Raw genomic sequence first — 72,089 nt, 5'->3', positions numbered from 1 at the left:
TTGTGGTGGCTGGTCACGGCCTGACTGCACAAAACACCCTCTTGTCCTTTTCAACTGTCTAACTCTATGAATCTACCAGAGCTTGGAAAATTTACTTTTTTGAACTACAACTCCCATCAGCCCAATTCAGTGGCCATACTGGCTGGGGCTGATGGGAGTTGTAGTTCAAAAAAAGTAACTTTCCCAAGCTCTGCAATCTACAAATACTTGAGAACTATGTTCAGGCGCCAGAGTCCTTTGATATTTTTGAAATGTGTGCGCAATTTCTGCCTAAGCAGGCATCCCCATTTACCTGTTTGGGTTTTGTGTGTATGTGACTCTTGCATACATGAGCCTCAGTGCCTGCAAAGGATCAGTAAATTATAACAAGCAAGTATCCACATTTCACGGGGATTCATTTGGGTTTTTTTTTTCTTTTACCATCTTGTTTCTCTGTGCTTTAAATGTGTTTTAAAGTCATGTAATTTAAATGTGTTTTAAATGTATGGTGTGTACACAGTCTCTATTTTATTTTTGCATACAGCTTAGGGATTTTTTTAATATTAAGCAGTCAAGAAATGCTTTTAAGTAAATAAATATCATATGCATGATGCTGCTTATTCAGGTGAGAAATATTCAAAGGCTACCAGAGTGAAATACCTTAAGATGAGCCCTGCTGGATCAGACCAAAGGGCCAACAAGTCCAGCAACCTGTTTCTCACAGTGCTCAGCCGGATAGCTTTGAGAAGTCCACAAGCACGATTTGAGGACAAAGTTATTGCTCACTGCCGTGGCCCACCAACTAGTGGAGGTAGCATATAGCTATCATGACTAGTAGCCACTGAGAGCCTTATCCTCCATGAACTTGTCTAATTCCCAATTTGGTGGCCATCATCATGTCTGCTGGTGGTGAGTCCCACAGTTTTACTGTGTGCTGTGTGAAGACGTATTTCCTTTTGTGTGTCTCCAAATTTCATCCAGTGAAGATTTTGGGTTCTATTATTATGAGAGAAGGAGAAAAATGTCTGTTTCCACTTCCTTCACACATTGCGTAATGGTATAAAAGTTCTTCCTTACTCACCTTCTTTTCTAAGCTAAAGAGCCCCAAACATTGCAACTTTTCCTCATAATGGAGTGGCTTCAGCTCCCTGATAATTTTGATTGCCATTGTCTGTACCTTCTCCAGCACTTCCAGTGGAATGTTTAGGTTCTCAGCCCAACTCAGTTACGGGCTTGTGTGGTGGACATTCCTGTGGCCCAGAATTCTTCATTTATTTCAGTGCGCCTACACTCTTGTGTGAGCTAAATGCCCCATTCATTTCAATGGAAGTGGCAGCTCCAGGATTACGAAGGGGCACATGGAGGTGCCTCCTCTATTGTAGTAAATGGGGTGATGCCTTTACATCTGCAAGACTGCTTTGTGCTGCTTGGCACAACATGCAGGCAGAGAGACACTAGCCGGGGATGATCTCTCTCCCCTCCCCATTTCGAACAGGGAAAAAATTAATCAGCTCACAGATTCAATGTGAGAATGAATGAGATAAAGCACACTTCATAATGAAAAACTGGATATACAAGGTTCATTAAAAAAAACAGTAATTGCTTTAAAAATAGGCAAACAAAAATTGCCACACTTTCAGTTATATCACACATAATTATTTAAGCCCTATTCAGCACAAAAACTAGTAAACCAGCTGGTTTATGATCACTGGAATAAAAACACACACATATACATAAAAACATGCGCACAGCTATACAATACAGAAACACAGCATGGTCACGCTGAAATCTATTTAATCCAATGCCCACTTCTCAGCCCCAGCCAGCAGGATTCAATGTGATCCCCTGAACTTCACTGATCTTAAATAAACCATAAACACTCAGCAGCTTCATTTGTAAACAGTGTTATATAAACAATAACAGGTTGGATGGATGGATGGATGGATGGATGGATGGATGGATGGATGGATGGATGGATGGATGGATGGATGGATGGATGGATGGATGGATGGATGGATGGATGGATGGATGGATGGATGGATGGATGGATGGATGGATGGATGGATGGATGGATGGATGGATGGATGGATGGATGGATGGATGGATGGATGGATGGATGGATGGATGGATGGATGGATGGATGGATGGATGGATGGATGGATGGATGGATGGATGGATGGATGGATGGATGGATGGATGGATGGATGGATGGATGGATGGATGGATGGATGGATGGAAGCTCTGGGTTGCTTTGTAATGCACATTTACATGCTAGTTCTCTCCTACTCATAAGATTTCATTTCCTATCAGTTTCTGCTTCTTTCAGTAACAGAATTTTGCTTAAATGAGATAAGATCAACTTTCTTTACAACCTAAGAGATGAAATTGCTAAGGATGTTCTAATTAGTTGCAGGGGAGGGGAATCAGACAGATTGAAATTAGTATCTTTGAATTTCCTCCCTGCATGCATGAAAATATGTACTTACTCTAGTTTCCAGGAATTTGTTTCTCTTGCAAATACAATACTCTCCCTATCCTTTCAGAGCCCCATACAAGTTTCAATATGACATGGAGCTTCTGCTTCAATGGGCTTCCACGGTGGGGGAGAGGGGAAGCATTTCCTTCATCTGTTTATAACCAATAAAAACTAGCATAAAAGATACTATTCAGGGGAATTCCTATGCAAATAAGCCCTTTTAAAAAGCAAAGGCAGACACCTCTACAGGGATCGAAACCCCACACAGCCATGAAGCTCACTGGGTGACCTTGGGCCAGTCACTGCCTCTCAGCCTCATGAAAACCCTATTCACAGGGTCGCCATAAGTCGGAATCGACTTGAAGGCAGTACATTTTTTAAAGAGCCAAAAATCGACCTAACTTTGCACGTTGTGAGAAAAACAAACCATTTGGTATAGTTGATCATTAGACACACACCGAATAATTTTAGACACTGTGCCACTCCACCACTCTCTGACGGGGGGCATTACCCCCCTTGATGTGTTAGAATCCTGAAAATTTAGGCATTCAGTTTTTTCCCTATAACTTTGCTCCTATAAGAGATACAAGAATGATTCTGGTCTCAAAATTTAACAGTTTGAATGCCAGTCGGGAGAGAAATAGTGGTGTGCAACCCCCCACCCCATCCCAGGAGGCCAGTAGCCCCCTTGATATTGCACAATACTAATAACTTTTCTCCTATTTGAGATGGAAATGGAAATGGACTGCCTTCAAGTCGATCCTGACTTATGGCGACGCTATGAATAGGGTTTTCATGGTAAGTGGTATTCAGAGGGGGTTTACCATTGCCTTCCTATGAAGCCGAGAGACAGTGACTGGCCCAAGATCACCCAGTGAGCTTCATGACTGTGTGGGGATTCGAACCCTGGTCTCCCAGGTCATACTCCAGCACCTTAACCACTACACCACACTGGCTCTCCAATCAAGAGCAGGCACCTATATTTTTTCTGATTATAATGTTTATGTCATATATCACTTATATATGACATAGGTAGTGCACAAGTTGTTCTATTAGTATGATATACTACAACTGTTTGCCAGTTTTTGTCTCTCTGTGTTTGTTTATTAAGAATTTATGCCCTGCCTTAAAGGGCCAATGGCCTCACAAGGTGATGTAATGGAAACCATCAGTTCGAACACGTTTCCCATACTCAGCAAGCAGAAGAAATCTACAAAAAGTAAAGCAGATGTAAAATTTGTAGGACTGAAAAATGATTGTTCTCTCTTCAGTTGATTGTACGTAGCATGCCAGACAATATGCTTAGGTACTTCTGAAATCACTAAAATACAATAAAGGTTTACATGTACCCAAGAGCACAACTGTCATATCTGCAAAGATGTTCTGTCTTATTGAAAAAGAGAAAATCCATCTCCATCATAGGCATTACCAATGTGGGTAAAAAAATATATGGGCCTTGTGCAAGACCATTCTTTGAATCTCCATTTTTTAAATTATTTATAATGACATAGACTTTCCTCTGAGTTCACTGTGAGTTATAGAACCAGTATACAATCAGAAGCCAGGTAGTCTAAGCCCCTAGCCAATGATAGGAAAATCCATCCACATCTACCAGTTCCCCAGAGATTGAGTATAAACAGTCCAAAGCACAGGGCCAAGCTACACAATATATGTCTGTGTTTTAATAACACCTGGCCTTCATCAACATGTATATAGACAGTTTGGCCATTATGGATGCAGAGAAGGACAACTATTTGTTTTACAGTTGGGGGAGCATGTTTAATAGACCCCTGTCTTGTGATAAAGGAATTTTCACTCTGTTCAGAATTGTAAGGAAACCTAAGGGAGCAAAATATGCATAAATGCTACATGGAGACACTTTCTAATAAACATCCTAAACAGTGCTAATGACCCTGTCCTATATTATAATCATCAGATATGCTAATCCACCCCTCTCCATTACTATCAACAATCCCCAATTATCCCAGAGCATAAATAAATAATGTCCTGCTCATTCATTCTTACAACACAAGATTTCTTTTTGGTATTCTAAATGAAGAGGGAAATATTACAAAGAGTCTTGGCTATATGTAATTAATTAATCTGGCAAAGATGTTCCATTTTATAATCATGCAAATATGAATTACTCTGGTAGTTCTCAGAAAATCACTGCAATTTTGTTACATCAGCCCATGCTATGACCCAGTAACTGTTGCTAGATGTAACTTGGGATTGAAGCTCTTGCTGTGACAGAGAATTTAGCTGAGAACTCTACCACCTGATCCCCATACATAGTTCTTTACTCAGCACTCATCCAAAGATCTCCCACAAACATCTGCCTAAGAGCTATTGGTTGGGTAGGTTTGTGGGCATGCATTCTGTCACTGAGCTGCAGCCCATCCTCAAGGCTTCATGACCTTGTTCATACTATTAATGCATCTGGATGCCAATGTACCAACACTTGAAACCCATCCATTCTCTCAACAGCAGAATCAATCAACCTGTATGCACAGGAGAACTGCACTAGGATGCACCAAGGATGGTGAGGACGGATTAAGATATTTCATTAAATGTACAACTTCATTTTGCATAAATAACAGCAAAATGTTTAGATTGCCAGATTGTGAGACAAGGGTGACTGTAAAAGCCAGTTGGCATAATTCTATCCCATTCTCCCAAACATTCCATCTAGACTAAGGAACAGAATCCAGCATCACCACCCTTATAGTGTCCTTGAACGCATTGTTTTGAATTTTCCCCATACAACTGAATGACTACTATTCACTTTGGGGGAAAGAGGGAGAAGTCAAACTTCCGCACTTCATGACACTTTTGTGGGGAAGCCAAAAGTGGGCATGACTATTGCAATGTGTTTTATGTGGGACGTTCCTTGAAGATGATGTGGAAACTTCAACATGTCCAAAATGTAATAGCCAGCTTACCAGCTGGATTCCATTTAGAACTCACATAAACCTTGTTTTGAAAGAGCTGCACTGGTTACAAGTTCATTTCTAGGCCCAATTCAAGCTGCTCACAAGAGTGTTTAATGCCCTAAACACCTTAGGCCCCAAATATCTGAAAGACCATCTCCATCCCTACTGACCTTCTCAGGTGTTAAGATCTGCAGAGGGTCATTTCGTATATTCATTCACCAAGTAAAAATCTCTTGGTAATTCCACCACCCTCAGAATGCAGAAAATGGTGGCCTGGGAGAGGGATTTCCCTGTGGCAGACCCTAAATTGTAGGACACCATCCCCACAGAGGTGTGTCTAGAACCTCCGTTGTACAACTGTTGTCATATGCTGAAGACACACTTCTTTACCCTGGCTTTTGACAGTTAAGGTATTTGGTTTTGTGGGAGCCACCTCTTTTGTTGAATTTATACTGTTCAGTTCCATTTGAAACAATTTTACTTGTTTTATAATTGTGATAGTTTTATCTGGTTTCATAACTTTATATTACATTGTTGTAATAATGTGCACTGGGACCTTATGCTGAAGAAAACTTATTCAATCAATCAATCAATCTGTCAGCTCTACACTGCATCAGCAGTGTCAGGGGGGGCTGGAAATTCCTGGGTCTCTGGCAGGGAAGGAAAGTCCTTAGCCAGCAGTCGGGCTGTAAATCTGCCAGGCCTATCCGAAGCGTACTTGCCAAGTCAGAAGTCCAGAAGTGAGGTCAGTGGAGGTCTGGGATCAATTGCCAAGGAGGTCAGTCAAAGAGATGCTGCAGGGAAACTAGGTCTACACAAAGCCACACCTGACATTGCAGTCAGCAACAAGCTGCAGCCAAGGTGTGCCTTATAAAGAGCAGGATGGACAGCAGGTGTGAGCCCTCAGCGTTTGGGCCTTAAGGAGACAGGCCTGCCTCTCTTCTGCCTGACCTTCTGCTGTCTACGTTCTGCAGGTGAGGGGGGAGTATCCTGTTCACTGTCTGTGTCTGGCTGCAGGGCCTGTGCTGTCCCTGGGGTGCTCTTCAGCTGAGGGGCAGAAGGAGCTGGATTCTCAGGAGGCTCCTCTGTGTCTCCTGCTGCTCCTGGGTCTGCTGCTGTTACTCCCGAGTCATCCTCATCTGAGGAGTCCTCTGACGGGGCCATGACACAATCTTGCATTCCACTCCTGTCAGTGGGCAGCCTGCTTTCAATGGTAGGGATCCTGTAGTGGGGCAATGTGTGTCTGCATGTGGAGACATGCTGTACCCTCACACATACACACTGCTTCCTATAGTATCCGAGCATCTCCATCTTCACACACCCAGTCTGTCATAATGCTAGACATCTTGCTAGATTAAATGTATTAAGTACGGCACATGAAGCAGGATAATCAAGTCATTCATTTAATTGAGGTTTGGATGGTGGGAACTGTGGGATATGCTAAAGCATGACAGATTTCATCTCAGTCTCTCGAAACACATGGGGGAGGGGCATTAGTTTTACTAGTGCCTTCAAAAACTCTTTAGACAGTGAAGGGAAACCTGGGGTCCTCCAGATGTACTCCAGTTCCCATCTGCCCCATCCAGCATGGCCAATGCTCACACATGATGGAAGTTTTAGTTCAGCAACCATCTGGGGGGCCGCAGGTTCTCCAGCCCTGATTTAGACAATAACAACATGCAGCCCGCTCTGAGAGATATAGGAGCAACTTTTGCCAAGTGACATTCAATTTTGTTTTTCTTATATAACAGTACCCTGGTAAAGTTCCCCACGAATGTGTTTTGAAACATGATTTAATTTCTAACACGTTTTTAGTAAATTCTATGGGGTTGTGAATTTCCATAAACAACAATACTGTCATATTCCATGCATGCAAACACTTTTGAACAATTGGATTGTGTTAATATTCCATTTTATTCCCATCATTTGATGTTTCCAATTTAGTAAACAAGATGTGCATTGCCTAGTGAAAAAATAGTCACTGGTATTGCTTTTTTAGTATTTACCCTTTTTTGTGCTTTTCACTAAAAGCATTGAAATATATCTTGTGACAGGTTTAAGGCATGCCTTCCCTTTTTTTCTACATATACTAATGATAATTTATAATACAGACTTAACACTATGGAATCTGTACACATTTAATTATGCTGAGCATGATCCACAACTAGTGAAATCCATAGGTATATTGCCACTGACCAGTGAATTTAAGTAGGTTCTTTATACACAGCCTATTATTGTTCATTGTGCATTACAGTATATTATGTTTACTAATGCTATTACCCCCAATGTTATTATGGCTAGGGTTGCTTCTGTTAATACTACCACCACTGCTACTACTATTATTAATATTGTAATTCCCATCTAAATGAGCGGTTAAAGGTGGTCCAAGTGGTGTCTAAACTGAAAATATGATTTGCCAAAAAGCATTTTTCCTATGTATAAAACAATCTTTAGGAGCTTGTTATACTACCAATGGATATCTTTAGCTGCCATGTTTGCCTTCTAAGAATAACATTTATGCTCTGCAGTTACTTATTATTAGATAGTAGGAGTATGCACCTGAAACAGTAACAAGTATTTTTAAAAGGAGGGAAGTATCAGTAATCAATTTAAAATAATTCATTTTAATGAAAACATAATGATAAAGGAATGTTTTAAAGCAGGCCATATTCTTCGTCTACTTCATGTGTTGATGCAACCTCACTTTGTCCAATATTTATAAAAGATAGATGAGATTAAACGGAAGATTGACACTATAATCCTAAATATACTTACTTGAAAGTAACACACAGTGACTAGAGTGAATGAGCTGATCCACACATGCATCACTTGTTGACTCATGTCAAGCCATGGCTTCCATGTGCAAATAGCTCATCAGACATAAAACAGCTGCTGGATCTTTCATACCCCTTCAAAACACAATGTTTTATAGTGCAGTCAGCTCTCACACTGAGCAGCCAGCATCAGTACAATGATCACATGAAGAAAAGCTAAGTGGCATGCATGCATGTGTGAACTAGCCTAATGTTACATCCCATCAAGCATAAAATTATTGATGTAGGACTCAGTCCACCAAGTACTGCTCCCGCATAAGCCTCATTGAAGTAAAAATGAGCTGCTTGCAGACATTGTTCTGTGGACTACAACCACATTACAGCACTTCATTAACAGCTTTAGTTTGATATAAGTAGCTGCCTACAGTAAATAACTATGGCATTGAGTGGCATGCCCCAAATTTTCCAAGTATTTTTCACCATTGAAATAATATCTCTGCACAGAATGCCAGTCAAATTTTACAAGTGTAAAGCACAATACAGTGGTTGATGGGGTATTGTTTCAGATGCTAACAAAGACTGTACATCAAAATAAATGCAAACTTACTCCAGAAACTTATCTATCTTAACAGGCAAGCCTATGTCCATGTGAAACAAACAATGAAGACCATTCTAAAACGGACAGCCTCATTTCCATCAATAACAATGAAATGTATTCAGTCTTATCTTTTCCCCTCCATTAGTTATGGATTAACCTGGTTCAGCACCTAGCGTGTACTGAGCTTTTGAGGCCAGTCTAGCTCATTGGTCATCGCTGTCATCTGTACTTTCCAATTTAGCTCAAGGTGCCTTGACCTTTTTTTTAGGAAAGGCAGGGTATAAATAAATAAATAAATAAATAAATAAATAAATGTGTAGTTAGTTACACATGATTAGTTGCACTAGAATGTGGACATCCACATTTGTCCACATTTTCATACTATTGAAAGCAGACAACATATGCATATCTGCTTTACCCCCCTAGTCAAGAGAAGGAAATTCCTCCTTTATCTGCAATGGGGTAGGCTTGATTTTAGGATTATAGACTAATATGGATATTAAATGTGGATTAAAACCAATTTTACTAGCATTTCAAAAATGTTGTGTTTTGGCAAGCCTGATGTCTCATGGATAGTTCATATGAAAGCAAGGAGAAGTGTGGCCCACTCGTTCTCTTTCCCCCACTTGTTATGAATTGGCTTTCAAACAAAGATGATATGCAGAGTTACTGCAATACACTGTGTACCTCAACGGCTGATCATATAGACACCATAGTGAAAATGGTCTATGACTTAAGTAAGTTACAACTCATCCAATCAGATTGCTTATGCAATGGCTTCTGTGACCTACAAGGGGGTGGGGAATCCCATTTACTTGAGTGGATTTTAGATACCTAAATTAACTTAGAAATACGGCAATGTCTGTATCTAAATTTTCCAGGCTACTTACAGCTGGTTTCAGTGACATTTGGGTTACTAAAACTAATTCTTATGAGTTTGAAAGCATATAATCATAATTTGTAACTGTGTGTGTATGTGCATGCATGCACACCTGTGCATGCACACACACACATATACACACACACAGGTGTAGATAACACTCTTTGAAAGGGCTCCTGCTGGGAGGAATGGCGGGATACTAAATAAATAAATAAATAAATAAAGGCCAGACAGTTGAAATTATATACTTGAAAAGAATCCTTCTCTGTCCCTGAAGGGCTCACATTATGAAGATGAAATTAAAGGTGGGGAGATAGGTTATATATAATATCCATACACACATGCATATACACACAAATAGTAAAACCTGCATTCTCTGGATCATACTACATCTCCTACTTATCCAGATTCGTTGTCCTACTATAGCACCATGTCATTGTGTAAAAAAACAAAACCCTACCCAAACCATATAAATGGTTATCCAAATGTTTGGGATATTATCCAGGCCATAAATATAAAAGAGGCTGTAATATAATAATCCATATGTTCTATATAGATATCCATATAAATTTCATCTTTATATAACAATGCAATACTATTAATATAGAGATATATGTAAGTATGTATAAAAGAAAGTTAACGTTCTATTTTACAAAAAGGCAATTATTTTATTATCAATATAGTTAGCTGCTTTTTACACAATTGCAATAACTAAAGAAAAAAGAGAAGGAGAAGAAAAAGCCTGTTTAAAATAAAAGGATAATATAAAACCCCATGGTTTCAAGTTGGGACCTCTTGCCAAGTCTTTGATTAAATACAGAGTTAGATTATTTACCTTCAAGTATGGCACTTATATAAATAAGAGCAAAGAGGTGGTGACACAGTTAATAGCGATAAATTCTACTCCTTTGGTATATATGTCCAAAAAAACCCTGTCAGCAAATACATAACTTGGCTGAACATGTCCAAAAAAACCCTGTCAGCAAATACATAACTTGGCTGAACTTTAGATCATTCCATCATTTTTATGCATATAGCAGGGAACTGTGTTTTATTTATTTATGAATTTGGTAGATCACAACTAGCATAATAATGATTAAGGTATCTGGTGTGAGCAGACAGGCAAACCCAAAAATGGCAAAACTATATTCAGCGCTACCGTTTTTGTGTAATTGTTTTTTGTACAAAAACAATTATAGAAAAATGCTAATCATACACAGTAATCGACTATGTGATGCTGACAGTGTAAAGCCAGACATCCATCAGATGAAATTCATGGATGTACTAGCAGATTTGACAGTCCTATGGCCGGACAGTGATAATCTCTCCCTCGGCTTTTGTAGACATGCTTGCATTTGAATATTGCTATGACACCCTCCCCAAACCCTCCCTCAAGAAATGGCTTCCTCACCATTTTTAAATATAACATTCTAGACACATTTCCATCAGTTAGACAAATATACTTGTCCTAATGATGGTAAAAGGATGCTCCAGTCAACAAATAGCAATGGATCTTTGGGGGTGGGAGGGTTGTAAGGCCAGACTGAAGTTTTGTATAGCTGTTTTTTCATCAGTCTTTTATTTAGCACTCAATTTTGTATCTGGTTTAGAAAGTGCAGATCCAGTACCTTAACGGCTTTCTTGGTAGTGTGAGGAAACAATTGCTTCAGCAATGTTCTTTCCCTAACTCTAATGTCCACTAGGTCAGCAATACCCAGCAAAGTATTCTGGTTCTGTCACAGTCTCAGACATAAGCGGAGTCACTAGACTGAGTCCTGCCAAAGTTAGGCATACTCATACGTGGCAGGTCCTTGTTCCTGATTTCATATATTGATTTCCGTTTTGCTTGCACTCCCCTCACAGCCATTTTGATCTTTCTCCAGCCCAAATGATTCAGTTCAGCCAAGTTGAGCACCACACAAATACCACTCACAGCAAACATGAAGACCAAGAAGACTGTCTTCTCAGTGGGCCTCGAGACATAGCATTCCACTTCCTTAATGCAAGGATACCTATCACATTCATACATGGATGGGACATTGAATCCATACAGGAAATACTGCCCCACCAAAAATCCAATCTCCAGAGCATTTCTGAAAACCACCTGGATGATATAAAATCTAGAGATGCCTTCTTGCCGCCTCATCTTTGACTTTGTTGTTCTGATAGCTGGGTTGGGGATTTCCTTTACTTCCAAGCAGTCAGGTTCTGCCTCCTTGGTGGAGTTCTCAGTGTTCTGCAGCACCCCATTGACAATGGTATTCTTGATCTTCTTACTATCCTCCCGTTTCATAGAGTCCTGATCTCTGTCCAGAGTGAGGAAGACAGTGGAGTACCTCCTTTCCCTCTGTTTCGCAGATTGGTGAACAGAGTATGTTATAAAGCAGAGACTAGGGGTGCACACCATGATGATCTGAAATACCCAGTATCTAATGTGAGAAATAGGAAATGCTTGGTCGTAACATGCCTGGTTGCAGCCTGGCTGCAAGGTGTTGCATACAAACATAGTCTGTTCATCATCGTAAACAGTTTCTCCTACAATGGCCACAATAAGAATCCTGAAGATCACCACCACAGTCAGCAGAATCCTATAAAACAAAGGTTAGATGAGTGCACATTTACAGGGTAGGAAAGGAACACTGAAAAATCCACAGAATTCATTATCAGCAGATACTGTGGTGACCACTGCTATAATAAATAAATAAATGGAGAAGAGGTCTGTTGGTGGCCACTAGCCAAGATAACCAGAAGACAACTTCCATGTTCAGAGACAATGTGATTATTAGATGGTGAAAACATAAAATCCAAGATGCATGTCATAAACTTGCTCAGCTTGTAAACTTCCCTATTGCTCCTGTCTGGCCATAGTCAGAGATGGATTCCTGCATTAGATGTCCTCCCAGAAAAGGTTCACCTATCTGCCTTTTTAAATTCTTCCCACAAACAAGTGTACACATTTTTATTTACAAAGGAATCTCCAGGATATTACTTGCTGATCTCCTGATTATTATTATTGTTTCCTTTAGCCATTTTTACGGATGCTTTCTCTATGATTGTGCACGAACTTTTAGGACCAAATTATGATGCTGTGGTTGTTGATGTATAAATATTTGTTGTTTTCACACTATTTATTGAACACTGATTTGGGTACTTTTTAGCAATGTGTTTCATGAATTTATAAAATAAATAAACAGATGGTGATTGGTCTCATCCAGCACAGCAGCTCTTATATTCTTTGAATTCAAGGACCTAGGCACACACAGGCCATTTTCAACAGAGTTATGTGGAGCTGTCCAGTGCTGATTCTGTATCTCAGGCAGCCTCAGTGAACTTCCGGGGTTCTGTATAGTCGCTTGACAAAAAAAAAAAAAAAGATTGCCTAAGCAATCTGCATCTCCATATGGATGTTTACACCAAGTAGAAGGAAATGCTTGCATAGTTTATGCGGGCACAAATCTTAGTTTGACTTACGTGTGGCAAGATCTATAACCACAACCACACGTTTAAGCAGCCAGTTTTATGTGTTTTTTTCCTGAACCTCAAGTGAAGAACAACAGAAGTGGGTCAAATAAAAGTGGCACCTCTCCCAGTTTGCTATGATATACAGCATATTGATCAAACATCATACACCATAATTGGGAGGATGAGGCAAACTAAAGGCAAGAGAGCTTGGGTGTCCTTACTTTACCCTTGCTTTTTGCAAGTTCTTGGAAACGCCCCCCCCCACATATCTCATCCACATCTGTCTCCTTTAAATGTGCATTCAGTAATTCCGTTTTCTTTTTAAATTAATAAGCTGACTGGGGTGGGAAGTGGGGGATGGATTATACAGAAGGTTAAGAGAGTCCTGTGCGCTAGCAGTGAACTCTGAAATAAAGCAGAGAAGCGGGGAGGGGGGGAAGGAGAGAGAGAGAGAGAGAGAGAGAGAGAGAGAGAGACTGAGCGCAGTCCTCTGCGGTAGCAAGTTTGGAAAAGAAAAAATTGGGAACGTTGAGAGGGGGTGGGGGGTGGGGGCTGCTGGGAAATCCCGTCTCGGATGCTTCAAGGTGTCCGGTTAGGCGGCAGCCCTTTCCACGCTCTTCCTTGGGAGCGAGATCCGTTGGGATCCCATCCAGGGAACTTTCCTCCGAGTAAATGCCCTTTAGGATGGCGGGCAGGAAGGGACTGGTCACCAACCACCCAGTGCCATTGGCTGTCCCTCGACAAGCTCAGCCGCAGCAGGGTCAAAGAGGGCGAAGCAGAGTGGTTCGGGAAGGGAAAGGTGAGGCGAAGACTGGCGGGGCGGGCTGCGGATCGCGCGGCTTTGCTTACCTGCCTATCATAGTGGAATGCTGCTGGACGGCGGCTTCGAGGAGTCTCTCTAGGATGGTCCATTCCCCCATCGCGGTTCATCTGGAGGCGAAGGCTTGGGCAGCGGCGGCGCAGGAGCAGAGCGGCGGCGGCGGCAGCGCTTTCTTTGCAGCCGCGAAGCGCGTTCCCGGGCCGGGCCGCCCGCCCTGCGGGGAGAGGCAGCTGCGGCGGGGCTCGCCGGGCTGCCTGGCACGCAGGGCGTCTCCCGGGAGCCAGCCTGGGCGGCGATCGCCTGGCGCTGCGCAGCCCAGGCGGAGGTCGCCTTCAGTGTCTCGCCGCCCGCCTCCCAGGCGCCTTTAAGTAGGCTCTGCTTGCGTCACGGCCAGGTTGGAGGGGCGCTTGCCGCAGCCGGCAAGGGATCGCCGCCGGGGCAGCGGTGCCTCCAGAGGGGAGAGGGCATCCAGCCGCGCCGCCGGACTCGCTCATCTCCCCACCGCCAGCCCCTCCCCACGAGAGCTGTCCCTTCGCTCGCGGAGGGGGGAAAGGCAAGGATGTCCGCGGCGACGACGCATCCAAAGAGGGAATGAAGGGCTGGGCGGGGGAATCCGGAGCGCAGCCTACCAGTCAGCCTCCTAGCCGGATCCACGGGCCTCCCTTTCTTCTCCCGTGCCATTTCCTTGGGACTTGGCCTACGCCGCGTCTTTGGAGGTTTTCCCTGCTCATCGCCAGCCAAGATAGACGGGAAGAGGAGGCGAAGGGAAGGCGCAGCAGCGTCCTCGGCGCTGGAAGTGAGTGCGGGGTGGTGTGCGAGGCTCGGGTCAGGCGCTGCAGGCATCAGGAGCTGCGCTCCAGACCGTGCTCTTTCTCCCACGCCCCGCTTGCCCAACGGAATGGACGCCCGGCGGGGACGGTCGCCGCCAGCAGGTCGCACGCCCGGACGCCGGATGGGTACCTGCCTTGCCGAGAATTGCTCCTCTGTTTCCCACTTGCTGGGCACGTGAGGAGTCTCCGTGCAGAGGCTCCTCCAGTAGGAGCCCAAAGGCCGCCCCTTCCTTCCCCGTCTTTGTCCCACCTTGGCTCTTCGCTGCTGCTGCTGCTGCTTAGAGCAAAGCTGCACCTATGGTAAGGGGAGACCCTACGAGGACACGCCCGGGATGGGCTCACCAGGTGAACATGCTCGCCGGCGGCATCTTGGCCCTTTGGAGCCCCAAGCAGCTAGGAAGGCCTACCGAGGCAGACCATGCGGGTGAAGTACAGTCCTCTAGTTTGGGCCCTGCTTGAGGGTGGGGGTCGTGGGGCGCTGTGCTGTCGACAGCAACACCTCCTCTGTACCTTGCAAGTGAGGCCACACCCACACCATACATTTCAAGCATCATTGGACAGAGGGGGTGCCAAGGGGCTGAAGTGCCCCCCCACCAAGGAGTTACTGCCCAGTGGTATAACGTTAAAGCCATGGCTCCCCGCCCAGGAATCCTGGGAACTATATTTTGTTAAGGGTGGTGAGGGTTGCTGGCAGACCCTGTACAGAGCTACAATTCCCAGCATCCTTAGCAAACCACAGATCCCAGGATTCCTTGGGGCAAGCTATGCCTGTTAAATCGGTATAAGGTTGCTTGAAATGTATGGTCTGGATGTGCCCTGAGTGATGGTGTTGGTTACACAGAATGGCCACCTCTCCCTCCAGTTGCTCACCTGCTGCCTCTCGCTGGGCCTAGTTGCCCCTGGGCCCTGTTCCCACTACCTGCACTGGTGAGCTAGGAGAGCAGCCCCTGCCTCCTCTTGCTCACTCACCCTATATTGCGGGGGTGGACCACCTGCCTGCCTTCTTACCTCAACCAGTGGGGGGAGGGGCTGGCTGTCAGCTTCCTCCGCCACAGTCTCAGTGTTGCCCCTGATAGAATTCAACAGGGAGGAGGGTCAGGACTAGGGATGGGTGAGAATTTCAATTCAGTTTTCATTTCAAGCAGAATCTATCAAATTTGCAATTTCCAAAACAATATGAGAACCAAAACACAGCCATCCTTCGAAATTTGCATTTATTCGAATTTTGGGATGCAGTTTGCCAACTAAACAACATGTACAAAAATGCATATATCAGGGGAAAGTGTGCATAAAAATGAACACATGGGTGAAGATAACATGCAAAAAGGCGTGAAATGATGAGAAATGGCTTGCAAAAATGTGTACCTTTGTCAAAAGTGGCTACAAAAATGTGTTTATTTGGAGAAATTTGCACTAAAATGGTGGAGAAATTTCATGAGGGAATCTGCAGCTGCTCCTTGCCCTTCATTCCCATTGCTGCTCCTTGCAAGAGGAGGAGCTGCTGCCATCTCAGCTTCCCTGCCATCTCTCTGTCTCTGCCTGGCACTGGCACAGGGCTGAGGACTGGGCTCGCTGGGACAGAGCACAGGTGAGCTAACAAGGTGATGGAGCAGCTGCTCACTGCACAAGCAGCCACCTCTGTTCATTTGCATGCCTGTGCTCTCTCTCTCTTTCTCTCTTCAGGAGTCCACTACTGAAAGAGAGAAGAGTGGGCCTGTGGACAGAGCTAGCAGCTTGTGCTCTCCCTCTCTTGCTCTTCTCAGCACCACAGGATGCAGTCCCCACCCCCACCCCACTGCTTAGAAAAAAGAGGGGGAAAGAAAATGAATCTGCCACCTCTGCCCACTCTCTGTCTCTCCCCATGGTCTGGTGGGGAGCATGGGGCCCACTGCGGAGGTGAGGGGGAGAATGCGAAGATGGGAGACTCCACAAAAGGCACATGCCCAGACAGGCCTCCATAACCATGAAAGAGGGCCAGGTCGGCAAGGGCCTCTTCAAACCACCTACCAGCAACTGTCCTGTGGGGAGGATTTCAGGAGAGAAAGGGAGGCAGGCAAAGACCACTACAAGGCCTGCCCTATCCCCTCAAACCCCCACTGCAGCACACACACAGGGCAATACGCAATCAACTGCCCTGTCGGAAGGTCTTGTTGTTAATATGTTAATCTTGTTGTGTTTTTAAAATATTAATTGAATGTAAATTGTATGCCACCTTGGTAGGATTTATATCCTGAAAAGTGGGATATAAATAATTGTAATACATAAAATAAAAGTGAGCTGGAACCAGACCAGATAATTTCAGAACAAGAGGCTAACATGCTTCTCCTGACAAAATGCTTCTTCACACATTACATTTTAAGATGTATTTTACACATCCCTTTTTGGTGTACAATTTTACCTAAAAATATAAAATATGAATTCAGTAAATGTGTGCTTCATTCAGTTACACTTCTCATAGAGCTGTGATTGATCAAAGTTCCCCGCCATGTGGTCATTCTTTGGCAAACCTGTGATTGTCTCTACAGGGTGTGAAACATTATAGGCCAAAGAGTTAATACTAAAATAGAGACATGTTTCACAGCTCAAGCTAGAACTAGTTTTCCACTTTTAATATATGCATACTTCTGACTAGTCAAAGAGTTGCATTCAGGCATGTGGCTACAGCAGCATTCAGTACAAGGCACATGAGGCAAACATGTCCTTGGCTGTATGGCACACAGTCTAATTTGTAACATCAGATATTAGATTGCATTAGATCAGATATGAGTTTGTGCCACTGCAATTTTTTTTAAAAATAACAATCATATGCAGAAGTGGGACAAACCAAACTTATGATTGGAAAAATGAAAAAAGGAAAGAAACTAACATTGACAGGTTTTTTCATCCCTACTACTGAGAGAGAGAGACAATGCTTGCTTGCACCTTGGGAGGAGGTACACAGAAGCAGCTTTGCTCTTGCAAGTGGGGTGATATCCCTTCTGTTCTGGTGAATGTCCTAACGTCCACTAGCTGCTTGCAGCATAGACACAGATGTAAAAGGGAGTAAGTAGATATAAGCAGAAGACTTTTAAAAAAAAATAATTGAAGAAGAAAAACAACAAAACTAACTGCGTTTGCCCTCAGACTTATCATCCATAACTGAATGCTGTGATCCTCAAAATGGTCCTCAAAGTTGTAGACAGTCAAGGAATATGCCAGGCACAAATACCTGTATTGGGATGATATTATTTCAGCCTGCCTAGGATTAATGTTAAAATAGCTTAATTTTAAATATTTGAGTATGCTGAACCTCAGATCAAAGTTTACTTCACTTATGTGAGACAACTGTATCAGTAGAGGGGGCTCTTTTGGTAGTTCTGCCACCCTTGGACACTTGGGGGGGGAGTGGCCCAGGAGAGGGCAATCTCTGGGGTGGCTCCTAAGTTGTGGAACTCCCTTGCCACCCAGGTGAGTCTGGCAACTTCGCTGTACAGTTTTAGGCGAACTCTGAAGGCGCACCTTTTTACCTTGACTTTTGACACCTGAGACATATATTTTTAGGACCCACCCTATTTTGGGATTTTAGGCTGTTTTTTAATTGTTTTTAATGTCATATTTTAACATTGTTGTAACCTGCCCTGGGACTGTTGGTTGAAGGGCAGGTAATAAATGATGTTGATGATAAAAATATTTCTACTACATAAAAATCGGTTAAAACGGACAGTTGCTTATACTATCCACTTAGTGCAAGATGTATTCATATTAAATAGTAGTACAAACGCAACTAATTTAGGTGGAGTATACTGCATATGATTACTTGTAAGTTTGCTATTGTTTTCTTTCCTTTTTAAAGTATACATGTTGTGTAGAAAATGATTGCCAACATTTTTGTGGAAAATAGACTCATTTCATAAAGTACTGGAGTGGTGTGATTCTTCCTTGTTAGAATGAACATATATAATGCCTCTGTGTATGTGATACAGTACATGTACTCGGAGCCTTGTACCCAGCGTTGCTTTAGAATTCTAAGAAGCCCCCCCAAAAAAATCAGTGCAGTTTTTTAAGTAATGGTTAAAATTAGTGCAGTTTTGAAAGGTTCAGTCCACAATCTTGATTCAAAATGGTGCCCAATTGTATCCAAATGTATTTATTTATTTATTTATTTACTTACTTATTATTTGATTTATATCCCGCCCTTCCTCCCAGCAGGAGCCCTATGTTTACATAGATGAAAACATACTTTCCTCTTTCAACAAGCCTTTTAAGTTGAAACCTATCCCAGTCTGCATCTGTGTTAGAATTGCTTGTTAATATGTTTTTTTAATAACGTTTTTAACCCTTTTTAAAAGATTTTTTAAATCTTTTTAAAAATGTTTTTAACGTTGTTTTGTTTTAATGTATTTTAAGGTCTGTTTTTATGATGTATTAGAGTGTTTTTAGCGCTTCTGTTTGCTGCCCTGGGCTCCTGCTGGGAGGAAAGGCGGGATATAAATCAAATAATAAATAAATAAATAAAATACTTCTTGATCATCATGCAAAATATGGTTATAATATTTTAAGACATATCCAAATGTATAGCAAACAAACAGCTTTCCAATCTGTGTAGAAGATATTAGGCACAGGCCATTATAACATGGAAGAAAATAACAATACTTATTCCTGCCCATTATGAAATGAGTGCTCTTTTCCACAAAAAATGTTTGCAGTTATTTTCTACCTAATACGTATATGTGACCTTCTCAAATTGTTGTTATGTGCTTTCAAGTCGATTACGACTTATGGCGACCCTATGAATCAGTGACCTCCAAGAGCATCTGTCATGAACCACCCTGTTCAGATCTTGTAAGTACAAATGAATAAGTCACAACCATAAAGATGTGAGGAGGAAAATAAAGTTGAACAGCCTACTGCTAATGAACAATATCAACACTTCACTGTTTCATGAAGAACTGAAAACCAGAGGGGGCTTCTTATACTGCTCCATGCAAAGCAGTCATGTAAGCAGATCACCTTGAAATCTATTTGTCTATTACTGCACCATGGAGTGAATTGGTCTTTAATGTGTACTCTTGTAGTGAATAAACTTTACTGAGCATAACCCAAGGCCTTTAAAAAAAACCCACCTCACATCCTTATAGTTTTAACCATTAACAGAATATAATGTACATTTTACAGTATCCACCATAATTAAAATCCCATCCCATATCTGCACTATGGCAATGCACCAAAACCCCAGTTTATTAACATCATTAACTGGAAAATGATTCTCATTAAAAGTTTGCTGCTGCTGCTTGGCTAGAGTGCACACAAGTAGATGAAAGGGGGAAATGTATCTGTTGCTGATTAGGCGTTGAAGGGAGGGCATGGGGCTTGAGTGCAGTGGCCACAGTAGCAGTGGCATCAACAGATGGACAGCCATATAGGTGGCAGTGGAAATGCTGAGTGAAGCAGAGAGCAGTGGCTGAGCCTTCTGGTACCAGGGAGAACCTCTGCCTTGCCAACAGCACCTGCAGGACATACAACTGGAGTCATGGCTTGGAGCCAAGTGGCCAAGTATGTGTTAGCCATACAAGTGCATAGTATTGTTGCTGATGCAGAATTTGATTATCTGATCATGGAGTTTCTAGTCTTCATGGCTAATAACAATAATAATAATATAGCAATATTAGCATTAAGTTCCATCAGTTTGTTGAATAGGCTGTGAGCGGCCCTATAGTTAGATGAGCAACAATCTCAGTGAAATCAGTGGCTTTTCACTAGCTCATAATTCTGGGCAGGATTTCCTGGTGATTTGTTTTTTCCTAGTATTTTAAGAGCAGCTTTCACCTCACATTCAAAAATTTCCGGTTCTTCATCTTATGGTTCCTCCATGAATGAATCTGTCATCCTTGCATCTCTTTTATAGAGTTCTTCAACGTATTGCTTCCATCTTCCTTTTATTTTATCTCAGTCAGTGAGTGTGTTCCCCTGTTGATTATTCAACATCCCTACTCTTGGTTTAAATTTCCAATTAATTTCTCTAATCTTTTGGAATAGGGCTTTTGTTCTGCCCTTTTTGTTGTCCTATTTCTATACAATAATCATTGTAATAGTTCTCTTTGTCTCTCTATACTAGTTGCTGTATAGTTGCATTTAGAGTTCTAACTGTATTTCTATCACCTTTTGTTTGTGCTTTCCTTTGCTAACCATTTTAAGAATTTTGTCAGTCATCCATTGAGGTCTTTCTCTCTTTTTAACTAGAGATATTGTCTTTTTGCATCCTTCCCTGATAATGTCTCTGATTTCACTCCATAGTTCTTCTGGCTCTCTGTCAACTAAGTTTAAAGCCTCAAATCTGTTCCTTATTTGATCTTTATATCCTTCTGGGATGTTATTTAAATAGTATTTTGGCACTATGTTGTCTTAAGCTTTACTCTGATTTTCAATATTACCAATTTATGATCTGTACTGCAGTTTGCTCCTGGTCTTGTGTTTGCAGAAGTATGGAACTTCTCCATCTTCTGCTACTAATTATATAATCAATTTGATTCCTATATTGATTGTTTGGTGATGTTCAAGTGTATAGTAAGTTGCTCAAAAAATGGCTTCACAGAATTCAATAAGACTTTCTCCTGCTTCATTTCTATCTCTTAAGCCCCATTTCCCCATAATTCCTAGTTCTTCTCTGTTCCCTGCTTTTGCATTCCAATCCCCCATGATTATCAGCACATCTTGTTTTGGTGTGATCAATTTTTTTACTGTACTTCTGTGTAAAATCTCTCCAATTCCTCTTCTTCTCTGTTCGCTGTTGGAGCTAGACTTGTGTGACGGTTATGTTATTAGGTTTCCCATTAAACCTCATTGATGTCACTTGTTCAGAACTTGTGTTATAGCTCCTAATTGCTTTTGCTACATCACTTCTCACTATTAAAGCAACCCCATTTCTTCTTAATTTCTCATTTCCTGCATAAAATATTTTGCAGTTGTCTGATTGGAAATGTCCCATTCCTTTCCATTTTAATTCACTCACACCAAGTATTGTAATGTTGATATGTTCCATTTCTTGCTTGACAATTTCTAACTTTCCCTGGTTCATGCTCCTCACATTCCATGTTCCTATTGTGTATGTCATACAACTCTGGACTCTCCTTCTGCATCTGTGCACATCAGCCTCTGGGCTTCTTTCGGCTTTGACCCAGCTGGATCATTAGTCACAGTGCTACTCATACTTGTCCTTTGTTCTTCCCCAGTAGCTCGGTGAGTGCCTTCTGACCTGGGGGTCTCATCTTCCAGCACTATCTCGTGTTGCATTTTGGATACTCTGTTCATAGGGTTTTTGTGGTAAGAGGTATTCAGAGGTGGTTTACCATTGCCTTCCTCTGAGTTTGGATGCATCTTAGTCTGGGGTCTCATCTTTGACCATTCCACCTTGGGTGCCCCTGCTAGAAGTCTAGCCTCTTGGTCTAGACTCCTGACAGCATTGCTCTCAGCTTCTTCGGCACTCTCAAACCCGCTCTACGTTAACCCAAACTATGTTAAGGTGTGCATCCTTGGGGGGGGGGTAAGCATAGCAGGCTGAAAACATGCATTCTGTGAGAGTTTGGTTTGTGCTTGCTCTGAAATCCACAATAAAATACAGTCAGTGCCATGCCTTGCAAGCCACCAAGGTTAAAATAAGGGTTTTGGAAAGGTTTAAGATATGTAGAAAATGAATGCATTTATAAGCTCTTGTGAGGCTTTAACAGCCTAAGACCTCAAAGTTCTTCAGCCTGCTGTGCTGTCCAGAATATGTGCTTTGCTGAATGTGACACTTTTGCCAGTAAATCAGCCTATATTTCGTTCACAATCCTAGGATTAAGGTTAGTTTGATCTTCTCTGGCTTACAACGAGCTTTTTCTTAATGAAGCAGCAATATCATTGGCAGGGTCAAAGCAGTCCATTTAAACATTTTATCAATTGTACCCATGCTGTTTAAAAGCCAGATCCTTCATTAAGGAGCAGGAACTGCCCCGGCTTTCCATTTTTTGTGTTTGTGGTTCATGAACCATGGCCAAAGATTAATAACTATTTCTTTATAATGTGGATGCCAAGGAGAGGTTGCAAGAGTGATTTCCCCATGAGCCTCAAATAGCGTGTCATTGGGTCCAGACAAGACATAATCCTTGTGTGCAATTTGAAAGTTCATTAGCCTACCCTATCAACTATTAGCCAGTGTAATAAAAAGTACCAGATGATGATGATGATGATGATGATTTCCATTTATAAACTGCTTACTATCTAAAAGATCTCAAAGCGGTTTACAATAAAATACACAAGGTACAATAAAAAACATATCAAATTAATTTACAAAGCAAAATACATAAACAATATCCATATACAGTACATAAACATGAATGAAACCTTAATCTTTAAACAACTAGTTTAAACAGTCTCAGACCTTCAAGGAAAATACGGCTGTGTTACCAATACAAAGCAAGGACTAAAGGGAGTCACAAAAAGCTTTTTACATATGTGAAATTTTCTGCTAGAGAAGAGTTACTGAATATATATTTAAAGGTTTTGGGTTAATCATATTTAAAATGTACTGTATGTCAATAATGATTTCAAAGTTTGCCATTTTCAAATGAAATACCAAAACATCAGAATTACAACTCAAGGCATTAAAATTATCACTATTTTAAAAGTGTTTTCAGGATCATCCACAGCTTTCGAATGAACAGAGATATCAGCACAGATGCATAGTTTTACCATATTGGCCTGCACTCTCTTGCCATTCCTGGAACCCCTTTCATAGATATATTTTCCAGTTTGATTAGATCCCACAAAGCCGATGGCTTTGATATCAGGATGGTCACAAATAAAATTCACAGCTGCATGTTGTCCATGGATGATGTTCAGTGTTCCATCAGGGGCTCCAGCATCCTACAGCAGTTTGGCAAGGAACATGAGGGCTCCTGGCACACCCAACAATCAGTAGTGTAGCTAACACATTGGAATCCATTAGCCACCAGCCATCAAAAACCATTGAGCAAGCATCTTCTAGACTAGCTGTTAGTCAACTGAGGATCTTTCAGTCTCTCACATTCACATCAAAGGGAGGGGCAACAAGGAAGTGCAAGACATAAAGTGTTTTAATGAAGGAGTACAACTTTCTTTCAAAGGCTAATGCCACCAGCTTTGTAGACAGTGTTTGATTTAATCCACAACAGCTAAATAATTAGCTGCTGAACTAAAAACACCCATCTAAGATCTCAAAACCATCTGCTCTGCTGTGTTTTCATTTGGTGTCTGCGTGTGTATTAACAAAATGCTTGCATCAGATTGTATCTTTTATTCATAAAATCATATGAGGACATCTGCTATTATCTATGTATTCTCTATTCTTGAAGGGACTGTGTTTCACACCACAGTGTTCCATTGCAGAGTGGTACTTAACTTCCAAAGGACTTGAGCAAATTGTTCTGCAGTCCTGAACTCAACTCTTGGACCCCAATGAGTTTTGAAGAACCAGACTTGATAGCTCAAATGGAACTGGTTACAACACCTGCTTTGCAGCTGGACAGGCACCTGTCGGGCATGCTTTAACTTGGATTCCTGCGTTGAGCAGGGGGTTGGACTCGATGGCCTTATAGACCCCTTCCAGTTCTATGATTTAACCTGAAAGAGTGTCTTACCCCTTATATACCCAGTCGATCACTGCACTCTGTAGATGAGGGCCTCCTGAGATACTATCTCATCAGGAGATCCGTTCTGCACAACATCAGAAGAGGACCTTTAGTGTTGTGGCACCAACACTTTGGAATTCCCTCCCCTTAAATTTTAGACAGGCATCCTCTCTGGGGGATAACTTTGATTCATTTCACATTTAAACGTGTACTAAGAAATTTGCAGTGAAATGCTGATGAATTTTCATGAAGATATTTCTTCCTATATCTGTAAGAGTCATGCTATACACTTCTGCATGAGTCAAGGTGGAGCTGCTATGGTGATGGCATCACTGTTCGCTCAAGGTACCCGGTGGTGGCGGCAGCGTACAAGTTGCCTGCTGGTGGCAGCACCACCCACAGGAAGCAGGTGAGCAAGTGAGTGAGGCAGAGGCATGTGAGGCACCTGGTGGTGGCTGGGCCTAACTGAGCTTGGCCCTCAGTGGGCCAGTTGGTTGGTGGGGGGAAGGTGGGGGACCCATGGCGGGAGGGAGAGGGCTGGTGACCCATGGGGGAAGGAAGGGAGGGTGGGCTGGTAACCTGTGGGAGAGGAGGGAAGGAGGGCTGATGACCCGTGGTGGGAAGAGGAGCACTGGTGACCCATGGGGGAAAGGGAGCACTGGTGACCTCTGGGGGAAGGGAGAGGGAGCACTGGTGACCCCTGGGGGAGGGAGGTGGGAGTGTTGGTGACTTGTGAGGGGAAGGGAGGAGAGTGTTGGTGACCTATGGGGAGAGGAGCACTGCCGACTTGTGGAGGTGTGCTGGCAACAGCAGGCAAGATTGACAAGTGAAGCGAGCAAGGGTGGAGCCCCTAGTTTTTTTTTTTTAAAAAAAATACAAACTGCTGTGGAGATGTGCAGAACTGTACTGAAAATTGGAAAAATGAGGAACAGAGAGAAATCAAAGTTGACAAATTTGTCCATCCCTTATTATTAGCTCAGGTATAAGGTCTTGCAGGACAAGTCTGGACATAGATGAGAGGACTTAATCCAGTGGGGAGGGGAAGGTGTCACCATTATAGCAAATCAGTTTGAAGCATATCAATGTTTTTTCTTATAGCATAATATATTATTTAATATATTATTTGGAAGCCTCCTTGAAGTATTCAGCCATGATAAAGAAATAAGCGTTTTATAGGTCAAAGGCAGAAATTATGTGAAGTATATTAAATCCAATAAATAAATAAATAAAATGCTCCTGTTGACTGATAATTTGCTTTTAAAAGAAAAAGAAGCAATTTCTCCCACTGTGGAAAAGCTACATAGTTTCTATTTCATTTAACATGTCAGTTTTATTATAAAAATGCATTGCTTCTCAAAAGGTGAGATCCCATATGATTCAGTGGCTAGAATATTATGTGTTTTATGGAAAACACACATTTGTGTTCCCATTCATCCATGAAACAAATTGGGTAGCTTTGGACAAGTCACCATATCTCCATCTGTAACTGCTACACCAAAATGCTATCAAACATAGTGTATATATAACCCTATGGGTCATGAAATACCATGAAAAAGGATACAAAGTATGTTGTAATAGTGATTGGGCATCCAAAATGCCTATTGTTCTGGCATATTGAACACCTAATTGTTTGTTATTCTTCTTTGATGGACCTCTCATCTATATTCAGCCAAGAAAGCCTCTCACTTAACATCAAAAAACGGGAAGTGCTTCATCAGCAAGTGCGAACCAATCCCACTATAGCACCATCAATCCAGCTTAATGGTCCGATGCTGGAGAATGTCGATCACTTTTCTTATCTTGGCAGCCATCTCTCTGTAAAAGCTGACATCGATGCTGAAATTCAGCATCGTCTGAGCTCTGCGAGTGCTGCATTCTTCCCAATGAAGCATAGAGTGTTCAAGGATAGGGATATTCGCAGGGAGACCAAAATGCTTATTTACAAAGCCATTGTACTACCGACCTTACTGTACGCCTGTGAAACATGGACCATCAATAAACGCCACTCCCAAGTTCTTGAAAGATTCCACCAACGCTGCCTTCGGAAAATTACTTGGGAAGACAGACAGACTAATATTAGCATATTGGAAGAAGCAAACACCACCAGTGTTGAAACAATGATCCTCCAACATCAACTTTGCTGGACCGGCCATGTTGTTCGAATGCCTGATCACCATCTTCCAAAGCAGCTCCTTTACTCCCAACTTAAGGATGGAAAACTGAATATCGGTGGACAGCAAAAGAAGTTTAAAGATGTTCTCAAAGCTAATCTAAAAAAATGTAACATGAGCATCGAGAACTGGGAAGCTTTGGCCCATGAGCGTCCCAATTGGAGGTCAGCCATTATCAAAGGTGCTATGGACTTTGAAGAAGCACGAGTACAGGGCAAAAGGGACAAACGAGCTAAGCGGAAGGCACATCAGACAAATCCTCATCGTTAGCATCTTCCATCTGGAAACCTATGTTCTCACTGTGGGAGGCTGTGTGGATCCAGAATTGGCCTCCACAGTCACTTATGGATCCACTGTTAAAGACCTTACCCTGGAAGACAATCTTACTTGGCCACGAGTGATCGCCAGTGATAGTCTCCTTCAGTACTGCTTTTAGAAGGTTGGAGGCAACATGATTTGGCTACATTGGAGAGATGTGAGTGGGCTTATGGATTTCCTTTAAAGGCCCTTTATCTTATTACTAGCACTAAATGATTTGAACACTGGTGGATTGGGGCAAATATCTCCTAAGACTTTAGTACAGATGCCCACATGTCTTGACTTTATGAATAATTTTATAAAATACTTTGACCCTGGACTTAACAAACCTGCACATATCTTTCTCAATGCAACTCCTGTGAGAAGGGAATGAAAAAGTCCAAAGAGAAATCTATTTTCAGACCATGCCAATGATGTAAGTTTCATTAAAGGGCTGGTTCCTTAATGAAACAGCATAACACATGCAACGAGCTGTTTAGCATCTTCGATGTATTTTACTTTCAGGCCAGCTCTGATATGTACAACATCGCATTAGTGCTCAAAGTTACCCTGCTTTATAGTGGAATGACCCATATAATCTCACATATGGGTTGCTCAGGGCTGAATTTATTTATACATTTCCAATGCAAATGTGCCTTCAATTTGTTTAGCTGACTGATGAATTCTTTGCTTTGGATATAGGAACTTTCCATTTTAGATGGTTTTGAATTCTTTCATACTTCTCTGTTAGAAGCCAGCAGTTCCTTATCTATGACAAAAACAGCTGAACAATTAAACACGAGAAAGTGGGGATCAATCTGCATGATACAATTAAAGCAATATCATACCACTTTAAACAGTCATGCTTTCCCCAAAGAATCCTGGGAACTGTCGTTTGTTAAGGGTGCTGAGAGTTGTTAGGAGACCCCTATTCCCCTGAAAATGGAAATGGACTGCCTTCAAGTCGATCCCAACTTATGGCAACTCTATGAATAGGGTTTTCATGGTAAGCGGTATTCAGAGGGGGTTTACCATTGCCTTCCTGTGAGGCTGAGAGGCAGTGACTGGCCCAAAGTCACCCAGTGAGCTTCATGGCTGTGTGGGGATTCGAACCCTGGTCTCCCAGGTCATAGTCGAGCACCTTAACCATTACACTGGCTATAGAGCTACAATTTCAAAATGGTTTAACAATCAACTTCCTAGGGAACTCTGGGAATTGTAGATCTGTGGGAGGAATAGGGGTCTCCTAACAAGTCTCAGCGCCCTTAACAAACTGCAGTTCCCAGGATTCTTTGGAGGGAAGTCATGACTGACTTGAAGGCACTTAACAAGAAAAACACTGTTAAAGTACATTTCCTACAAAGCACAACCCTCCTTGTTGAATTTCAGGCATGTGACTAAAACTTTCTTGTTCCAGCAGGCATTTTAAAGCAATGTTTGGTTTTATATTTGGTTTTATGATGATTTTATTGTTCTATTAATTGTTTTATGTTTGTTTTGTTTTTATGTGAGCCATTTAGAAATGCAAATAATTAAGCGGTATATAAACGTTTTAGATAAATAAATAATAAAGCATCCCAATGATTCTAACAAGGATAGATCCATATGTATGGGGTTGAGAAAACTGACTGGACTACTGTTTCTGTCAGAGGTATGTATGTAGTCCTAAGGAGCAAGATATGGTGTGGAATACACTGGAAGGTAAAGCCTTCTACAGCTAGTTCCCATGTACTTTCTCATATCTGCTCATATTTACTGTTCCTGTGAACCAGGATAGACCTTCCACTTAAAGACCCATTTTGTGTGTATTTTACAGCCTGAAACTAGACATCATGGAGATCACATGACCTGAATCTTCATCCCTCCTCTCCTCTCCTAAGATGATGTCATCATGTTGAATTTTCAACCAGGTTTGAAGGGGCCCTTGACAGAGCCATATAATGGGTCTCCTCCTACATCAGTGAGTTCACACACACTACAATGGATGGCGGTGGCCGCTGTTCTCCATTGGCCACCATTTAATTTTCTCACTCTATATCAGTGTGGGAAATTAATATTTTTTAAAATTGTGCAAATTCACTGCAGAAATGTGGAGAACTAAGTTTAAGACTGGGAAAATGAGAAACACAGAGAACCGAAATGGACGTTCTTTCCATCCCTATCCTACATATAAAAAACCTTGATGGATCTGCCTGAAATTTGGCAGGCTCCATTCATTCTGGAGGGTTTCATCTACTTATGTGAAAGGGAAAATAAATTATAGCCATTTCTATATTCCTCATTATAGTATATAGGGACAAATCAGAGCTTTGGATTTAATAAATAAAATTTGCACCCAAGTAATGAATCTAACTGGAACAAAACAGCTGATCTGAGACAGACTGGGCTGCTTTCAAATGCTACACATATAAGGCAAATCTTGTGGTCACTGCACACCCCTTACTACAGCCTAAATCCCATGGAGAATGTAATCATGGAGCATGTAATTTAATGTTTTAATATGCATGTTATTGTATTTGATGAACTGCTCTGGCATTTCTTTGTGAAGGGTGGCATATACTTATTTTAAGATAAACGAATGAAATTTGTTTTTACCTGTATCCAAGTTGCATGCTATTTGTCTAAAATGGCGGGGTATAAATAAAGATAATAATAATAATAATGTGAAGAATTCACTGACATTGAAATAAATCATCACCAACCTTTGGACCAGCCACAGTACATAGGTGTGCTTCTTTTCTACTGCTTACAAAAGGAAATCGAAATGCTTGCACTTAGGCTGAGAGTTGAGAAGCTGCTAGGAGCATACAGCATGACAGACATTATCAGGCCTTCTAAAGAAAGACAGCTACCTTTCTCCTAGCAATGGACAGAATTCCCATGGCAATGATTAAGCTGATGTGCTATGAATAATATAACTGAAGAGAAGCTGTAGCTGAAAAAGAATAACTATTTCATGCCAGATACATCAGGAAAATGTCCAGTCTCCTTCAGCATTTCTCCACCTGTAGCAGCCTTATAGAGCAGAACCCTGTAGCTTTTCTGGCATTCTGCTCAATGGAGAACTTCAGTAGTTTGCAATTACAGTAATACCTCAGTTAAGGAATCCTCCGAAGCGCCTTCTAACCAGGGCTGTTTTAAAGGTGAAACTGACTACCATGTGTCTTTGCTTTGCTATCAATAAACTTACAAGCCTATGCCTTTGCTTTGCTAGGATGAAACTGACAAGCCTGTGTATTTGCTTTGTATTAGAGATCTCTTGCTTTCTCCCAGGGCTAGAGGGGGAAGGATCCAATGCAATTTGGAGGGGAGGGGGCCAGGTAGGCACCCTTTAAAGCCCCTGTTGAAGCTGCTCCCACCATCTATGAGCAGGTGTAGAGACCTATTCATTCGCTAGTACCAAAGTTTCTAGTACCAAAGTTTCTGTTAATGTCCAGAAATGCATCCACTTTTTCGCTGAGGTATTACTGGCTAGAGAGAGCCAGTGTGGTGTAGTGGTTAAGGTGTTGGACTATGACCTGGGAGACCAGGGTTCGAATCCCCACATAGCCATGAAGCTCACTGGGTGACCTTGAAAACCCTATTCATAGGGCTGCCATAAGTCAGAATCGACTTGAGGGCAGTAGATCTACATCTATTACTGTATAAAGGTGGCAGTTTGAAAACCAAAACCAGCTCTCTTCTTCAGTCTGTTTGGTGACCCTAAGCAACTCTAAATCCAGAGCAGAGTTGTGCAAATAATGTTATTCCTGTTCAGTTTTGTGGGCCAAACTAGCTATCTGGGACACAGTATACAAGGTGTCCTCATGAACGACAATTTATAAGTATGAAATACTGAGCCATTGTCTAAGAGGTCACACTGGTGGTGATTTCCTGCACTCTTGATTTGGTGTGGTAGTGAAGAACTTAACACAGTAGAAGCATCCTGTAAAAAGTAAGATTTCTTTGGATTCAGGAAATCCCTGCAATGGGGGGAGGGGAAGCTAGTTATACATCTAGCCTGCATTACACGCTTTGGCTCTTGGACAAGAGCCAATACACCAGGGCCAAACCAGGCACACATATTTGGCTATAAAGTGGTGCGGGGGGGGAGTGTTTCACTTTTATAAATGGACTGCAAAAGGAGCAAAATTCTCGCCCTTCCCCTACCTTACCATGACTGAATCTTTCATCTGCTTAAATGTTGATTAAAAAAAAAAAAGCTCTGGAGGGCCTATTTCAGAATGGTACTATAGTGCTAGGATAGTTAACCCTTTCCCTGTCCCTCATAGGGGTGCACTTTTTCATTGAAAACAGTACAGGTGTGTTTGTGTATGTGTGTGAAGCACCTCGGACAGCTCCTTGAAAGTTCGGACTAAAACCTGGAGCTGATTCCACTTCCCCACTGACATAGAGCCACCAGCCTCCACTGTTAACATTTAAAGAGACAGGAGATCTGATTGCAAATCTCTGCCATCTTCTCCCAATCAACCTCAGCCGATTTCAAAGTCCACTTGTCCCTATGGCTGATTGTGTCTTAGGTGAAATTAGTTATTGCTGGAATATTTGTGTGCTGTCCCTGGTGATCCCACCTGTTAGTGCAGTATGTGCAACAGCTAGGTAAGCTGGGCCTTTCACTAGCTACTTCTGCTATTTGAAGATCATCCACAGTGTGCTAGAGTTTCCTGGCCTGGTGTCAGACAAAGATAAGAACTGGGCTGTAGAAGAAGCAATTACATTGGTTTAAAATTGTTACTACTACAGGCATTTCCTTTACTACATCAAAGCTTTATATTGTTTCTTTCAGGGTCTGGAGTAGGTCTGACAAGTTCAGGAGTAGGCGAGTTGTCAGAACAGATTAGTGTTTTCCTTTGCTCTGTCTTGCCCTAAGAAAATAATTGATAGGTATTTGAAGGGCTAAGAAATCAAGCTAATTTATTATAAATATTTTTCTGATCGTATTGACATAACAGAATTGGGTTTGCTGAGCAGAGCTTAAACTGTCAATCCCTAGATTACGCTGAGCTCCACTGGGGAAGATTTTTTTAAAAAATTAGTGATTTAATGCAGATTGTCTCTCCTGTCCTATATATTTTATTACCCCAGGCTACTGCTTTTGAAATGTTAGCATCAAAAATTTATCTGTTCAAGTTTCAAAATGAGAGCAAAAATACAGAGACAGATTGAATTAATATGAAGGTGAGCTTCTTGTTCCACCAAACAGGATCACTCCAGATGACAATGATCTCTTTAACACTATCTGTCACATGCACAAAATTTTTTACTAATTTTGGATCATCATCATCGTCCACACAGAAGAAACAGACTAGCATCTTTAGCTTGCAAGTCCCAGATCTTGTTTATTTATAAAGCAATAAATATTCAAAGAAGTACAAATAAATTGCACTGGTGTGTGTAAACAAACTGTACAATAACTGAACCAAGTTCAGGAAGGATTGCTGGGGAACAAAAAGACTTCAAGAGGCATGTTGTCATCCTGAGTGGGAGATGAGTGGAGGGGAAGGGCAGGAAAATGCTTAAAAGCACTTGCGGTGGACAATTGATGGGCCAGCCTCATCATATTCCTGTTTGCTGATCCACATCTGCTGGAAGGTTGAAAGAGATGCTAAGATGGAGCCACCTATCCAGACGGAGTACTTCCGCTCAGGAGGGGCAATGATCTAAAGAGAAGAAAAGAAACAAGGTTCTCAGTTGGAGCTACACCAACACATGTTTCCAGTCAATATAACTTTGTTATAAAAAAAAATAATCCAAGGAAATGGTGCCCCATTTGTAAGAGATCAACACACAATGTTCATACATATTTTCAAATCTGAGTAAAGGTGAAGTCACTCTGTAGCTTTACTGTGACTCTGATGTTCATTTTGGAACAGGAAATATGTCCTCTCACCTTGATTTTCATGGTGCTGGGAGCCAATGCAGTTATTTCTTTCTGCATACGATCTGCAATGCCAGGGTACATGGTGGTGCCACCTGAGAGTACATTGTTGGCGTACAGATCTTTACGGATGTCAATGTCACACTTCATGATGCTGTTATAAGTAGTTTCATGAATACCAGCAGATTCCATACCTTGGAAAGAAACAAAATTTGATAAGCCATTGAATGACAAAGATAGAGAAGACATGTTGACATTTAAATACTATTAATAAGCAGAAAGCTACAAAATGGACAGAAAGCATAAGAATCCATTTATCTCATTAAGAATTTGCCATAAATTGGAAAAAGTAAAAACTAATATCTAGGTTAATAAATAAGGTGTGAAGGGATAGGGTGTTTGGGGTTTTTTTTTCTGTTGTTCTATTGTTTTTACACAAAAAAAGGGTTCAGAAATGTTCCTTCTCATCTTCTAGTTATGTCACAGAGATGTAGCTTGTACAGAACTTCATAGGTCTAATATTGTGTCACTTTTATAGTTCTAAGAGTTGTCGAAACACAACCACTGCGATCACAGAGATTGCTGATCGCTATGTTGCACTGGGTCATGTTTTACATTTCTCAAGGCAACTTTCCAAGGAAGGTTGGGAGTGTTTGCATAAACAAACGAACAAAAGTGTTGTGTGAACTGGTTTTGTGTCAGCATGTTGGATGGATGTGCACACTGCATGTCCTCATAAATTTATATACACATGCTGGCACAGCAGTTTCGATGACTGGACTAATTTGATTTGACATGATACAATGTAAGACTGATAGCCTGCATAGTGAGAACGTCATGGCACAGTGGGTAATGTTAGCAATTGCATTTGAAAGTGGAAGAATGCAGAGGGTGTATTTATGAAGGCGACAGATGATGAAGGTATGAACGGGAGCTTAGCTTTGAGCATGGGGAAAAATACATCAGAATTCACGGGTTACGTTCCAATGTATTAGTTGACAGGTGGCTGCTTAAAGTGAACTGAAACTTGATTCTTAACAAAACGGCAGCTGATGAGCAACTGCACTGAAACACGCAAGGCTTATATTATAAACACTTGTTACATCCATCAGATTTATTTGGCAGAGCAGGGGAAGATTGCTATCTCAATCATATCAAAGGTTGGTCATCAGCAATATGAATCTACCCCAGCCTTTCTGGGGCTTCAAGTCATCTTTGGAGGATTTACAGGGTACACTTCTTAGACACTGCTGCAGGAGCATCTCCATTCAATTCAATGGATGTCCCTGCAAACCCTCTTGAATGCAAGAAGGTAACACATCTGCATCACCTGGTATATCATGTCCTTTGTCTCAGGTGTATTATCCCTAAGAACAATGGCTCAATTAAAACATACAAATGTCAGAAAAATGCCAGTCAATCAAAACCATTATGACAAGCGACTAACGCTCAGTTTTTCATTAGCATATTCCTTTCCTTTATTTGAAACACGTCACTTTGATGTTAGCTGCATAATGGATCTGGCATCATCAGGAATGCCATTCTGTATTTTAGCACTGGGGAAGGGGCAACAATAATTTAGCAATGGAGGCAAGTTTCTGCAAGGCCAGAAGACTTGCTTTTTATTATATTCAAGATTAAGTTGCCAGTCAAATATTTATCACAATAAATGTGCCTTATATTGTGTTTGTTTTATTTCTTTATACTTTGCAATACCTAAAGCAGTGCGATCAACATAAGACAGTCACCCTTGTTTTTGTAGCAAAGGAATTTGTGCCTTTTGCATGTATACCTGGGACACAGGTCCATTTAATAGTTTGGGGCAATAGATTATCATCATCATCATCATCAGGTTGGTGTAGTGGTTAGAGTGTTGACCTAGAACCTGGGAGACCAAGGTTCAAATCCCCACTGAGCCATGAAGCTCACTGGGTGACCTTGGGTCAGTCACTGCCTCTCAGACTAACTTACCTTACAGGTTGTTATGGGGATTAAATGAGGAGGGGAAGAACCATATAAGAACATAAGAAGAGACTGCTGGATCAGGCCAGTGGCCCATCTAGTCCAGCATCCTGTTCTCACAGTGGCCAGCCAGGTGCCTGGGGGAAGCCCGCAAGCAGGACCCGAGTTCAAGCTCTCCCCTCATGAGGCTTCCGGCAACTGGTTTTAAGAAGCATGCTGCCGCTGACTAGGATGGCAGAGCACAGCCATCATGGCTAGTAGCCATTGATAGCCCTGTCCTCCAGGAATTTGTCTAATCTTCTTTTAAAGCCATCCAAGCTGGTGGCCATTACTGCATCTTGTGGGAGCAAATTCCATAGTTTAACTATGCGCTGAGTAAAGAAGTACTTCCTTTTGTCTGTCCTGAATCTTCCAACATTCAGCTTCTTTGAATGTCCACGAGTTCTAGTATTATGAGAGAGGGAGAAGAACTTTTCTCTATCCACTTTCTCAATGCCATGCATAATTTTATACACTTCTACCATGTCTCCTCTGACCCGCCTTTTCTCTAAACTAAAAAGCCCCAAATGCTGCAACCTTTCCTCGTAAGGGAGTCGCTCCATCCCCCTGATCATTCTGGTTGCCCTCCTCTGAACCTTTTCCAACTCTATAATATCCTTTTTGAAATGAGGCAACCAGAACTGTACACAGTATTCCAAATGCGGCCGCACCATAGATTTATACAACGGCATTACAATATCGGCTGTTTTATTTTCAATACCTTTCCTAATTATCGCTAGCATGGAATTTGCCTTTTTCACAGCTGCCGCACATATACACCACTTGAGCTCATTGGAGAAAAGGTGGGATATATATGCAATAAAAAAGTAAATATAATTGTTACTAAATTTGTTACCCACCTTTCACTAGTACATCCCAGGGCAGGTCACAACAATATCACATACATTATTAAAAACAGTTGAAAACAGATTAGGCATCTGGTCAGAACGTTAGAAGAGCCTGCTGGATCAGGCCAATTCCCTTCTAGTCCAGCATCCTGTTCTCACAGTGGCCAACCAGATGCCTACCGGAAGCCCACAAGAAGGACCTGAGCACAACAGCACTCCCCCCTCCTGCAGTTTTCAAAACTGATATTTAGAAGCTTCTGACCGTGGATATAGATGTTCCTAAGGGATGTCTCTTCACCCCTCCCCAGCACCCCTAGTGTAATTAGTCATTTTGCTAATGAAGAGAAGCCTCACATGGCTGGATAATTTAATTTAATTCACTGAGAAGAAAAACCAAGAGGATAAGTTATTAGGCCTCGGACACATGTTTGTCAGAGTAGATGCAGTAACTCTCCATGATACACAGACACCGTTCCCCGCCCTCCTCCAGAAGTAAACCCAACGAATAAGGATTTTTGCTGTGTAGTATAGTGAAATTTATGTAAAAATAAGGGGGGGCAGCTGATAGCAAGTTCCAAAGCTACATTTTATTTCTTGCATCTTAATAAATTTAAAATGCTACTATTTCAAACTTTAGAGCCATAACTTGCTAGACACTGTCTAAAACCTATAAATGAGGTGACCCCTTTGTTAAGACTTCATTGTCACTTGCTAATATTAACCACATGTACAGTGACCAAGTAAAGTCACCCTGACCTGGTTCTTGATCAGTGGCAGGGCTCAAAGTGGGGATGGGATGCCATTCCACATAGAGGTAACTACCAAGCATTGCTTCTTCATCATTTTGAACCCTAAGGAGCCTGGATTGTTCCATGAAGGTATTTTAAAGCAACTGAATGCAGCACAACATTATGTATAACATGTAATTGGTCTTCTAAGCTGCCATTTAAACAGATGAGGGTTAATTCTGTTTGGAAGACAATGATTATGTACAAATGTATTCAGCAAGCAACACAAGTAAGAAATCCTCATTTAAGTAAGATACTATGGCATCATACTTTCCATTTATTTCTTGTATGGAAGCCCTTCCAATCAAGAGCAGGTTGACCAATCACCTTTCAATCAAGAGCAAAATGAAAATGGAAATGGACTGCCTTCAAGTCAATCCCAACTTATGGCGACCCTATGAATAGGGTTTTTATGGTAAGTGGTATTCAGAGGGGGTTTACCATTGCCTTCCTCTGAGGCTGAGAGGCAGTGACTGGCCCAAGGTCACTCAGTGAGCTTCATGTCTGTGTGGGGATTCGAATCCTGGTCTCCCAGGTCATACTCCAGCACCTTAACCACTACACCACACTGGCTCTCCAATCAAGAGCAGGCACCTATATTTTTTCTGATTATAATGTTTATGTCATATATCACTTATATATGACATAGGTAGTGCACAAGTTGTTCTATTAGTATGATATACTACACAATCAGCAAGGGTTTTATTCCTTAACTGATCTCGTTATTATGTGTGTGTGTTGCCTGAAGTTTTAATTCTATTTCAAAATAAAATTACATTGAGTATGATTGAATCTGGCCTAACCCTCACACTTCCTTTTTCTTTCCTCCAGTAGCAATGTTCCTAAGATTTCTGAGGGATTTTGTAATGTGAATTGGTTTTAGTACATTTGAACTTAGACCTAAATGTTGCATGTGTAGGGACACTTACCGATGAAAGACGGTTGGAAGAGAGTTTCTGGGCAGCGGAAACGCTCATTCCCAATTGTGATCACTTGGCCATCAGGCAATTCGTAGCTCTTCTCTAGAGAAGAGGACGAGGCTGCAGTGGCCATTTCATTCTCAAAATCCAGAGCAACGTAGCACAACTTCTCCTTAATGTCACGGACAATCTCGCGTTCAGCTGTAGAGGCAAACCCAGAAATTCAGGTCAAGAGAAAGGAGCAAGAGGCCAAGGAGCAGACAAGCAAGGAATGAAATCTTCTGGGGGAATGACACCATTGGAAATGTTTCCTGCACTTCTGTTTGAGCACCCAAACAGGAGCATAGAGATCTGTCACATCAAGAGAACCTCCAGAAAGCTTCCCATGATGTCTAAGGCATCACTCAATAACCCTGGTGGGGTGGAGAGTTATGAGAGAAGAGGGAAGGAAGTTTTGCAGTTCAGAGGAGAAAATGGCAGCAGGGGTGGTCCTTATAAAATGTGGCAAGCAGACTGTTCCAGTCAGAGGAAGGGATTAAAATAATTTTACTTTATGTGACTTGGATTATTCATGAATTTAATTCTACTGAATTATTATTGTTAAGTCTTCTGAGGGTGATATGTATTAGTGGAGAATGCAGATGAAACTTGTATTTATTTTCTAAAAAAATTAAACAGAATATTTTTATATAAAATGTACACATTTAATAAGTGTGTGCTATAAACATTTTATAAGAAGCAATTTCAATTTATAAAAACACATTTTAATTGCAATGACAATGTAGATGATGCATTTAGTTCAGTATTTTGCTGTGTAGATTTTGGAATAGAGAGAGAGAGAATCCGAGTTGTGCTTACCAGTTGTCACAAAGGAATAACCACGTTCTGTTAGAATCTTCATGAGGTAGTCAGTCAGATCCCTGCCAGCCAGATCCAGGCGCATGATGGCATGAGGGAGAGCATAACCTTCATAGATAGGAACGTTGTGCGTAACACCATCCCCGGAATCAAGGACAATACCTATGAGATAGCAATGGCCAAGATCAGATAAGCCTGTAAGCACATAAACCTACCACCAACATTTGTGGCCTTTTAACAAGCAATTTAACAGGTCAGGAGAATATGTATGCAACTGAGAATCCACAACCAGGGCCCTTGAGATAACTGAAAATAACTGAAGGAATAGGTTTCTCATTTCAAAGTTATTTCAGTATCACACCATAGACCACAATATCCAAGGAGAAGACTTCCTTAATTAATCTTCAGCTTTAGGGCCTGGTTTGTCCTAGAATCCATATTATACCAGTACCGTTTCACTGGCTTACAATCTCCCTTTCCATTCTAAATTACATTGCACTGGAACAGTCTTACAATATTCCTAATAACCACGTGATGAACCTAGACTGCATAGTAAAAGATTAGGAATTTCCACCACCACAGTACTGTCTTCAATTATAATTACTGTGTTAATATTTTTATTTTTAATGTAAGGAATATTTACTGCAGATTATTTTCCCGTTAATGCTGTTTAACTACCCATATGTTAACTACCCATGATGTCCTTTATACATTGCAGCAGCGGCATAGGAGTTGCTTATCCATGGCTTCACCCCACAAGGCTGCTATGACTTTTAAAGAGCCAATATCACCTGATCATCATCCTTGATCTTGGCCAGGCAATGACCTGGTGAGAAGGACTCGCATGATTGGCCTGCCTACATGGTAGAGGGCCTTTTCATAAGAACATAAGAAGAGCCTGCTGGATCAGGCCAGTGGCCCATCTAGTCCAGCATCCTGTTCTCATAGTGGCCAACCAGGTGGCACCCCAGTTATGGAACAGTCTTCCTTATTTTGTGTTGTTTTGGCACTGGGTGAAGACCTCTCCATCCACCCAAACTTTTTAAAAAACATAATCTAGGGCTGGGCCCTAATTTTTAAACAATTTGTATTTAAATTTTAATCTGTTTTAAAATCTGTTTTCAGTTTTGGGAGTGCTGTGAGTTTTGTTTTGTTGCATTTATGTAGATTGTTGTTGCTTTCTTTTTTAATGATTTTATGTATTACTTTGTGTTTCAATTGTTTTTCACTTGTTAATTGTAAGCCACCCAGAAAACATTATGTTATGTGGCAGCATACAGATGAGAGAGGGAGGGAGGGAGGGAGGGAGGGAGGGGAACTTCCTAAGTATGTTTGTTGAGCCCTTTGGTCTCTTAATTCTGTTGGTCTCTAACATGTTGCCAAGCCTTATGCATATGGGATAGACAAGCAGCTCCCATGTTGCTGCTGTAATGTATAAACAATGCCACGTAGAATGGCTAAAGCATGGTAAGATGAAAGGAGAAGGATATTGGGGGTGGGGATTTTCTGATGTATGTTAGTGACTGTGCACAATCATAGGAAATACAACTTTTTGAGAATCTAGATGGCAGGGGGGTGGGACTGTGGCCTTCCAGATGTTGCTGGACTATAACTCCCATCATCCCTGATTGCTGTCCATGTTGGCTGGGGCTGATGGGAATTGTAGTCCAACAATATCTAAAGGGCCACAGCTTCCCCTTGGATTGAGCAGGGGGTTGGACTAGATGGCCTTATAGGCCCCTTCCAACTCTACTATTCTATGATTCTGTGATTCCCTACCCCTGATTCCAATTTAATACAAAATACAGGAAGTGAACTTGCTTGGGGTTGTGTTATGTAGGTAGGTGTTTTACAATTTTGAAGGGTGAAGGAGAGATGGCTAATTAAAAGAACATATTGGCTTTTTACCTGTGGTACGCCCAGAGGCATAGAGGGATAGAACAGCTTGGATGGCCACATACATGGCAGGCACGTTGAAGGTCTCAAACATGATTTGGGTCATCTTTTCACGATTGGCTTTAGGGTTCAGAGGAGCCTCTGTGAGTAGGGTGGGATGTTCTTCCGGAGCAACACGCAGTTCATTATAGAAAGTATGGTGCCAGATTTTTTCCATATCATCCCAGTTAGTGATAATGCCATGTTCAATGGGATATTTCAAGGTTAGGATACCTCTCTTGCTCTGAGCTTCATCGCCCACGTAAGAGTCTTTCTGGCCCATACCAACCATAACACCCTAGAGGTCAGAAAAAACAAAGGAACAGTGCCAGGCATTGTGAGACAGTATAGTATAGAATGATTGACTTCGGTATGAGGCCAAAAAGGGAAAATTGATGAAAGACAGTGTAAAACCCTGATTAACCTTCATTTAATTCATCACTTAATTCATTTTGGTAAAAAGAAGACTGTTTTCTTCTTTGGTTTCATTGTGTAATAGGTGTAAAATGTGGGTGAAGGGAAAGCTAACCTATGTAACAAATTTCAAGTACATTTGCTCCTCAAACAGTAGTAGCTTACTAGTTTATTCCAACAGCAACTTCAGCAGTAAAAAAAATATTTGTCTAGTGTCCTCACTACAAGTGCAATATGTAGGCTATTACTCCTGTACAATATTTCCATGTACTTCCCAACCAATTTATGGTTGGTTATTATTGAAGTAAACTCTTGCTGTTTGGGGGGGTAAGTGCATATGCTGCCTCATAAATGTTGGGAACCAAGTTGAACACTTTTGAGCTCTGCTGATGTAAATGGAATAGTTGGCATGCTTCAAATTCTTCCACTTGAACTGAATGGGACTTGAGGTCAGTCGTTAAATCATGCCTCTGTTTTTCATTATGTCCATGACAGTAAATGGCTCTGCATAGTTAGATATGTCAGTTACTCACAAATAAGCGACATCTACTGTTGTATTCCAGAAATCACATATTATTTGGTTATAATATAGATAAAGGAGATCCCCCATAACCATAGAAAAGGCAAGTGGGTGTTAAAGTACTATTACAAAATATGTAAATCAAGGGTAGCCAAAATGTGTAAATCAAGGGGGTTCATTTGTAAACTTTCAGAGGTTGTTAGGCTACACTTCCATCACCCCCACTCAGCACTGTCAATGGTCAGGGATGATGGGATATGTAGACCAACAATATCTGGAGCACATCAAACTTATGTAGAGGGCTACAAATGTCATGGATTTATCATAGTTATGACATTATTGACAATAAATCTATGGACCTTTAAAAATTATTCTTCAGCAAAATGGGAGAAAGTAAAGTTTTGGGGGGGAAATATAAAGAAGACAGAAAATGAGCAAAGAAATAAGTTACAGAAGAGGCAAACTGTTTAAATATAGAAAAGGACAGAAATAGACCAAAGGTAAGAGAGAAAAGAGAATGGAAGTTTAAGGGGGCAGGAAATTAGTGGGGTCATGGAGCAGTAAGAGTGCTGAACTTGGACATGGAAGGTCTGGGTTCAAATCATTGTTCAACTCTCTGAGTGACCTGGGGAAAGTGTTTCTGATCCTAATCCATTTCACAGCTCCGTTGTGAAAGTAAAAGGGCATACGGTAGTAGACATTGGCTGAAGTTCCTTGGAGGATGGATGGGGTACATATGAGGAAAACAGGATTATAAATGTACGGCATGTTACATTAGTAACATATGGAGGAAAATTGATGGTGCAATTAATTCAGCTGGGGTGAGAGTGAAGCAGCACAAGATCTAAGAGCTGGACTCCATGGTCTTTTAAGGAATTGCAAGAGATCATAAGGCACACCTCCCCAGTAACAAAGTGCAGTTGCTTTGCGGTCCGAAAATGGGGGGGAGGAAGGTTACTGTTAATGAACATGTAGTTAAGCACCTACATTGTAGGTCCTACAACATGTTAGGCACTGTCCCCAGCCTGGAAGGTTTACAGATGTGCAAGCAGTGGACAAGGCAGGAATGGGAAACACTGATTTCTGTTATCAGTTTTAAATCCGCCCCAGGTTAAAAAAAGAAAAGAAAAAGAGGTCGGAACTTGGGTGAGGGGACTAGAAGATCAACCCAAAACGTGGCAGGCAGTCAATTGGAGTTTTACTAGCAGGTCCCTGAAGATTTGAGAAAACTAGAAATTTCAAAAACCACTAAAGGAAGTTGAGGGATGTTGTGTCTCTTTGTGCTGAATACTGCAAAGTTTATGATTTGGGGGAAGCCAGAGACATGCAGCAAAAGTTGATAAGGAAGGAAAGTTTGTGGCATGGGAACAGACTAACTGCAGCAGGCTGGAAGAAGAGGAAGTTAGAGAAGAAAGGACTGAAAGGGGGAGATCTGAGTACACAATGGAGGCAGGGAAGATTTTAAAGAGGTTTTAAAAAGTGTGTATGTGTGTGCGCGCGCGCGCGCAGAATGCACAGTATGCATTATTTTGACTGGGCTGGTGAAGAAAGTGCTGGGCACAGAAGTTTGGGTGTAGCCAGTGGGGGAAGGAAGGTTACCTGGTGCCTGGGGCGGCCGACGATGGAAGGGAAGACGGCGCGAGGGGCATCGTCTCCCGCGAAGCCTGCCTTGACCAAGCCGGAGCCATTATCGCATACGAGGGCGGTGGTCTCCTCGTCGTCACACATGTTTGGAAGGAATCGGGTTGCTGAAAGACACAAGAACGGCAAAAAGACTCATCAGGGCCGGTGGCTGGACCGAAGGCAGCAGCGCCTACCAGGCAGAGGCCCTGATCTCAAAAGACCCTTCACTTCTAAGTCTAAACAAAAACAAACCGCTCCGGCGGTTACAGGCTGCAGTCAACGAATTCGCTGCTAATATGCCACACAGTTGTCCAAGAATGATATTCCTTGGCAGCCAGTTCCCTTGGCGGCTCTTCCTTAATTCATCTGGCGTGGCTCTAGTTACAACAATCGCGCCACAGAAGACTCCTGCCCCAAACATAGTTGGCGCGATCTGCACATTGCTTAAGCAGATGTGTTTGTTTGCATTGCTATTAGGGATTTAGCCTGCTCGAATTAAAAGAAATAAAGAAATACCTTAAGCTACTTGTGGATCTCAGCACTCTCTAATTTGCTGTTGCCTCCACCCCCACCCCCATCCTCATCCTTTGGCTAAGCACATCTTTAGGAACCCAGCAAGTCTTGGCGTTAGCACTTTCAAGGGCGTTATTTCTTGGGGGGAGGTAGTTTCCCCTAAAGGGAAGGGGCTGAAATGTAAAAACAATGCTAATGTAGCGGCTGAGCACAGACACAACAGGTCTTTGTAGTGTCTAGGGCGGCGCCTTCAAACAAAGAAAGGCGCCGATAATGGGGAGTGTGAACGAAATAGCTCTAAACACCCACATTTACTCCGAGGGCAACAGAACTTCAGTCGGCTCTTTTTTCAGCCCTCTGTGCCACACGTGCTAGCAGTGCAGCGCGCACGGAACGTGATCCACAAATTCAACTGGTAAGAACTCGGTTCAGCCGAATCGCGTCGCGGTTCAGCAGCGCCATCCTAATCACAAGTAAGTCATCTGGAATTCAATGGGGCTTGCTCCCAGATAAAATGGGAATAGGATTGCATGCTAAGACTTACCTGGGAATAAGCCCCACTGGAACCAAGTGTGACTTACTTCCAAGCAGATCTGTGCGCAGGATTGTGCAGCAAGCAAATTGAATTAAATGCTTCGCCTTAAACGGGCTGTAGAACAGCCCCCCCCATCTCTCTCGCACACACACACGGTCCAAACTTTCAGTCACATGCAAAAGAGGTGCCGGACGGGAAGGCCGCCCTGGGCTGTGCCATCAAAATGCCAAGAGAGCAGCCCCGGCCGCCGCCGCCCCGAGGCTTTGATGGACGGGCTTGTCAGCCGTGCTACTCACCAGCTCAACACCGAGTGCGCGCGGGAGTCCTGAGCACGAGGCTGGGTCCCGACGCGGAGGGAGCGCCACCAATTTATACGCGGCCGAGTGGCCGTGTCACTCTCCGGCTCCAAAGGGGCAAGCCAGGCACCTTGTCCTTATTTGGTCGCCTTCACGCCATTGAGGAGCAGTGAGGCCATTAATGGAGTAGGGAAGGCAAAAGTCACAGCCCGGGCGAAACACTCGGGGCCCCACAGCCCATGTAAGGTAAGCCGAGGGGTTGCAGTCCAACAGCTATGGGGGATGGCCAAATAGGGAACCCTGGAAAAAAAAAAGGGGGGGAATCATGCCAAACCCACTTCTGGAGGCAAGTTAATATAAGAAAAAATGGAAATGGACTGCCTTCAAGTCGATCCCGACTTATGGCTACCCTATGAATAGGGTTTTCATGGTAAGAGGTATTCAGAGGGGGGTTACCTCTGAGGCTAGTCCTTCCCAGCTGTCTAGGGCCTGCTCAGCTTGCCACAGCTGCACAAGCCAGCCCTATGCAGCTTGCCCACGGCTGCACAGGTGGCAGGGCACGCACGTAACCCCTGAGCCACTCACTGTGAGGTAATCTTTAGCTGGTCCTTGACACCCAGGAGACACGAGCAGGGATTTGAACTCACAGACTCTGGATTCCCAGCCAGACTGTCCTCCCCACTGTGCTATATCAGCTGGTCCACTTGTGGAGGCAAGTTAATATATATATGCACTTATAATAGGTATAGATACACACACACATCACAGAGCTTGGAAAAGTTACTTTTTTGAACTACAGCTCCCATCAGCCCAATCCAGTGGCCATGCTGGCTGGGGCTGATGGGAGTTGTAGTTTAAAAAAGTAACTTTTCCAAGCTCTGCACATCAATGAGTGGAAGTGACTTTCTCCATCTTGGTGTTCGAAAGTATTTCAAAGCTGTGGAAAGATCAATGAATTAAGCTCTAGCTGCCACAATGTCTGGCATTTGTCACTGCAGGGTGGGAAATAAGCAACTGGACAGGCTAGAGGGACACTTTCAAAGGGCAGCAATGGATTCATCAAGCAAGCAGTAGAAAGCTTCCCCTCCCCCACCCTGATTCATTGCCTTCAGTGGGTTAGGATACCACACATCACATCTCCCCCCCTTTTTACCCCCTCCATACCTAGCCTTTAACTTGTCCTGCCAAAAGACAAAATCACCTTATCAGTAAGGCTTATGTTTCTTCATCATGCATTCAGGATGAGGGCAAGTGGGACCTGTACCAGAATGTTTTCAGTGTTTCAGTCAGCCAGCCACGCTTTCCTCCCAGAAACTCCATTCCATTCCCACTTTGTTTTCTGTCCTTGCCCCCCCCCACCATCCCAACAGCCAGGCAGGATTTCATGGCCACTGAGCAGGGTCAGTCCTAATTGGGCTGTTCTTTGGGTTCTCCCTCCCTTCTGGGGTTTTCATTGTGGGGGTCCCACCAGCCTGCTTTTGTGCCTGGGTGGTGCCATTTTGGCTACAAAAGCAATGGCACTCAGATCGTCAACCTCGGAAATAGAGAAAATGATAGACAGAGGTTTGATAATGTGACATCCCTTGCCATTAACCCACTAACAAGATTTGAATCAAGACAGGTAATATTTTGAGAGTATGAAAATAAAGGTGTTGTTGTTAGCTTAATAACACAAATAATTGATTCTTGACAACTACCCAAGTGCTGGTTTTATTATATAAAGTTGTAATGACACACAGTGTGGCATGGAAGCTGCAATAAAACAGTATCCTTTAAGGCAAGCTAAAAAGGTAAAGGTGTCCCCGCACTTGTAGTGCGAGTCGTTTCCGACTCTTAGGGTGACGTCTTTAGACGTTTACTAGGCAGACCATATATATGGGGTGGGATTGCCAGTTCCGTCCCGGGCCTTTCTTTACCCCCTAGCATATGCCGGGTACTCATTTTACCGACCACGGATGGATGGAAGGCTGAGTGGACCTTGACCCCTTTTACCGGAGATTCGACTTCCTCCTTCCGTTGGAATCGAACTCCGGCCGTGAGCAGAGCTTCGGCTGCGTTACCGCTGCTTACCTCTCTGCACCACGAAGGCAAGGGGATCCCACTATTTCAGTTGCAGTCCCATTCCAACATCTTATTACCAAATAATAGCCACATAATGAGTGGCCTTATTTCAGTGAATATCAAGTGGTTGAAATACAGGTGAGCTGTTTCTACTCCCAAATGTGCTCCATTTCTATTCAATATTTGCATGTCAGCACTGCATTTCACCTCAAGATGCTGGACATTCCTGGCATTGCAGCAAAGGCCCACCCAATGAAGGGATTTTGTGACATCATGCAGTGACTGTTATAGCCAATTGTAAGCACATATTTGAGAGCTGATGTAGGGTTGTGGCTTTTTGGTGCATGGTTCATGAGTTGAGGAGTCCCTGGTTCAAACCTTAGGCTAACCAAAAATTCAGAGGGTGGCTTTATACTTGTAAGTCTCAGGCTCAGGTCTGTAATATAGAGATGATCATACCATTGCCCTACCTTACAGGGTTGTTATAAAGATTATGACTATTATTAGCGTGATTTATTAAATAAAAAGTGCTATCCTTAGTATTATTGTCAGAATATTAGGTCACTGGGCTATTGCTCTCAGCAATTTCCTGTTCAGCAATCACTTCCCAATAAGGAACTGCATGTATTTTGTCACATCTGATACAGTAAATCCTGGTGGAGAAGCTCTGGCCCACCAGCCAGTCTTGGACTATCAGAATTTGGCCCATGAGGCCATTTCCCCCAAATCGCCAGCTGATGTCACTCTGATGGGTGGGTGACATCAGAGGAGGGGAAGGGTTCAATTCTGCATTTGCTGCACCCACCAGTTCCCCACAGGGAAGTGACATGCACAGCCAAAGCAGCAGGATTTAACCCTCCACCCATCAGCTAATGAACAGGGTTAAATCCTGCTCAGACTCCTACACAGAGCAAGACTGAAGTCTCCGCTCATCAGATGGTAACCAGAGAGCTTAATTCTGCCAGATGCTGCTTTGCTAGTGCATTCCTTGTGGGGAATGCAGTGGCAAAGCAGATCCCTCCCCCCAGCTCCACAGGTCAACTTTGACAGGCTAGTGAGACTACCAGCCTATCAGACGCCTGATGTCATCATGATGTCAGATGATTGATAGGTGGGAAGCCCCCTTCCCCCACCTGTCAAAGCTGGCCCGTGGTGGTGGGGAAGATAAAGATCTAGCCTACCAGGCCAAAAAGTTTTCTCACCCCTGTGGTGACTGAAGGCATGAACTGATAACATTCACTGGTGGATTATAGCAGGTGGATTACTGAGGCTGTCATGAAAAAAAACTTAACTAAGAGAGAAAGCAGTGTGTGTTCCTGCAGCAGTATGCACTTGAAATCTCTTTAAACTTTCATAAACCTGGTTGAATAATGGTTCCTGCCTGTATTTTGGCAAATAGACAAGGGGGCTGTATTCTGTTGTATGCCATTAACACATGTTTATTTAACCTCCCAAATGTTGTACTTTTAGTGCACGTTGGACTGGTAATAAATAGTAATGCACACAGGGAAGATGAAACAACTTGGACAACAAACAAACAAACAAACAAAAACTGAACTCTGTTATTAATGAAATGTGGCAGTTGCTTTCCTACTCTGTTGAAACATCTACATTCATAATTTGCTTCAACGGTGGAATCTCAAAGATCCATTTCAACAATTTAAGAATTTTTGTTGTTCTTGAGTTAAAAATAGAAAGACAGGCAAGGCAGTTGTTGAGTGGGTTGGGCTTGGTATGCAGTGGCCCAGATTGTCAACGTGTAGCAGAGTAAAAGTTCCTTTGGGAACTCAGATTGTAAATTATCCAGATGTGTGCATGTCTGTGCAATACATTTGGAAAGCAAGCATCAGGAAGGGGAATAGGAGGACTCTGCTAGCTACATCTAATCAAAGGTGTATGCCATAATACCGTTGTGTTTGCTGTTTTACCAACATTTTGTATGCAAAACATAAGCTGCTATTGCAAAGCAGTGGTGCTGTCTGATTCCAAAATGTCATAAAAATGTAACAAAAGATGCAACTTTTCCTTCAGTTGTGAAAATAAATGCAGATGTTTCCTCTGAAATATAATCCTAAGAAGCATTGTAGGGACTGGAAACAGCCTTAACAGCATGTTTTTCCAGCATTGTAACCAAATAGACGAGAGCCGGTGTGGTGTAGTGGTTAAAGTGTTGGACTACACCCTGGGAGACCAGGGTTCGAATCTCCACACAGCCATGAAGTGCACTGGGTGATCTTGGGCCAGTCACTGCCTCTCAGCCTCAGAGGAAGGCAGTGGTAAACTCCTCTAAATACCGCTTACCATGATAACCCTATTCGGTGGGTCGCCATAAGTCGGAATCGACTTGAAGGCAGTCCATTTCCATTTTCATCCAAATAGAGCCATCAGGTGTTCTTGAGCTTTAAAGGGCTCCCTAACATATGATGCATTGGGCTCATGTACCTTTGTGCAAATGAGGAATTTAGTTCAGGGCCTTGAGAAATGTTTTCAAGCTTCGGCAATGTACAGATACCAAACATTCCACTGTTTTGCCCCCAAGGAAAAAAAATCTGCAGGGGAGCTTTTTGACAGCATGCAAAGGCATTTCTGCAGCTGTGCTTTTGGTGGAGATGGTCAATCTGCACTTCTGAAGCCTTCCACCTCATCTAAATACACCTCAGCTGATGAATCAATGAGTTTTGGTCTGGCAAAGTTTAATTTGTTTTACTGAAAGGACAGCAGAAATTAAAGGTTTCAATATAAGCCTTGGAAGTCTCCTCTTAGTGAAGCATGTAGTGTAAGCGTTCAAATGAATAGGATCTAAATTAATGTGTGTAAATCGAAAATGGCATCAGCCCCATGTCAGCCATTTGAAAAGGACCCAGACAGAACTTATTCATATGACCCAAATCCTTCTGTTTCCTGCCATAAAGCGATATTGCAGCTGCTGGAGAACAGGGAACAAACAAATCTGTCACTTGAGGGTTATATAATGTGTTGGAATCAAAAGGGCAGTGGAGGAGTCAGGGTTTTTTGTTTGTAAAAATACTTGATCAGCTCTTGCCAGTTCAGTACAATGGACAGGAGTTAACCTGTTAATAAGCAGATGAATGTGAGACTAAACTGTACAGCTAATGTACAGCTTTAGTTCTTATGAGTACTAAAGTGACAGATATCCACAGAGACAGCTATTGTATTTATGGACCCATTGGGCCTCAGGTGCTACCAGAAGCAAATCTTCTGTTCCATGAGAAACACAGGAAAGTTGGTGACATACATGTTCAAACCAACTGCTTTGACATCTGCATTCAAGAATATATGAAGAAGGTGCAGGATTTTGTCTCTAAGGGACTCTTGTGGGCATTTACACTTGGATATCAATACACGAGTACAAAAATGTTCTGTCCGTATTGGATAAAGCAGCCATCTCCAACCTAGTGCCCTGCAGATGTTGCTGGACTTCAGTGCCCATCAGCCCCACCCAGTATGATCCATGGTCAGAGATAATGAGAACTGGAGTCCAACCATATCTGGAAGGCCAGAGATTCCCTAAACCTGATCTACAGCTTCAGATCTTGATCCTAGGATAGGCTCCTTAGCTGCCCAGTTTTGTTACAAAAGGCGAAGTGAGTCAGCTGCTCAGGTGATGAGTTCAAAGACAGAGCTGTATGTGTACCGCATGGCTTGCACCCCCTAAGCTAGCCGGCTGCCCTCAGATATAGTGGATGTTGTCCCAACACAAGTGTTGAAGAGTTAACTGGCTCTTGAATGTGGAATGGGAGGGGCACCACTGTGTCCTTTGCCTCAGGCAGCAAAATGCCTTGGGATGGCCTTGCCTATCTAGTTCAGCATTCTGATTCCCACATGTCAGATGCCTGAAGGAAGCTCGCAAGCAGAACATGAAGGCAATAGTCCTCTCTTCTTGTTCCCTAGCAACTGGTAGTTAGAGGCATGTTTTCCCTGATCACAGAGAAAGTATAAAGCTATAATGACTAGTAGCCACTGATAACCTTATCTAATCCCATTTTAAACTGTCTAACTTGCTGGCCATCACCATATCTTGTAGAAGCAAATTCCAGAGTTTCACTGTGGGCTGTGTGAATAAGTGCTTCCTTTTGTCTGTCCTGAATCTCCCACCACTCAGCTTAATTGAAAAAGGGAGAAAAACTTTCTCTACACTTTGCATGAGTTTCTGTGCCTCTTTCATGTCCCTCCTTGCCCACCTTTTGACTAAATTAAAAAGCCCCAACTGTTGTAACCTTTCCTCATGGGAGTTGTTTCAGCCCCATGATAATTTTTGTTGCAATTTTCTAAACCTTTTCCATCTCTAAAGTATCTGTTTTTGAGAAGTGATGACCCAAACCTATAGAGCAGTGGTTCCCAACCTGGGGGCCAGGACCCCCAGGGGGGCCGCGAAGTAATCCAGAGGGGGCCATGAACAGTAAATAAATGAATTATTTATTATTATTTTTTAAAGAAGTCTTCACTCCCTCGACACTGTCTGCTTCCCACTGGCGCTGCAGATGACACCTCCCCCTGGCTCCAAACGAGAGGGGAGGCCTTTTGCTGAAGCGCCAGAGCGTCTTTCAGGTGCACCAAGGGCAGGCATCTGCCTATAAGATACATGGCAGATGCCAAAGGAGGCTGAGAGTGGAGCTGCCAGGAAGAAGAGGGGATTACTATCACTGATTCCCGTCTCCTTGCACTACCACTACTGACAACACCCTTACTTAGAATGAGAGGATAGGGGTATTTGTGAAGCAAAAAGAACCAAGGCTGCAAAGAAAGGCTGCTTTCCCCCTTCCTTCCTGGCAGCCAGCCTGCCTCCCTGGGGGGAGGGGGTCACAAAAAAAATTCAGCTTATAAAGGGGGTCCCATGCTCATAAAGGTTGGAAACCACTGCTATAGAGTATTCTACGTGTGGTCACTCCATGGATTTGTATGAAGCCATTATGATATTGGTAGCTTTATTTTTTATTCATTTCCTAATGATCTCCAAAATCGAATTCACCTTTTTCACAGCTGCTACACAGCGTGGCTCACTGTATTCACTGAGCTATCCATCACAACCCCAAAATCTCTGTCCAGCACTCCAGCCTGGTATTGCCACCCACCATGATTCAGGGGGCAAGTCTGCCCCTTTTGAGATGTATAGTTTGACTCTTTAGGTGGTATTAAATGATAGTCAGAGTAGACTCATTTAAGTTTATAGACATGACTACTGAGATTCATTAATTCCAATAGGTATACTCTGAATAGGACTTAACTGAATACAACCCAATGTCTTCTTTGGTGTACAGACTGACACCATCCCAGAACAAACTTTAATGACCTTCCTATAGACTTCATATCTAGAGATAACAGTATACCCAGTTTCTCTCAGTTGCACCAGTTGCCATTATGCCCACTATCCACTTGGAGAATTCTAGCATTAGTACATGAATATCTGCACATGGTGTCCCTCTCCAAATATCTCTGCCATGTATGTTTTTCCTACAGTCCTTTAGCTATCATGTCCCACTGCACTTTCATTGTCTAAATGCAGACAGAATAGAACTAGGCAATCAGAATACTGTCCTCCTCATCCCTTAGGGATTATTTGTCCTGAACAGGATGCTCCCAGCTCCTGTTGGCATTTCTCTAGGGATGAGTTTAAAAGCTGCTCTGCTGTCTTTTTTATTTTAAGCTCCAGTAGTCTGATTTCATTTAGTACATGTGGAGCCCATGCTTTTTGTATAGGCCTGGCTTGCCCCCAAAAGTTCTCCAGTGCCTAACAAATCCAATCCCCTCCTCCCGACACCACCATCTCCTCTACACATTGAGACTCCATAGTTCTGCTGGTCTACCTAGCCAAACACATGATACAGATAGCATTTCTGAGGATGTTACCTTGATCTTGACTTTCAAGTTCCTGCCTAGAGACCTACATTTTGCTTCCAGAACTACTTGATTAAATTTCCCCACATCATCAATGCCAATGCATGGCATGACTATTGACTGCTCCCCAGCCTATCTAGATGGAGCATGACATGTTCAGCCTTCAGACCAAATAGGCAGGTCACAATGCAGTCTATATCCCCATCCCATGCCCAGCTATTTTTGTTTCTAATGATCGAATCACTCACTACCAGAAGCCCCTCAACCACCACCACCACCCCAGGCATAAATCTAACAGAGGTGCCTTTCACAAATCTCTCTGCCTCTCTCACCTTCTACCGGTCAGCTACCTTGGCCTCAAGGAGACAGACTTGTTCCCTGAGAGTCAGGTCTTCATTGCAGTGAATACATGCCCACAACTTCTGTCCAATTGTCTAAAAACATCAAAGAGACACCATACCTATTGTGCATTTTCTTTGCCTCTAATTGCCATCAGGGCGTTATTTCAAGTGTGGGGGCAGGGGGAATATACACAGCAAGATTCAAAAGAATCTACTATGAATGCCAGGTCGGTGAATGGTAAAACAACAGCCATTCAGGATCTGATACTGGATGAGCACGCTGACCTGGCTTGTATTACAGAGACCTGGCTGGATGAAGATGGGGGGGTTAATCTCTCTCAGCTTTGCCCACCAGGCTTCTCTGTACAGCAGCAGGCAAGACCTGGGGAGCGGGGAGGTGGAGTTGCAGTGGTCTATCGTGATACCATCCCCCTGACCAGGTGCCCTATCCCACAGTCTTCAGGGTTTGAGTGTGTGTATCTGAAGTTGGGTGGCCGGGACAGAATAGGGATTCTGTTGGTGTACCGCCCACCCCGCTGCTCAACAGTCTCCATTCCTGAGCTAGCCGGGGTGGTCTCGGGGTTGGTGTTGGAGTCACCTAGGTTTGTTGTACTGGGGGACTTCAACATCCATGCCGAGACTGCTCTGACAGGAGTGGCTCAGGATTTCATGGCCTCCATGACAACCATGGGTCTGTCCCAAGTAGTATCTGGTTCCACTCATGCTGCTGGCCACACTCTGAGCCTTGTGTTCTGTGCTGGATGGGATGATGGTGATCTGGTGTGGAGGAACTTTCTGTAGTTCCCTTGTCATGGACAGATCACTACCTGGTTGGATTTAGACTCACTGGGACTCAAAAACTCTGCAGGAGTGGGGGACCAATTAGGATAGTCCGCCCCAGGAGGCTGATGGATCCGGATGGTTTCCTGAGAGCTCTTGGGATGTTTCCTGTCACCTCGGCAGGAGATTCTGTTGAAGCTCTGGCTGACCTCTGGAATGGGGAAATGTACACCGCCCAGAGAGCCTTCGGGCTTAGGGCGGTATATAAATTAAATAAAATAAATAAATAAATAAATGGCCAAGGCGGTGGACATGATCGCTCCTGAGCGTCTCCTCTCATGGAATGGAGCCAAACCAGCCCCCTGGTTTACCAGGGAGATAATGGTGATGAAACAAATGAGACGGAGACTAGAGTGACATTGGTGGAAAACTCGGAGTGAGTCTGACCGAACACGTGCTAGAGCCTATTTGAAGGCCTACTCCGTGGCAGTGCGGGCAGCAAAGAAATTATTCTTTTCCGCCACCATTGTGTCTGTGGGGAGCTGACCAGCAGAGTTGTTTCGAGTGGTCAGGGGTCTTTTACATTCTGGCCCCTGAGAGGGTAATATAGACCACTCAACAGTCCGATGTCAAGAATTTGCACGGCACTTCGCAGATAAAATTGTTCAGATTCGTTCCGACTTGGATGCTATAGTTGATACAGGCTCAGTGGATGTAACTTTGGCTCCTGCCTGTCCAATAATAATGGATTGTTTTCAGCTTGTACAACCCGAGGATGTGGACAGGATCTTTGGAGAGGTGAGGCCTACCACATGTCTGCTAGACCCTTGCCCTTCCTGGCTTGTTAAAAGTGCCAGAGGGGGCCTGGCCGAGTGGGTGAAGGGAGTGGTCAATGCCTCCCTACAACAAGGCAGAGTTCCAATGTGCCTAAAGGAGGCAGTTGTAAGGCCTGTGCTCAAAAAGCCCTCCCTGCACCCCTCTATTATGGATAATTATCAGCCAGTGTCTAATATTCCATTTCTGGGCAAGGTAATAGAGCGTGTGGTGGCCTCCCAGCTCCAGGGATTCCTGGATGAAATGGATTATCTAGACCCATTTCAGTCTGGTTTCAGGCCTGGTTGTGGGTCGGAGACTGCTTTGATCGCCTTGGTGGATGACCAACGCAGAGAACTCGACAGGGGGAGTGTGTCCCTGTTGGTTCTGTTGTACCTCTCTGCGGCTTTCAATACCATTGAGCATGGTATCCTTCTGGGTCGCCTTGCCGGGATGGGACTTGGGGGCACCGTTTTACGATGGCTCTGTTCCTTCCTGAAGGGGCGAACCCAGAAGGTGGTGCTGGGGGATTTCTGTTCAACCCCCTGGCCGTTGGCCTGTGGGGTCCCTCAGGGTTCAGTTTTGTCCCCCATGCTATTTAATATCTATATGAAACTGCTGGGAGAGGTTGTCCGGAGGTTTGGGGTTCTGTGCCATCAGTATGCAGATGATACCCAACTCTATTTCTCCTTTCCACCTAACTCCAAGGAAACTGTCTCGGTTCTAAACCAGTGTCTGACAGCAGCGGTGGACTGGATGAGGGTGAACAAGCTGAAGCTTCATCCAGACAAGACAGAGGTGCTCCTAGTCAGTTGAAAGGCGGATCAGGGAATAGGGATTCAGCCTGTGCTCCCCCTGAAGATGCAGGTTCGCAGTTTGGGTGTGCTCCTGGACTCAGCCTTAAACCTGGAGGCCCAGGTTTCTGCGGTGGCCAGGAGTGCTTTTGCACAGTTAAGACTAGTGCGCCAACTGCGCCCGTTTCTGGAGTCGTCTGATCTGGCCACGGTGACACATGCCTTAGTTACATCCCGCTTAGACTACTGTAACGCGCTCTACGTGGGGCTGCCTCTGAAGACTGTTTGGAAACTTCAGTTGGTGCAACAAGCTGCAGCCAGAATGTTAACTGGGGCTGGTTACAGGGAACATACAATTCCCCTGCTGCAACAGCTCCACTGGCTGCCAGTCTGTTTCTGGACACAATTCAAAGTGCTGGTTATGACCTATAAAGCCCTATACGGCTTAGGTCCAGGCTATCTGTCAGACCATATCTCCCTATATGAACCTGCCCGTGCCCTGAGATCTTCAGGAGAGACCCTTCTCGCAATCCCAACACCTTCACAAGTGCGACTGGTGGGGACACGAGATAGGGCCTTTTCGGCGGCTGGCCCTAGGCTCTGGAACTCCCTCCATAGCGAGGCAAGAATGGCCTCCTCTGTGCAGTCCTTCTGCCGACAGCTAAAGACTTTTTTCTTCCGGGAGGCCTTTGGAACTGAAGATTTTAAGGGTAGTGATTGAAGAGGGTGCTGTATGTTATTGTTTACTTGTATGCTCTTAAACTGGGTTGCAGTATTTTAAGTGTATGTCTAATTGGTTTTAACATCTTAATAGTTTAATTCTGTTTTAATGCTGATTTTTATATGTTTATATGTTTTATATGTTTATATGTTCTTAATGATATATACTTACTTTTATCTGGAAGCCGCCTTGAGTTCCAGTTTGGAAAAAGGGCGGGGTATAAATAAAGATGATGATGATGATGATAATAATAATAATAATAACAACAACAACAATAATAATACTCTTATGTATAACTAAGATCAAATTGGAAAAAATAGTGTATTTTAAGAAGCCTTGAAGTGATTACTTTTTTGAACCTTACAACAACTAGTAATATGTATCTTGTGGAATCATCACATATGACAGGGATGGGGTGCCTGTGACCCTCCAGATGTTGCTAGATTACAACTCCCATCATCCATGACCAGTGGCCATACTGCCTAGCACTGATTGGAGTTGGAGTCCAGCAACATCTGAAAGGCCACAGGTTCCCCATCCTTGGCTTATGGTCTGGAACACAGGGAACCCTCCCTCTGAAATGGTCTTCCTAGAAAATATAGAAACATACATCATCTTCCAGATACTGATATAACTCCCCCTAGAGAGCCAGTGTGGTGTAGTGGTTAGAGTGTTGGACTAAGACCCAAGAGACCAGGGTTTGAATACCCACATACCCATGAAGCTCACTGAGTGATCTTGGGCCTGTCACTGCCTCTCAGCCTCAAAGGAAGGCAATGGTAAACCACCTCCGAATACTGCTTACCATGAAAGCCCTATTCATAGGGTTGCCATAAGTGGTAATTGACTTGAAGGCAGTCCTTTCCATTTCCATTTGGGCATTTTCCCTCACGAGCTTCTAGGGATCTAAGCTGCACAGGGAGCTTATGTTTTTACAACAGGCTTCCAGTGTAGGTGTTATACTTACAATACATCAGAGAGGTGCACTGACCAGGCACCAGTGATGCCCCAGAGTGGGAGCAGGAAATGTGTTTCTGCACTCTTTATGCAGTCATAATTGTATGAGTAGGAATGCCAAAACAGAACTTTTCAGTCCCTTTCATCCCATAATGGGGAACTCTCTACTTTGATGACTTGTATAATTTTGGGAAGTTGAATTTTCAGGATTTGAACCAAGCCTTGCCCTTGTTCCTAAATTACAAAAGAATTGGTTAATCGCAATACATACAGCCAGTAAACAAATTACACTTCATAGATGACATGTGTGCTTGTGTAACTTTTTCAGGGGCCTTCTGTCATTTAAATAATACTGATGAGTTTGTTTATACTCTGAAAGCTAAAATGATGGGTCAGGTAAAAATATCATGAAACCACTTTTATATTGAAATAAGTACTTTTTAATGTAAATGGTCGAAAGAAGAGACACAGATTAGTATTAGTGATAAATACATATAAAGGAAAGTCACTTGTAAAGGTATGGAATGCTAAATGCCGTGAGATCTTTTCTTCAAATGAAGGGCCTGCCAGTTCTGACGTTGCGAGCACACTCTCTTCCCAAATTTACTGCTTGCAGTATAGATTCTGTGGCATCCTCAAATCCTAACAGGGTAATCATGGGCGATACAAATCCATAAAGGGCTGCCATAGCCACACTCAGGGGCCATGCAAAAACAATCAACACAGCCAACCAGATGACACTCCACAGGAGACAGCTGCAGGACACTTTAGTTGGTGGTGGGCTGACACAATAAAGAAACAAAAAAGATTTCAGTCGGAGACATTTTAAAGTACATTTCTACTGTGATCTCACATGGCAGGCAAGGGGAGGTACTCCAGCAATGAATATGAAAATGTAGTATTATACAGCTAATGTCCTTTTCAAATGGATTCAAAATTATTCATCGCTAGGATCCCCTTGTAGTCTACAATAACCTGATTTATAGGAGCTTTTTTTCTTTTACAGGTAGCAGAGTACGAGTTAGATTTGTTTCCTTAATTCTTTATACTTACTTTTTTAAAAAAGGAAGTATATCTCACCCTTCCTCCCAGGGGCTCAGGCTGGCATACATGTTTCTTTCTGCTGCCCATTTTATCAGCACAACAATCCTGTGAGGCAATTTAGGGCAAGAAGTAGTGGTAGCCTTAGTAATAACCAGACTTTTGATGAATAATCACATCTGGTCTGAAAAACAGGGAACCCCAACCCACCTGCTACCTAAATGCTGCCCTTGGAAAACATAGGAACATAATCACCCTTCCCAATACTGACATAACTCACTCTTTCCTTTGATCCCATAACAGGGAGCACTCCAGTTTAGCACAATTGACTTCAAGAAAAATCAGGACTTCCTTCTCTTCCTAAATTAGTAAAATGGGCTCAAACAGTACAGCCTTTTCTTCAGCAATTATTTGTCCTTGCAGGGAAGTCCTGCCCTGTGAATCATGCCACAGGGAACAATCCCTGCCATGAAAATCCATAGAATGAAGTTCTTATTTATCTTAATTATGCATCTTTGTTTCTTGCAGGTTAGATTTGTACTCATGTCAACAGGAAGTACATCTCAGAGCCTTTCCTAAAGAAAATACACTTATTAAGTTCATATGTCTGCCTGCTTTAAACATAAGCAAAAGTTGCCATAATTTCAGAAGAGACAAATTAGAGAAAGCAATGTTTGTCTGTCTTCTCCCTCCTTCATAGAATCATAGAATCATAGAGTTGGAAGGGGCCTTGTAGGCCATCGAGTCCAACCCCCTGCTCACAGCAGGAAATCCACAGCTAGAGCATCTCCCGCAGATAGCTGTCCAGCCTCTGCTTAAAGACATCCAGCGAAGGGGATCCCACCACCTCCCTAGGCAGTCAGTTCCATTGCTGAACTGCCCTTCAGTTAATGCAATCATTACTTTCACACAATACTTTATTGTGAATTTGGTGCACATTTTGCTCAGTGTCCACACAATGTCATCTTCATCAAAATGCCATCCCATATTCCCCCCATGGCATTCCAGCTCACTTTAAAAGGCAATACCAGTCGTTTACCACAACAGGCAATGCCTTCTAACCCACTGTTCTTCAACCTTGGGTCCCCAGATGTTGCTGGACTACAACTCCCATCAGCCCTAGCCAGCTTAGTCATTGGTTAGGGATGATGAGGGTTGTAGTCCAATAACATCTGGGGACCAAAGGTTGAAACAGTGTTCTAATCCACACTGTATTTTGCTGCCATCAGGACCTTCAGGATGTGAGGATATGTGTGAACTTTAATATTTTACTGTATTACTCTCCCTCTCTTCAGTAATCAATCATTAGGCATGGGATGATGAAAACAAAAATATATTTATTAATGCATTTTATATATATAGCACAGTAAGTCATCACAATTCTGACTGAACCTAACCCTACAATCAATCTCTCTCTCTCTCTCTCTCTCTCTCTCTCTCTCTCTCTCTCTCTCTCCACGAGGCCCTAACTGTCACAAAGCCATATCTTCCCTATCTCCTGTCTGTCTCTCAAATCAATTCCCTATCAAGCTCAAAAGCAGTACGCTATCTGCACACACACTCTATGTATCACACTCCTTATCCCTCCTTCACTCTCAATCACCATTCATATGCAAATACTCCTCTCCCTGACTCACTCACTCAACCAAACAATAAGTACCATAAACAACATACATTTAAACATTATATGACCCCCCTCATTAATTTAGATTTACCATTTCCACATTTGTGTTTTTTTCTTCACTTTTTGGATTTTCTGCGGAATTGGTAAATTTGCATTAAACAGGAGAATATGGGACAGCATTCTGATGCGGAGAATGCCATGTGGATGCTGCACAAAACCTGTATGCATGAACAGCACCGAGTCCACAATAAACTGCCACAAATGCCCATGGAAATGCCCAAATATCTCCAACAGAAGTTGGCCCTGTAAAAAGATTATCAACCCTCCGCTAGTTTCTTCAACCAGTCAAAATTACCACTGCAAAACAAAATAATGCAATTTTTGTATAGTCCACAAAAAATAAATTGTATAATTCACCAATCCTTCCTACATGCATATATATCATATGAACACACTGGAATCCACTGTGGCATTAATTAATTGAAGCATCAGTAAAACAAATTGCTCCTTTCAGCTGATGATGTGTTTGTGAAAGAGAGGCTCATTGAGCTTAAGTTGCATGGATTACTTAATTTGTACAGTGAAGACTAAAATGATGGATAGGTAAAAATATCATGAAACCAATTTTATCTTGAAATAAGTACTTTTTAATGTAGACAGTGAATATGAGCAATACAGATGGGTACTATTGATAAAATACATGTAAAGGAAGGAGGCTATAGAAAGGAGCAGGATGCTTAATGCTGTGTGATCTTTTCTTCTCACAAGATGGGCCTGCACCTTCTGACGTTCTGAGCACACTGTCTTCCCACATGTACTACTTGCAGTATAGATTCTGTGGCATCCTCAAATCCTAACAGGGTAACCATGGGCGACAGAAATCCATAAAGGGCTGCCATAGCCACACTCAAGGGCCAAGCAAAAGCAACCAACAGAATCAACCAGATGACACTCCACAGAAGAAAGGAGCAGTCCACACAAGGTGGTTGTGGTTGTTGTGGGCTGACACAATAAAGAAACAAAAATAATTTCAGTTGAAAGCATATTTAAGTACATTTCTACTGTGATCTCACACAGGAAAAAATGTTCCAGCAAAGAATATGCAAATACAGAATTGAGCACCTAAGCTGCCTTTTTAAGTAGATTCAAATGATTCAAACCTAGGATCCTTTTGTAGTCCAGAATAACCTAATTTATAGCAACATTTTGATAACTTTTACCTCCATGAATTGCAACTGTCTTGTTTCCCACCCTCCACCCCTACACACGCTTTAACTACATTTTTATCCTACATTTCTTCCCAGGAGTTCAGGTTGGCACATATGATTTTCTTCTGTGCCCATTTTATCCTCACAACAATCCTGTGAGATAGGTTAGGCTGAGACAAAGTGGTCATCTGTGAGTTTCATGGCTGAGTGGACATTTGAATCGCAGCCTTGTCAGTCGTAGTCTGATGCTATAACCAGGACTCTGAGATAAACAAGATTTTAGCAAAACAGAGTGACTAACTGCCACTTCTTTCTTTGTCATATTACTGACTAGCAAAATATCCTAGGCAGAATAATAAGAATATGCCCACACAAAGAATCCAGAGCAACCTTTATCTAATAAGCAAGGCCATTCTGGATCAGACAGATAATACAAAACGTGTTCTCTTTTTCCCCGGGCTTCTCATTGGTTCCAGTTCATTGTATGTATTTGTCTGAACCTAACATTTCATCTTTTCACTGTAGTCTTTACAGTGTAGTAAATTCCATTTGTTCTTAATCCTAGGTGTGTATGTTCCAGACTAGCATGGTTCATCCAAGAAAGAAGAAAAAAGTAAACAATTATTGAATGAAATAGCCCCATCCATGTTGCCCCTTTAATAGGCCTGTTCCAAAATGTTCACATAAGAGATGAAATGGGGACTTCCTCCTATCATCGCCACTATAAATTTTGTCCATGACTCAAACTTGCTTGTTTTCCCCCATCTGCTACTGATGCAGCACATTTTTTTCTATTTCTTGATAAGGTTATCTCACCCAGTAGGAATGAAGAAAATGTAGTGAACATGATGATGCCAAATTGTGACATAACCAATCAGATCTAGATATGTGACAAAATCATGTAGGCACTTTGGCCTATCCATTACATCTTTGATGAACCCTATCTGAGGCTGTTCTATCCCATCAAAGATCTAGATTTCAAGTGGTTGTTATTATTTTATTTTCAGTCCCATCCCAGCACGGGTCTGGCTTGCATCCTTTGCAAATCACTCAGTGGTAGAATCTTACAGAGGATATATTAAGTGAAATGGTATATACCATTTGAGTTTCTTGTTGTTGTTATGTGCCTCCAAGTCGACTACGACTTATGGCAACCCTATGAATCAGTGACCTCCAAGAGCATCTGTCATGAACCACCCTGTTCAGATCTTGTAAGTTCAGGTCTGTGGCTTCCTTTATGGAAACAATCCATCTCTTGTTTGGCCTTCCTCTTTTTCTATTTCCTTCTGTTTTTCCAAGCATTATTATCTTTTCTAATGAATCAAAGTATGTCCAAAGTATGATAACCTCAGTTTCATCATTTTGGCTTCTAGTGATAGTTCTGGTTTAATTTGTTCTAACACCCAATTATTGGTCTTTTTTACAGTCCATGGTATACGCAAAGCTCTTCTCCAACACCACATTTCAAATGCTTTGTTATACATAAAAATCTAAATAAAAAATATTTTATTCAGGTGCTCTTGCAACTTTGGTGTTACACCAGAAATCTGGTGAGATTCTTTCCAGATGCTTTGGATGTTCAGTGCAAATCATAATGGGCTATATCGAATTGTGCCATTCTGCTTAAGGAAGGCTCTTTGACTTAGCAGGTGCTTCAATGAATATCGGAGGGAAGGAGGTAGTTCTTTTCTCAGATTCCTCCTTCCTTTTGCAGTCCCCTAAATCTGCTCACTTCTCTACCCCATTCACTGAAAGCTTCACAAGATCCTGGAATCTTTCATGAGCAGAGGGACACAGTTGGATACATGCAACCCAATATTTGCATTGGATACCTGAGGTATCTAAAAAGAAGTATTGTTGCCTCAGTAAAATTCAACATAATATAAAGAGGTAAGGGAAATAATAGGGTAGGGGTATAGATCCATAATAGCCTTTGTTTCTGAACTCCAGTTCTGAAAAGCTTTCTCAAAGCTTTATTACACAAACTCAGAGAATACACAAGCTTCTTTCTCTGGTCTTACCTCTCTGCTCCTTAGAGTTTTTTTAAAAAACCTTTCATTTTCTAAAACTACCAATAAAATAGGCAGCCTTGTTCCCATCTCCCAAGTGATATAATGGCTGACAGTTTCATGCTGATTAGATGGAAAGCACCAATGTTGCAAGCAGTGCTAGATCACCCGAGTCTCTTATTGAAATCCATAATAAAATGCTAATAATAAAATAAAATAAGATAAAAACAAATGCTAATAATAATCCTGCAGGTTTCTAAATAACTTTGGAAGCTTCCATGAGTACAGCAGATTCCTCCCTGCAGACAGTTGCCATCCAATGTATGGAGGTCAGCAGGGCCAGGCATGCGGACATGATGAGAGGGTGCAGCTAGCCTTTACATGCCCACTCTCATCATCACATTGAATAGAGCTAACAGTTTACACAAATCCTATTTTGCCCACAAACCAGAATTGGAAACCATGGTTCCTTCCTATTTGCAATCTACCTTGCAAGGAAACTAGGACTGCAAATGCAATAAACCAGTTTGCAGTCCTGGTTTGTGGCCAAAGTATGGTTTCCTCAAACCAATGTTGCTGATTCAGAAAAGACAGCAAAATGTGGTTTGCTGGTAAGCTAGGAACAGAAGTGTTTGATCATTGTGTAGGAGAACAGCAAAGAGTGTGTGAGCCCAAGATTGAGATTTGCTCATGCTTGTAATGTTAAGACATGCTTTAAAGTTGGGGTACAGACAGTGGAGGCTGGTCCATCAGGGCAAATGGGGCACTGCCCCAGAAACCTCAGTCTATCCCACAGCCAGCCCCCACCTGCCTGCCTTCCTACTGTCAACCAGTCCAGGATGGCACTGCCTGTAAAGCTTCCTCCTCCTACTCAGTCTCTGGGTTGCCCTTGTAGAACTTAGCAGGGAAGGGAATGGGGGCACAACTAGAATTAGTTGGCTCTGCCTGTCATTGGCTCTGCTCTATCTCCTGTTTGGGCTCCCTGCCTTCTGCCCTACAAGTCCAAATGGGCAGCAGCCACAACTGAGTACAGACACCTGGCATGTTGCTCATCTGTTCTCCCTCCTTCCTGTAACTGGAAGGGAACATCCTTCTAAATGGTATTTTTAACTGTTGCTGCTATATTACTACTGATTGTGAAAGGAACTTTTTGAGTGTTTATTACTGTGTATTTTGTATGTGATTTATAGCCTGTTTTATGTTGACTGTGAACACCTTGAGAGGGCTGAAAGGCGGTATAAAAATATTTCAGTAAATAAATATAATAAATTTCCCCTCCTTCATCCTACTGCCTTAGGTGGAGAAAGGAGACAGTTAAGTACCTGGAGCCTCTTCCTCCAACTCTGTCCTCTCTCTTTGGAAGCAGAAGAGGGAGCAGTTTCCTTGGCAGCTTCCTTCCCATTTCTAAATACAATGTGGCAAGCTGTGCCTGTTTCTAACTCTTGACAAGGCTTCCTGGACTGCCCCAGACTAAGCGCAGTGGCATTGCTAAAGCAACTAGGGGAAAGTGGCTGCATTCAGCAGTGGCAGCTCTTATGGAAGGGCCATTTCCCATCTCTACCTTCCTGGTGGCTCCATCTCTTTCCTGACTAGGGCATCTGTCCCGTTTGGCAACTCAGCAGTCAAGAACAAGTTTAAAGAATCTGTGGGGTCAAGTCCTGGACACCAACATTTGTGAGTGTATCTCAGGTTCTCAGAATGTCTACTTGTAAAGTTCACTTCTGGCAGATTCCAGAGTTTCCAGCTCAGAATTGCCTGACCCTGACTCCAGAGAGAGGCTGCAGTCAATCTTGCAGCCTCTTGCATCGGCTCCTGGCTGGGTCAGGGGGCATAAAAGTCCAACTGCCAGCGGCGTCACTAGCCGGGTGCAGGGAGTGTGGACCGCACCAGGGTGACACCATGAAAGGGGGGTGTCACCCAGAGTAGGGTTGCCATATTGCCTGGTTAGCCAGGTTTTACCTGGATTCTTTGCATGCCACCCGGCGCCCGTTTAGCCCCTTAGCTGGCCCGGATTCTCAGCTTTAATTTTAAAAAAATTAAGTTTCTAGGTGGTCTGGTTCTCGAGATATACATAAAAACGTCAGCCCCCCCGTTAAATCTTTTTTTAAACTACTGTATAGCACTTCGTAGCTTTAACCCCGCCCATTCAGGATTACAGCCAATCAGTGAAGTGTTTGGTTGACCTGTGGCAGTGTCTAGTAAACCTCATTGCAAGGCCAGAAAATGGTGGTTTCCCCCCCTGTTTATCTGAAAATCTCATAAATTGGGTAAGTATATATATTTCAGTTTTTCCCCCTCTTGTGTGTAGGAGTCAGATCCTGGGCAGTGTTTTGAAAACCTTCCCAATACTTGCTTTTGTGGGGGTAAAAGCATTGCTAATCCCATATGTTGAGAGTAAATCCCATGGAATTCAATAGGATTTACTTTTGAGTAGACATGGTTATGAATGTGCTGAGAATCAATGGGACTTTGGAGTGAATGTAAAAAAGAATTGTGTTTGTGTTCTCTTTCTGTCCCCCCCTCCTCCAGTCCTATTTTAAAGCAAGTAGGCAGGGCTTACTTAGGTATTACAGTTTTTATTCTGTAGGAAACTAATACTGATTTTTAAAAAACTAATACTGATTTTTCTGCAATGACCAACTGGTTTGACAATAAACTATTATATGGGCTGTATGTATTTATACATCTGCAGTGTGTGTGTGTGTGTGTAGTCTTTCCAACAACCCTGTGAGGTAGGGTTGGAAACCAAGGCAGCTCACAACAAGAAATAAAGCCATTTAAAATCCAATGACCATAAAACAAGTATAAACAGTTGCAAAACAGCGTAAAGTGGCATGATTCAGAATTTTGGGTTGCGTGAATGAAGTTGCTTATCACTTGAGGTTACAGTTCTGTCCCTGTTTGAGTAAGTTCCACTGAATACACTGGGACTTGCTTCTGAATAAATAAACCTAGGATTGCACTATAAATATCTTTACAGTTTGTGTAAATAATAAAGATATTTGATAGTCATGCTTATATAAATATTTCTTCATTTATCATATTTTTGGTTTTTGGTTAGGAATCCTGACTGGTTGTGGGATGCTTAGTTTTCTGCCTTACTCATAGGAATCTTGTTGTGGTTGGTATGGTATTACATTTAGGAAAGTGTTACTGCCTTCTGTGTTTTTTCCCCTATTTGCATTTCACTTATCTTTAACCTCACTCCGTTACAGCCATAGAAGCAACAGCAGCATATGCAAGATAATTAACTCCCATTAGTGATAAGAGCAAGAACTTATAATTATTATTTTAATTAAAACAAGAGGCTTATCAGTACTTTGAAGAGGACCAGATATTTATTTTCCTTCTGAGCCCAGGACTGGGTCTTTCATGATGCCCAGTGTGTGTGGGGGAGCAGGAGAGTAGTCGATAAGACAGACATCCTGGCATTGGTAATCTAATTAGCAAGGTATGTGTGGGGTTGTTGCACACTTCCAGGCCCAGTTTCATGTTGAGTATGGAGGTGGAACCTGTGTAGATGTGCTTGATCAAAGGGAGAAGAAATGCTGAGTTAAGCAAAGCTCTGCTTTTATAAAACCTAAGAAACATACAGATACTTTGAATGTCTGAGTGCCTGCACCAGTGGAATACTGGAGGAACTTGTAAAATTTGCTGCAACAATATTTACAACTGAGCATGTGGTGTGAAAGACTCCTTTTCCTAACATTTTGGCTTGTTTTTGTCCACCCACCACATCTCTGAAATATATTGTATATGTAATGGTTAATCGTACTGCTGCCCTGACTTACTTTATGTTTGTTGCTATTTTGTGTTTTTATTATGTTTTTATATTGATTGTGCATTTTTATTGTTTTTATTATATTTCTAAGCTGTGCTGAGCTCTGTTTTTAACAGCAGAAGGGCAGGATATAAATCCTCTTAATCAATCAATCAACATTCCATAGTGTTGGAAACTAGAGTCTAGGCATTTAAGGCTGAAAATGTTAAGTTTTTTTAAAAAAAGATTTCTCACATCTTTCCCCAGTTTTTGGTGCTAATTCCTAGGTGTAAAAACAAAACAACTGGACAATCCAAATATTAATATGCAAATATTTGCATAATATGCAAATTAGCCTGTCGGATTTGTGGAACTGGAATATGGCAACCCTAACCCAGAGCCGCCTCGCCCCTAGGCACCCTAGGTCTGGTATGAGAGGAGGTCCATGGGGGTGACACCATGAGTTACCGCACCGGGTGACACCAACCCTAGTGACGCCACTGCCAGCTGCCCTTGGGTGGCGGGTCTGCCGCTGGCAGGGTTGCCACTGAAGGGGTGACACCAAAGGAGATTGCCCCTTGGTGATTCCCTTAGGTAATCCTAAGGGTGAGGGCACTACCCCTTCTATTTTTTTCCTATTTTTAAAAAACTAATCTAGAAGAGACTGGTAGCAGAGAGGGTGTACGGTGCATGTGTAGTTTCTGCGCAGGGTGAGAGGCTGTACAGTGAACTGAACGATAGGAGAGAGTCTCCAGATGCCTTTAGAATTAGAGTGTGTAACTGGCAGAAGGCTACCACTCCCTGGGTGTGAGATAGGGGGGGAGTAGATATGCCCTGTGTAAAAAATATTAAGTGAGTCTGACTGTTCCCAATTCTTGCAGAGGCCTACTGGGATAATTGGCTCAGGTAGGTTTTGTTAGTGGGCTCTTGTTGCATTCATATCAGATGTTTAGGAGGAGTCTTAGTAAGGAGGAACATGGGTGATGCCACCCCAATTTCAGTGATGATGGGTAGAGGGAGGTATGGCCATGGGAAGGTGGCAAACTACCATAGAAGATGAGGGCAAGACTACCTATGCTTTGTTCCTCACTCCCACTCCTCTCATGGACAGGTTCCTCGTTGCATCTGCTGTGCCCACTGGCCTGTGTGTGCTGTTGTTTAGCACCACATTGGTACGCAATAAGACCACATTCATCCATGATTTGATCTGGTGTGCAGTACCGAGACCCGGGTGGGTGAGCTGGGAGGAATTGATCTGACCCAGCTTTGTCCACCTGGATACTCGGTGCAACACCAGCACAGGCTGCAGGGATAGGGGGAGGAGCTGCTGTGGTCTACAGAACTTCCATGTCTGTCATCAGGAAGCCACTCTGTCTTGGAGCTGGCTGTGAGGGCCTGCACCAGTTGTTGGGCCAAGGAGACAGGAAACTAGGGTTGCTGCTGGTGTACCGTCCACCTTGCTGCCTAGCAGCTTCTCTGACCGAGCTGGCAGAGGCTGTCTTGGCTGTGGTATTGGAGGAGCCCAGAATGATAGTCCTGGGTGGTTTCAATGTCCATGCTGAGGCTGCCTCTAGTGCTCTGGCTTGGGACTTCATGTCCTCCATGACGACTATGGGCCTGTCTCAAGTTGTCACTGGCCTGACACATAGGGCAGGGCACACCCTCGACTTGGTTTTTGGTCCAGATGGAGGAAGGGGTGGTCTGGAGATAGGGGGGGTGGATGTCACCCCATTGTCATGGTCAGACCACTTCCTGGTGAAGTTTAGACTTATGGCTCCAATCCTCCCCTGTAGGAGAGATGGACAGATTAAGATGGTCCACCCCTGGAGTCTAATGGAATCCACTGGATTCCTGAATGCCCTGGGAGAGTTCCCAGTAGATAGAGTAGGAGACGCTGTTGAAGCCCTTGTCATGCTGGGGAACAGCGAGGCATGTCGGGCTTTTGACACGGTTGTCCCTGAGAGCCCTCTCTGGCATTGTGGAGCCTGGTTTGCACCTTGGTACACCAGTGAGGTAAGGGCATTGAAACAGGCCAGATGACAGCTACAGTACAAGTGGTGAAAGACGTGCTGTGAGGCTGATCGGGCACAAGTAAGACATCATAACCATGCCTACTGTGTGGTGGTGAGGGTGGCGAAGAAGGCCCACATCTCTGCCACCATCACATCCTCAAGTAGCCGTCCAGTGGAGCTTTTCTGTATTGTCAGGGGTCTGTTGACATCAGCTCCAGGAAATGGAATTGTGAATTCACAATGTGAATTGTTTGCAGGGCACTTTTAGGGTAAAGTTGCTCGCCTCTGTAGCAATCTTGATGCCTCATCCACATCTACTGTAGTCCCCAATGAGGTGTCCAGTGCAACATTTGCTGCTACTTCTTGGGGACGGTTTCAGTTGATGCGGCCTGATGACATGGAGAAGGTGCTTGTGATGATGCAGCCAACAACATGTCCTCTCGCCTTTGCCCTTCTTGGCTTAATTGAATGGATCCAGGGTGTGGTCAACACATCATTGCAGAAGAGAGTGGTTCCAAACGTCTTGAGAGAGGCGGTGATCTGACCATTCCTGGAAAGCTCTCCCTGGACCTACTGGTTTGCGACAACTACTGCCTGGTCGCAAATACCCCCTTCTTAGGAAATTTGATTGAGAGGGTTGTGGTGCAGTAATTACAAGTACTCTTGAATGAAACAGATTATTTTGACCCATTCCAGTCTGAGTTCAGGCCTGGTTATGGGACTGAATCGGCCTTGGTTGCCCTGATGGATGACCTTTATCAGGAAGACAGGGGGAATGCGACCCTGTTATTCTTACTTGACCTCTCGGTGGCTTTTGATACCATTGACCATGGTATCCTTCTGGGCTGACTTGGTGAGATGGATATTGGAGGCCCGGTTTTACAGTGGTTCTGATCCTATCTCCAGGGTCATTTTCAGAGAATAGCCTTGGGCAATTGCCTTTTGGGCCCCTGGCAGTTGTGCTGTGGGGTGTCGCAGGGTACCATCTTTCCCCCCGTGCTGTTTAACATCTATATGAAGCCCTTGGGAGCTGTCATCAGGAGATTTTGGAGAGGCAGTGCAATCCCTGGACTGCTGCCTAGACTCAGTGGTGGGCTGGATGAAGGCCAATAAATTGACTGAATCCTAGCAAGACAGACACTGTGGTTGGTGGTTCCCGAGTTCGGATAATTGGTCAGTTCCTTGCTTTGGATGGGGTTGTACTCCCTCTGAAAGAGCAGGTCTGTAGTCTGGGGGTGCTCCTGGATCCATCTTTGTCACTAGAGGCTCAGGTGACCTCAGTGGCTAGAAGTGCCTTTTACCAGCTTTGGCTGGTAAGACAGCTGTGGCCATTTCTGGACCAGGATAGCCTGACCACTGTTGTCCATGCACTGGTAGCCTCCAAGTTGGATTACTGTAATGTAGTCAATGTGGGGCTACCCTTGAGGTTGGTCTGGAAGCTGCAGGTGGTGCAAAATGCCGTGGTGAGACTGCTTACTGGAGCAGGGTATCACCAACATGTCACCACACTGCTGAAAGATTTGCATTGGCTACCTATTAGCTACCGGGCTAAGTTCAAGGTTCTAGTTTTGGTGTACAAAGCCCTATACAGCTTGGGACCAGGATATCTGAAAGACCGTCTTATCCCTTATATACCCAGTTGATCACTGCACTCAGTAGGTGAGGGCCTATTGCATATACCATCTGATCAGGAGGTCTGTTCCACATAACATAGGAAGCGGATCTTTAGTGTAGTGGCACCTACCCTTTGGAATTCCCTCCCCTTAAGTATTAGACAGGCGCCATCTCTGTTATCTTTTTGGCACGTACTAAAGACCTTCCTCTTTCAACAAGCCTTTTAAGTAGAGACCATATCCCTGTCTGCATCTGTGTTGGAATTGATTTTTAATATGTTTTTAAACCTTCTTTTTTTTAAAAAAATAGATGTTTTTAAAGCTTTTTTGAAGTGTTTTTAAAGATGTTTTGTTCTGATATGTTTTTAATGGTGGGTTTTTTTAAATGTATTTTTAATGTATTTTAAAGTCTGTTTTTATGATGTGTTAAAGTGTTTTAGTGTTTTAGTGCTTTTGTTTGCCGCCCTGGGCTCCTACTGGGAGAAAGGGCGGGATATAAATCTAAATAATAATAATAACAACAACAACAATAATGATGATGATGATGATGATGATGATAAATTGGCTGTACAGAGGATTGTCGCCAAGAAAAGATGGCTATGGTGCTCCTTTTAAAGAGGTCTTAGTCCACTAACACCAAGAAAGATCCCACGTTCAAATAGTCATGGGGTCTTCCTGTTCAGTTGTTCACAGCTCCCTGCAGTGAGCAGGGTCCCAGCATGAGGGGGGAGGGAGGGTACAAGATCCAGAGGCCAAGGGTAAATCTCATTACCATGAAAGAGAAAAGGTTAGATTGGTTGTCATGCTTGACAATGTTTATGCGAACTTATTTCCCTTCATCTATGTATGTACCTATTGTCAAGATTTGCTGGACCAAGTCAGAACTCTTGTTAAGAGCAGAACAAGCAACATTTTAAATAGTGAATTGATAACCCAGGCTCTTCTCTAGGAACAGAGTGTTTATGCAGTTAAACTAGCACTTGTAGTCTGAGAGACAGAGAGATCTGCACTTCCCTGTGTGACATGTTCTCTCAAGACCTACTAATTCTAGAGTTCTAGGGTGGCTACTTATCTTGCCAAAAAGAGGAGAGGCATCACCAAAAAAGATGGCAAAAGAGGACACCAATTTGCATCAAAATTGCACATGGTGATTTATATGTATAGATGCATATTTAGAAAAAAAATACTGTCATTTAAATAGAACAGTACATCTCACCTGAGTGGGGAATACTGTTAAATACTGTTAGCAGATGATCTGTGGTGTGCCTGCTCAATCTGTTGTCCAGATGCTAACTATTGATAGGTAAGGTCAAGGCCCCTGCTCTCCCTTATTATGCTTCTTTGTCTTTGGACCCGACAGCGCTTCAAATAGAGGACGCCTTCAAATAGAAGACTATCCTCTGTAAAGTAGGTCACATGGCCACCCTACAGAGTTCCTTGTGCATGGACAGGAGGGATGGCCAAAGTAGCATACTAATCAGGGTTATTGATCCAGAGTACAGTGGGAGTCAATACTCCTGGTAGGATGTACAATATATCTAACAATATATCTATATTGTTTTCATTATAGCTACAGAATACTTTCTTTTTAAAAAGTGTACAAAATATAAGAAACAGGAACCAATCATTCAGAGTTTTTCATACAGACCCACTTTCTGTTATTCTTGTCAAAACACTAACAGGATAATCCTTTAATTAGGACCAGCCAAAATGTTAAAAAAAATAGTCAGCAAGGTTTGCAGAACTCTTCTTCAGGCTAGCTGTTAAGCAGAAATAACAAAAAGAATGTGGGTGTTTGGGGACATAGTATAATTTCAGAAATGCAAAAAATGTAATTCAGAATGTATAAACTTTTATTTGAGTAATGAGATTGTATGCACTAGGTGGAATCATAGTATGTGTGTAGGAGGGGGGCATGTTACAAGTTCATGCTTGGGCCCTGGCAATGAGATAATTGGAAAGAAGAATGGAAGAGGAGGAGGGAGATTTGACCCTGGGGCTGAGTCCCTGCCTCTCTCTGGGGATAACACTATGGGACAATTATGTCTGAACAGGGTCAATGTTAAAAACATTAAAATAAACTTTATTTTGCAAGCATGACTACAATGCTATCATCAGTAGGAAAAATTAGCTCTACTGCGCAACAAACATGCTGGTAATATTATTAACTGTTCTGTGTACTTCTGATACTAGGATTTATTTATTTTAAAAATTATTTCCTTGAATTTTATCAATATTAATTCAACACAACGTTTTCTGTCATTTAACAGAGACAAGCATACAAAGTACCAGAAGACAACAAATGGCGTTACTATTTGATCATCCTGGCTATCCTTCAAGTTATGTTCCTTTTACAGCTTAGATGCTATATTCACTATACACATATCAGTATGTATTTAGAAGATTTTTGCTGCTGCTCTTATGCACACTTAGCAGGGAATAAGCCCCATTGAATACAATAAGACTTACTTCTGTGTAAACATGCACAAGTTTGCAGTGGTTATTCATTATTTATTCTTCATCTGCA

General features: G+C 42.7%; 2 protein-coding genes across 2 annotated transcripts; both read right to left on the bottom strand.

Annotated features, from left to right (window-relative positions):
* Window positions 1-11,384: 11,384 nt before the first annotated feature.
* On the bottom strand, window positions 11,385-14,022 carry GJD2 (gap junction protein delta 2). The gene is made up of 2 exons (XM_061613217.1): window positions 13,952-14,022; window positions 11,385-12,228 (listed from the first exon to the last, which is right to left on the bottom strand). The coding sequence occupies exons 1-2, from the start codon at window positions 14,020-14,022 to the stop codon at window positions 11,385-11,387; spliced, it is 915 nt and encodes a 304-aa protein (XP_061469201.1).
* Window positions 14,023-32,162: 18,140 nt separating this feature from the next.
* On the bottom strand, window positions 32,163-44,052 carry ACTC1 (actin alpha cardiac muscle 1). The gene is made up of 7 exons (XM_061611527.1): window positions 43,973-44,052; window positions 42,605-42,753; window positions 40,045-40,369; window positions 38,137-38,298; window positions 37,288-37,479; window positions 32,734-32,915; window positions 32,163-32,503 (listed from the first exon to the last, which is right to left on the bottom strand). Exons 2-7 carry the CDS (start codon window positions 42,731-42,733, stop codon window positions 32,360-32,362), a joined length of 1,134 nt encoding a protein of 377 aa, XP_061467511.1. The 5' UTR covers window positions 42,734-42,753; window positions 43,973-44,052; the 3' UTR covers window positions 32,163-32,359.
* Between the last annotated feature and the right edge of the window lie 28,037 nt (window positions 44,053-72,089).

Source organism: Rhineura floridana, chromosome 2 (assembly GCF_030035675.1).
Source record: "Rhineura floridana isolate rRhiFlo1 chromosome 2, rRhiFlo1.hap2, whole genome shotgun sequence".
Lineage (NCBI taxonomy): Eukaryota > Metazoa > Chordata > Lepidosauria > Squamata > Rhineuridae > Rhineura > Rhineura floridana.
This window is presented reverse-complemented; position numbering and strand designations above follow the sequence as displayed.

What these genes read in the sequence shown, in the direction of transcription:
- GJD2 (XM_061613217.1), bottom strand. Translation starts at nt 14,022, where the DNA reads ATGGGGGAATGGACCATCCTAGAGAGACTCCTCGAAGCCGCCGTCCAG. An exon ending in CATTCCACTATGATAGGCAG is followed by an intron (nt 12,229 to 13,951) that starts GTAAGCAAAGCC and finishes TTTGTTTTATAG; the next exon opens with GATTCTGCTGACTGTGGTGG.
- ACTC1 (XM_061611527.1), bottom strand. Translation starts at nt 42,733, where the DNA reads ATGTGTGACGACGAGGAGACCACCGCCCTCGTATGCGATAATGGCTCC. An exon ending in TGCCTCTGGGCGTACCACAG is followed by an intron (nt 38,299 to 40,044) that starts GTAAAAAGCCAA and finishes GCTATCTCATAG; the next exon opens with GTATTGTCCTTGATTCCGGG. An exon ending in CCAGCACCATGAAAATCAAG is followed by an intron (nt 32,504 to 32,733) that starts GTGAGAGGACAT and finishes TCTTCTCTTTAG; the next exon opens with ATCATTGCCCCTCCTGAGCG.